At 38.0% G+C, this 72,089-nt stretch overlaps 1 protein-coding gene across 1 annotated transcript; it reads right to left on the bottom strand.

Moving 5' to 3' along the window:
• Positions 1-44,648: 44,648 nt before the first annotated feature.
• LOC121870348 (sucrase-isomaltase, intestinal-like) lies at positions 44,649-59,052 on the bottom strand. The gene is made up of 19 exons (XM_042372140.1): positions 58,938-59,052; positions 56,727-56,869; positions 56,246-56,350; positions 55,271-55,422; positions 54,156-54,327; positions 53,839-53,935; positions 53,270-53,394; positions 52,831-52,956; positions 52,056-52,187; positions 51,598-51,828; positions 51,266-51,426; positions 50,575-50,682; positions 49,974-50,110; positions 49,402-49,525; positions 48,674-48,803; positions 47,050-47,211; positions 46,745-46,887; positions 45,609-45,732; positions 44,649-45,434 (listed from the first exon to the last, which is right to left on the bottom strand). The coding sequence occupies exons 1-19, from the start codon at positions 59,035-59,037 to the stop codon at positions 45,210-45,212; spliced, it is 2,697 nt and encodes an 898-aa protein (XP_042228074.1). The 5' UTR covers positions 59,038-59,052; the 3' UTR covers positions 44,649-45,209.
• Between the last annotated feature and the right edge of the window lie 13,037 nt (positions 59,053-72,089).

The following is a 72,089-nucleotide window of genomic DNA, read 5'->3' as shown; positions in this document are numbered from 1 at the left end:
GGGTATATATTGTGTTGGGGGGGGGGCACATGTTGAGAGAAAATAAAGGAGAAAACTATCAATTTTTTACTCCTAAAATATCACACACACACACACACACACACACACACACACCTACTCATACAGACGTAATTATTATGAACTTATTCAAACTTTTCGAAGATAACGTTCTTCATCAGAGAGCTATTATTATTATTATTATTATTATTATTATTATTATTATTATTATTATTATTATTATTATTATTATTATTATTATTATTATTATTATTATTATTATTATTATTATTATATCTGAAAGGGTACAATTGTCGGGTAAATACCAGAATACTGTTTCAACGAGCTGTATCGGGGACGAGCGCGTTGATTAAAACAATTATAAAGTGACCTCATTAGTACTCGGTAGTCGACGAGAGAGGTAACAGTACTCTGAAGTGAGAGACAAGTGTACCAGCTGTCTTATGTGGAAAACGGAGGAATAATAACCTAATTTATTACTTTCAAGCAGGTAGGGGAAAATTATCACTATGGGGAAATTTATGAGGGAAATAAAAGGGACGAATGTTGGTAGAGCAAAGAGAGAGACTGAGATTAGAATTTAATGGAGTAAAGGAAAAGTAAAAAAGAATATGAAGATGTTACTTAGTTGATTGCAAACTAAAATGAGGGATGGGAAATACAGAGCGAAGGGTAGAGGAGAATAGAAGGAGAAATATGAGGATGGATAGGTGGAGAGAATGATGTAGGAGGAGGGGGAGAATAGTGAGGGAGGATGGAGAGGTGGAGAGAATAGTGTGGGAAGAGGGAGAGAATAAAGAGGTAGGATGGAGAGGTGGAGAGAATAGTGTGGGAGGAGGGAGAGAATAGTGTAGGAGGAGAGAGACAATAGTGTGGGAGGAGGGAGAGTTACCAAACAGAAGGTAATAGATGGGCAGGATGATGAAAAGGTAATAAATTCTTCGAAAGTGATGAAGAACAGAGAAAAGAGCAGAGTAATAAATGTGGTAATAAAAACAAACGAGGAGTTAAAAATGATGGAAGAGAAGAAGGGAGGGGGACATAATAAAGATGGAAGTGATCAAAATGGATAAGATGGAGAACGAATGAAGGGAGAGACAGAGGAATGAGTAAGAGATACATGAGAGGAATTAAAGAGTGATAAATGAGAGGAAGTAAGCAAATAGATAAGAGGTAAAGATAGGTGGCAAGAGGAAAGGCATGGCTGAGAGTACTGAGGAATTGAGAGAGAGAGAGAGAGAGAGAGTAGGTAGGTGAGAGGAGAAGTGAAGAGGTGTAAAGAGATAGAAAAATGGATAATGGGTGATTTGATGAGAGTGGGAGATGCATTAGGTAATGACACTAAAAGAGCTGAAGAACAAGGATGATAAATAAGGATAAGGATAAATTAGGGATGAGAAGAAGGTGTCTAGATAATGAGGGGAGGATGGGAGTGGAATAGGAGAAGGCGAAAGTAGATGAATGCTGAAGGAGGAGAAGAAATTATAAATAAGGGAGAAAAGAAATGGCGAAGAATGATAAGGAAGACGAGAGTTAGGGGGTGAAAGTCTGGTACAGAAGCTGGTTGAGGACCTTGGAAATTGGATTCACAGTGGAAAAGCTGCTAAATTGGCAGCGTCGACGGCAGGGACCTGGTCTTGTGTTGCAATTTTACCGTCGACCAACAGCAACCTGGTCGATAGGTGGGTTGTGTTGGGGGGGAGGGGATCAAGATGGGGTGGTGAGAAGAGGATGAAGAAGTGGGAGGAGGGGGTTAAGTGAGGAAAGAGGAAAGGTAGGTGACGGGAAGGTGAGGGGGAGGGGGGGAAGATGGGTCGTGGGGGAGAGATGCAGGTCGCGAGAGGGAAGGAGAAGTGAGTGGATAGATGAAGGGGTGGATTGTGGAGCAGATGGGAGGGAGGAAGGAAAAGGGAGACGGTGAAGCAGATAGGTTTGATCGTCGAGGAGAGGGAAGATACGGATAAAGATGGAGGAATTGAGGGAGTTGAAGAGGATTTCGGTGTATTGTATGATGATGGAAGAGGCAGATGATGGGTGAGAGGAGAATACAGTATGGGTCATGTGGACAATAAAAGGTGTGAGTGAAACGTGGGGAAGAAAAGAGGAAGACGTGGAGGAGGAGGAGCACGAGGAGGAGGAGCAGCAGGAGGAGGAGCAGCAGGGGGAAGAGCAGCAGGAGGAGGAGCAGGAGGAGGAGGAGATAATAATAGGTTAAAAGTTCAGAAGGAAATAAAAGACGAAAAGATATACAATACTGGGGTTCGATACTCAGATTCGAGGGTTCATTTCCAGTGTGTTCGATCAATCAATCCATCCATCCATTCATCCATCTCTCTCTCTCTCTCTGAAGGATCTGAATTGATGAAATATACTATCAATCTATATACGATCCTATATACCGAAATATATACTTAGATATAGGTTCCAGTTGATAGAAAATAGAATCAGACTCTATATAGCTCTATTTAGATCACATGAGATGATATTAAAAACCAAGCCAATAGAGAGATCCGCTACTTAACAAAATACACACTTATTGGTTTTTAATTTTTTACCCGGTGACATTATCGCAATTTGCATAAAAGCTTGTAAGCCACTTAAGAGGATCTAGTGTTTATCCTCTTCACTGTTTATTATTATTATTATTATTATTATTATTATTATTATTATTATTATTATTATTATTATTATTATTATTATTATTATTATTATTATTATTATTATTATTATTATTATTATTATTATTATTATTATTATTATATCTAGATCGACTGTAAACTGATTGGATCGGTAGAGGGTAAAGTTATGGTTGTAAGGGAGAGGAACAAAAATGTGAGACAGATTGACAGACAGACAGATAATATAGTTTCAAGGACACAGAGGATATAAAGAGAGAGAGAGAGAGAGAGAGAGAGAGAGAGAGAGAGAGAGCCTTGTTACCCCAGCCTCTGTCCCACACCAGACATCAACTCCCCCTTCACCCCGCCTGGTTAACATGGACCAAGCGAAAAGGTTGATGGAGCCAGTTATTGGGGAAGTGAGGGAAGGAGGGGGATGGTGAGGGAAGGAGAGGTAGTGGAGAAAATAAAAGAAGAGAAACGATGGTAAGAGGAGGAGAGAATGAAGGCGGAATATAAAAGAGAAAGCGATGGTAGGGAATAATAGACGGAGTAAAAGACTGAGATAAATGATAAAGGAAGGAGGAAAGGAAAATGGAGAGCATAAAGATGGAATATAGAGCTAAATGATGGTGAGAGATGATGAGTATAAAGATGACCTGAATAATAAATGAAATGTAATACAAACGAATAAACAAGATGTGTAAAGAAAGAAAAATTAGTGGAGGATTGAAAATATTAAATAAATAGAAGAAAAGGGTAAACACAAAAATATAATGAGTAAACAGGAAAGAATGGGAAAGAGGGAGTTAAAAATGAATTGCAAAATAAGAAATAATATTTAGAGAATAATCAAGAAATGGGAGGAAGGATAGAGTAAAGAAGAATGAAAGAGAGAGACTTTAAAGAAGAAGAAAATTGGAAGGAGGGAAAGTAGAATAACAGTACAAGGGAAAAATTATAAACGGCTATAAGAAGGAAAAAGACGATTAGGAATGAGAAAGAAGTAAATATGAAAAGATAAAGAAAATATGATAGAATGAGAAGAAGGGCAACACAATAAACGAATATATAGACACTGGAAGAGAGAAGGAAAGAGAAGTGGAAACATAAAGAAGAGGGAAACCCAGAAACGATGATAAAAAGGAGAGAGGAAATGAAAAGGATGAAAGAAGAAAAACATTGAAGTGATGGAGAGAGGAAGTAGAGGAATGAAAGATGAGACACAATGATGAAAGAAGGGGAGGAAATAGAAGGCATAAAAGAGAAAAACTATGATGATAAGAGAAGAGGAAATAGAGAGAATATATGATAATACTCAGGAAAAATTATACATAAATTTGTGAGGCAAATGGTGGGAGAAGGAATGTGGTAATAAATTGAGAATGAGGAACGAGGAGGAGAAGGAGGTTATTGTGAGAGGTGAGAGAAAGGAAGTAGGAGCAGGGGGGGGGAAGTAGTGTCACAATTGATGGCAATTCATAAATAAAACCAAAACAAAAGCATTAATCTTTAAAACAATTTGCATGGCTATTTTTTTTTCTTCTAATATATCTCATTGAAATCCCTCATATAAGGTAGAGACGAAGACTTGGTTAACGAAGATTAAAAAGCTGAGCCACTGAAGGATTAAGGTAGATTTTATTTATCAAGTTCGTTCTAAAATAATTAATCTAACAACAGCCGTGGAACATAAACGCCTACCAGGACCAGCAAACTGTGGTTGATTGGGAAAAAAAAATAATTCACTGAAATTACGAAAGGAAAAGGTCACATGGGTTCAAAATTCCCCCAAAAAAAAAATGTCAGAGAGTTTCGAAATTACCATGGTATTACATTACGCTACAGTATATTGTAAGACATTTTCCATATATTCAGCAGCAGGAACCCTCAACAATGGCGTCACCGTCACACAATACTGCTAGATTGTACATTAAACGCCTTCTTAATTTATAAATGCATATAGTTATTCTATTCAAAATATGTCTATTCAACATTTAAATTCTTACAATATGGACAACAACTACTCTTTTTAGGATTACTTTTTTCTTCTCTCGTTTTCATATCAATAGAAATTAATCCTTATTTTTTTGGTGATAAAGAGTCACTGACATCTTATCACTTACACCCACGGACTGACAGAAGGATCAGTGTGAGGAGACAAGGCACTCACGAGCCCAAGAAACAAAGTCATAAGAATAAAATATTCACGGGAACGAGAGTCAACCTTAGTAACCAATGCAAAAAGAGTTACTCCAAAGTACTAACCGTACCTGAGTGAGCCAAAGGGCCACTTGCTACTTGGTTTTCTTATCTGATTCCTTTTTTCCCTGTGGCTTTATTACCTATAACTTCACTTACGGTGGCTTTATTACTATATTAACCTTATTATATTAACCCTATAGATTCCATAGGGTTAATATTGATTTGATTAACAGCTTGAAAATATTGGTAATTGTTTCATAACTACACCCACAACAAAGACACTTACTCTTATATACTGTATACGAATATGTACTGTATATATATGTTCGGTATGTATATACTGTATGTATATAATTCACGTATCTTTGAGTATGTTTACGTGTGTAGTCATTAACAAACAAATGAGGCGCTACGCAAATCCAAATAGTAATTCATTAGTTTTATTACCAATTAACCGTACCAGTGCGTGGTCATTAACAGTACCTCACTCAGCATTACAACACCAGCCAACAATATTAACACATTATTTTGGTAAAGCATAAAACACGTTCCTCCCCTGATGCCTCCAAAACCAGAAACATAAAAAAATATTCGTGTAGTATGATATAATTTTTTTTTGTAATAATCTTCTTCGTGTTGACCCTAAACCACTAAAATATTTGAAGTCTCCCAAAACACCAACAACAGTAACAGCGAATTTCTATGTAAAACAGTTATCTTATTTTTACTGTAACTTCCTCCAACTGTTTACACGACGTCAGTCTTTTTCCATACCTCCTTTACGTATAGATACATAATGACTTAAGACTGACAACACGTCTGATTGTTCTAAGATCTCATTATTTTTTATACATTCTATCTGGAATATAAACTAAGACTAATTGAACTATAACCAAAAGTACCCCAACTGTTAAATGAGACCAGTCTTAGTTCTTTAACGCCGATTGTCGCACTTAAAATTTTGTTCTGGCCAATATCAGACGAGAGAGAGAGAGAGAGACGGGGGATGGGGTGACATCTCAGCTGGAATTAAATAAGTTAACTTGACCTCTGACTCGGTAACCCCTCAAAAGATCAATAAGGATCACGGTATGTACACAAACAACGGTATATATTGGTGCAAACAATCATCAATAGGGAGCTGTGTCTCTCTCTACTGCTAAGATACAAGGAAAAGTGACTCCTGGGAAATCAAGGTATAATCTGGTAACCAATAACACAATACCAAAAGCAGCAGCAGCAGCAGCAGGAGCAAAATTATACAACAAAACAACACAGGTGACCATCCTATCTCCCCATCCCCCACCCCTCATCCCCTCCCCGCCCTCCCTGGAATAAGCTCCCCAGGCGGTAGAGAGTTAACGAAAAAAAAAAATAAACAACCTGGAATTTAGACTATGAAAATGTTTTCCTTGACATTACATAACAATAATCCATCAGCATTTTACTTTACATTTGAGTGTTTCCATTATTCTTTCCAGTCCTTGATAATCCTGAGGGGGTGGATGAAGGAGGAGGAGGTTAGGTAACTAGACCTATTAACGTGTCTATATGGAGGTGATTAGCCGGGATTTACGCTCGTTAGTACTGTAACTCCCCTGCGGCCTCTACTGTACAAGTTCTATTGATTACGATGACAGTAACGAGGCCTTCAGGGAGTTATTAGGGAGAGTACACGTGAGAGAGCAAGGGTGAGAGGAGGTGGGAGGGAGGGTGAGAGAGGAGGATGGGAGGAGGTGGGAGGGATGGGGGGTGAGAGGAGGTGGGAGGATGGGGTGAGAGGGATGGGAGGGATGGGGGTGAGAGGAGGTGGGAATGGGGGGTGAGGAGGAGGGATTGGGGGGTGAGAGGAGGTGGGAGGAATGGGGGTGAGAGGAGGTGGGAGGGATGGGAAGGGGTGAGAGGAGGTGGGAGGGATGGGGAGGGGTGAGAGGAGGTAAAAAGATAGGGAGGGTGAGAGAATGTGGGAGGGATAGTGAGGGTAAGTGAGAAGAGCAAGTCAGAGGAAGAATATTAAAAAAGGGAAGCATCTTTAAAACGTGGACACGATAAAGAACAAAATAGAGACAGCTGGGAGGGAGGATAGACAAAGAAAGGCAAACAAGAGATAACCGCAAAGGTAAAAACCCCAAAACAAGAGAAAAATAACACATTGAAGGTAGTCGGAGATTTATACACATATGAAACGTGATCTGTCAGTGAAAGTTAAATCCTCTTTAAAAATACATAAAAACTTGTATCAAAACAATACAGTTTCAGGTTACTCACGACTGAAGAGGAAGTCAGGAGAGAATAGACAATGTAGTATTTTTAGTATATATCTTGTCTTTTAATTTAGGTTTGATTTTCAAAATTAAAATTGACGTGAATATGAATCTTTACGAGTGTTATAGAAACGCAATATCATACGATCCGAAAATAACAAATGGGAGATATTGTTAAAAAAAAAGTTGGTAAGTTATATTTGTTTTTGTATGAGTTCGTATATAAAACATTCAGCACTAATGATGCTGGCGGTGAGAGGAGTACTGAGGGACTAAATTCTTGACTCTCAGTGCTTTACCAGGTTATCATACCATTATTTGAAGGACCATAGTTTGTGTTGGGAATAGCATCAGTGTTTGGCTTTCAATTTTAAATAATATTCGTACAAGCATTTAACGCACGCAGTAAAAACAAAAACAAAATACATATTTATTCCACGCCTTAAAATATATTCAACACTGGGGTTCAAGACCTGTAAAACATATATATGAAGGGAAGCAACACAAAAACAAAACTCTTGTCGGACAGCCATCACCCACGTCGCTCAACACCAAGAACTCCATTTCGAAATATCACAGATTCTGCCGACTTACTAATGGGTCTTTCCTCTCCAGTGAGCCTCCGGAGATGCTGGGGTAGACTTGCTCTTACGGTGCGGGATAAGAACTTCTCGGCTAAGACGTACCCACGAGATGCTGTGGCGCCTGCAAACTGGTGGATGAGTCCAGGTGCGTGGGAGGTGAATCACGGACCAGAGAGGTTTTCATGCGAGTTGTGACACATTTCCTCATTTGAATATGTTGGTGATTTTTTTTTTGTGTGTGTGTGTGCCACTTAACTCGAATGAGGTCATCTTATCCCCGTTAGTGTTAAGTGCTATTTAGTAATCAATAAAACGTTTTAGGCTCACTGCGATTCACATGGTTGTCAACTTAAGGGAACGTCAGTAGGGAATGAGAAGCGTAGACTATCGTGTATCAAGATTATCAGAAGAGAGAGAGAAATGAAAAAAGATGGGAACGAGTGTATGTAGGAGAGAGAGAAAAAATAAATGATAAAGGAAGTAACGTCTCCTTGCCAGGCGTCTACATCCATAACCAAGCATTAATTACTACTGTATATAATTCCAAGATTTCCATAAATTTTTTTTATTAACTTATCTTACACACAACACAAAACTAAATCGTTGGTGGAACATTTGTATTCAGAACTTTCATCAGAACGTTATCTGCATAATTTATACTACTGTTATATTGTTTTAATGTACTTTTGTATTTGTATTCTCTATATGAATGTACTTTTTGTAATTTAACTTTAATCATCATTACTGCAAGCTAGGGGCAGTGTGGGTACAGAGTATTGTATATTATAAAACTGTTGGTACGCATGAAAGCAGCCAATTACAGCTGGATGGACTGGTAGTGCCCAGGATCGAACCACCCACTCGATCACCAGATTTACTGTACTATGCTTAATAACAACAATGTTTAAAAGGGGGTGACGCAACTCCATACTAACCAGTGCTGACATTTGTAATTCAATTCCCGCTAATATTAACAAACGAATACAACACTCATAAACGTTTTGGAAATGATTCACAAACCTAAGTGTATTATTATATTGTTTTATGTAATATGTGTAATATCTCAACACACATAAAAGGAGAAACACAGAAGGCGGGGAGGTCCCTCCGACGAGTCAATTTGTATACCATTGGGGGTCCGCGCCAGCCCCAGCAGACAACCAGAGATAAATTATTCTGGCAAAAGCATAATACTGTGACATACACACACACACACACACACATATATATATATATATATATATATATATATATTAGAGAAAAGAAAGATGTTGCGAGAGGAAGTGAGAGATATATACTGTAGATAGAGAGACAGGGACAAGAATGTGCAAAGAGCAGAGATAAATTACTCTGGCAGACCCATTATAGTGTAGCGTGAGTCAATGTAGACATATATGTTGTGTTGACCGCCTGTGAGGAAGTAGAGGAAGTCAGACATTGCAAGAGAAAGTGAGAGAGGTATACAGACAGAGGCGAAGACAAATATAGAAAATAGATATAAATTGAAGTGTCAGATCCATAATAAATGGACAGATATTCATAGAAGTATTACTTAACGCCCCCCAAAAAAAGAGCTCTTGTTTTTTGTCTAATTCAATGCGTGAACCATAACGTATCAACCACTACAGAAGTAACTAACCTTGCTAGACAGAAATACCGCCACCGAGATAATATTATTTGGCTTAGGTACATACAGCGATAGTTAGGTACTAAGTTCTACTAGGAAATAAACTTGATGGCTTACCCTGAACTATAGTTTTCTCATTCAGGGAAAGCTTTTGGGTGTAGATGAGTAAATGCGCTTTCTAGTTTGATACGTGGATGACATCTTGCCTGTCGCTAACCTAAACTAACCTAACCAAACCAAACCTCAACGTTCTTCCCATGTCTGTTGATATATCTACACCACCACTCCTTTCTCATTCCGTCTCCTGGTGCCGCGCGAAGGGGGTTACACAGTGGTTGTTCCTTTTGTTTGTTTTCTTGTTTGTTGTTTGTTTTTGCTCTACCTTGCGTTCGTATACTTACTTGTCCTGTCAATATCTCAGAGACACTTTTTGAGCCAGGAAGCTGAAACTTGACCGCGACAGTGACCAGGTGAGTTGGTAAAAAATGTGTTTGTTTGTCTTCCCTTTGACTCTTATTTTGTTCATGGTCTGGCGTGTGTGGGAGGGTGTTTGTTGTCCTTGCCACTGTTTTTCTTTTCTTAGGTCTTTAAATCTTGATGGTCGAACAGGTATCTCATATAAGGAGTTTTCACGGTATATGTATTAAAATGTATTATATATCCTCGAGTTATATGATCTTCAAAAAGCTTAGATACTTTGTTCTTGTGGGAAAAATAGAATGATATATAGATTTTCTCCCTGGTATTTTCCTATATCCCAGCTTATTATTTCACCTGATGATTAAACACCCTAACGCTAACGTAACTTAACGTAACCTAACGTAACCTAACCTAAACCTAATCCAAATCCCCCACATACAATTACGGTGTTTAATTATCAGGTGAAAATATCTGGTAGGGGGGGGGGGGCTAATTTTCAGGTGATCCCGTCGGTGACTGAGACACCGTGTTCCTCAGGTCAAAGGTTTAGATAGCCTGAAGAGTCGTCCGTGTCAAACAGTCGGGTGGCCTTTGATGATAACTGCGACCTCTCTGTATAATTCATGGGTCGTTATTGAGCAGGTGAGGAAGAGAGAGAGAGAGAGAGAGAGAGAGAGAGAGAGAGAGAGAGAGAGAGAGAGAGATCGTCAAGTACAGCACTCATAGGTGACAAGAACATATTTATCTCTGTGTTGTGGACGGCGGCGTAACTAACATATAGGTCAAGAAGCTATGGTTTGAAATACTCTTTGGTTTGGTAATAAATGAGAGGAGAAAGTGAAATGTGGATACTCAAATGATCGTAGATGAAAAAAAGACCTTAAGTGCAAGAAGAAAAAGTCAATAAATAAAATATCGTAAAGTCTATGCCCTATTATAATGACATGTGGAGGTCCTCTACTCGTTGTCTTTGAAGCTTTTGGTCCCGCAGCTTCAGAGGTCCTTTGGTCCTGGAGAAGCACGCCTCCTTTATCGTCTCACCTATCACATGGTTAGGTAACTTAAGGAACGTCTTGGATTTTCTTCCTTCCCTTGTCTATTTACCGTAGTTCTCTTTACAAATATCTTTAATTATCATCTGTTTCACTGCTCATTCTCGCCGCACTCTTTCGTTTAACAGCTGATTAGTTGGCATAACATACAGACATCCAACCAGGTAGACATACAGTATGTATCGACGCGTAGCCGGAAATGCAAACACCCTCAATCTAATAACCCAATAGCTCTTACTTATCACGATTGTACGGCAGACTTATATAACGCACTATCCAACAGTTAATATACCTGTATTATGGGACTTAATCCAGAACTTTGCATCAATATTAACATTAAGTTATTGACGCGGTAATAAACTGAGACGCGACCATGACAGAGGCAGAATGAAGCCTCCGGGAACTACAGACAGGACGTCACTAAACCAATGGACTAAAAAGGTGGAAGTAGTAAATGGAAGAGAGGACGGTTGAATGAAATGGAAAAGGCTTCTAGAGTATGCAGAAAGCTAAGGTAATGGAATGGAAAGGGTTTTTGTAGCCTGAAAAACAGTGAATTAATGGGGTGGAAAAGGTGGCGGTAGCGTGGAGGACGTAGAGGTAATGGTCTGGAAAAGAGACCGGTGGAAAGCTGAAGTCTAAGCTGTAAAATCTCAAGTTGAAGGAGTGGTGGGTGGGGTGCCTAGACGGGAAAAAGTGGCGGTGAAAATCTCGAGCCCCAAAAAAATGATGTAGTCGTTGAGAAATAGGATGTATTGGAGGAGGAAAACAATGATTCGGGGGAAATTGAAAAAAAAAGAAAAAAGAGGAAAGTTGTCGTTATCTGGTGAGGTGAACTGAACTAAGGTGCAGAAAAGTGGAAATGCTGTTGGGAAGTTAAATGAAGCCTTAAGAAAAGAAAAAAAAATATTCTCATAGGAACTAAAATACACAGAGCAGAGTCTAACTACTACCAACTTCATCCGTATGTCATCAAGCAACACCCGCACACAACCACCCAAAACATAAAGCTCATAAATATCGGCATTAGCAGGCAATTTCACCCAAAGCCACATCTCCCGATAAGTCCCCTCATTAGTGTCATTTCTGCCAGCACACGCGTTCTTTTGTTTGACGTTGGTGTGTTATATCGTTATGTTATCTGATTGAGAATTGCTTAGGTAACCACACGATAGCCATTAACCTGAGAACAAAGTATATGGGTTTGAGACCTTATGTAGAGAGAGAGAGAGAGAGAGAGAGAGAGAGAGAGAGAGAGTAATGTTTACGTAACTGTTCGTAGCTCAATACCCAGTAGCCGCACTTCGTTCTTTTGTCTTTCAAATCTCCTTTATCAGGGCCATTAGCCACCCGTTCGTGTGTGTGTGTGTGTGTGTGTGAGCAAATGTCCCAATTTTGGTTTAAGTGGGACAAAGTCAATTTCCTGTCTTCATATATATTATAATACATATAAAAAAACAAAAAGGTTTTAGTTTCATTTTATTTTAACTTCTGATTTACGTACCGATTTCCACTAATATCATTTCACTTTTATTCTATATTAAGTCATATGTTCACGCAAGAACGCCATTTAGCGAGATTAAAATGTAGGAGCGACTGGGTTTTTTTTTTGGGGGAGGAAATCTGTCGGATTGGTTAAAGTTTTAGCCCCCAAAAGATATCTGGTGAACGAAACACCAAATTTCAGACATTGATATTCTTCCTCGTACTGTTATTCGATTGAATTTTTGCTGCCGAAGCAACACTTTACCACAAGCCATTTCTCGGCACTCGTATATCTGGCGGTGTACTGCCTGATGGCCGACCACTACCGAGCAGGACTTCACCGCTGGCTAGGTACTGCTGTGTCGTACTCAATCGATACATATTCTAAAAGAAATATGGTTTCTATATAGAAGAAATATAGAGGGACCATAAGAGTTTGTAGCAAGCTAAAAAGTCTTGCGAAAATGAAGAGTATTATTGGATTCGTTAAGGCAACAATACTGCAATCCCTATGTCTATTTCATTGTGCGCTGCCCTCTCCTCAAACTCGCATTTTATAACAATTAATAGAATCAATGTTGTAATTCAAGGGAAACTCTTCATAGGAGAAAAATATTATTTCCTTTTCAAGACAAGTATTAACTCACAGGTATTGGACTAACATGTTTCAGATGACGGACTTTCGGTAAACAGATGTAAGACGACGTTGAAAGTAAATTAAAGTAAATTACGTTAAAGATCTTTTTGGACATTAATTCACACATGTCCAGTTATGAGAGTCGACCACAGCTGATTACCATGGCTCTTCTACCAGCTGTAAAATCTGTGTGTGTGTCTGTGATAGTCTATCTCATCAAAACCTACCTACCCGGAATCTCTCTCTCTCTCTCTCTCTCTCTCTCTCTCTCTCTCTCTCTCTCTCTCTCTCTCTCTCTCTCTCTCTCCTCAACTCATGTTTCCGTCGTAAAAATATACCAGACTCTGTCATTAACAGTCCTTATCTATGTGAATATTTTGGTCATTTGCAGTGCAGTGAGGCAGCTTTCTATACACTGAGCTCAGTAAACAAACACTAATGTTACACACACACACACAGAATGATAAAATAATATCATTATAACTCAACCATAGATAAATCTTCCATCCAGACGTAAGAGGAGACAATACGCATCCATTTATGCTGCCGGACTACCTTCACCCGAGCATAAAGCTATTACTCTCACTCCACTGCTGCTCCCTCACCAAGAAAATACCTATGATTGCGTCCACGTATAGTGATGAGTTTATATTTTCTAGTCTATATGCTTACGAGACGCCTTACCTCTTGCTGTATTTTGAGTGGAGTTTGGTGGGACCGAATTATGACAAGGAAGAAATTCTCTGACACTGGGTGATACTCGGCTGCTTCACGATCCTGTAAAAAAAATATATTTCCTCATCTAAAAAAGGTATAAGATATTTTATAACTTTTTTTTTAGTCTTCTACAGTGAATGTATTTTTTATTATGATCTTCTACGCCTTGTTAAAATGATATAGATCAGTTTAAGAGAAAGATTTCGAGTTGACTATAAACTATCTGAAATAAAATTAAATGGGCTTTGTTATAAGTTGTTAAATCACTAGAATAGCATTACAACTCTCCTATAACATATAACATTATCCCCAAATTATCAAAACAGTACTGAGGATAACCAAAGCCATGAAGGGAATTTATTCAAGATTGTGTTAAGGAGACAGAGTTGATATCTATTAAACCATCGGCACCAATAAATCCGGTCCCCTCGCCCCTCCACCCGACACTTCCAACAATGTGGATTGCTACAGCCTGAATACGAAAAATTGTGACAAATTTCTCATTTCCACAACAGACAGGCGATCGATCACAAGTGCAAAACGCCTATACATCAAAGTGAGATAGTGAATGAAAAAAGGGGAAAGAGAGGGAAAAAAATAAAGTTAGGCTGTATACCATCCCTCTCTATTTCCCTCCCTCTCCATCCCTCCCCTCCATTCTTCTCTCCTCCCTCTTTCTTCACCCCCCTCCCTCCCTCCCTCTCCCCTCTCTTGCTACGGTATTTTGGAATTAATTTGTGAAAATGTCCAGGTTCAGCCCCTGAGGTAGTCCTATGTCCCCGATACATTGTCTTATATTGCACCATCAGGACGAAACCATCTTCGAATTCAAATTACGCCATATTTCAGAACAAATGGGCCGTCTATTGATTTCTAATATTTATTGTAGGAAGCGCCAGTCTTCCAAGGTAGGAGGAGGAGGAGGAGGACGAGGAGGAGGAGGAGGAAATAGAAAAGGGGATAGACGATTTGGAAGAGGGGGAGAGGAGGAGGAGGAGGAGGAGGAGGGAAAAGTGACAGGTAAATTAACTACTGAAGTGATTAAAGGTATATGAACGAAGCAGGTGTAAATATAGAAGGAAGGAAGAAGGAAAGTTGAGTAAGATGAAGAGATGAATTAGATAAGGAAAGTCAACTGGGGAGATGGAAAGGAAGAGAAAGACAAAGGAATGGAGGTGGAGAAAGGTGAGGGAATAAATGAATATAGGGAGAAAGAAAGTATGAGAGAGTGGGTGTGATTCGAAAGATATAGATAGAAGGCATGGATAAGGAGGAGGGAAGAAGGAAGTGAGTGAGTGAGTGAGTGAGTGAGTGAGTGAGTGAGTGAGGAGAGTGTGTGAGGAGAGTGTGTGAGGATATGGGTTATGATGAGGAATTTAGAGAGAAAAAGGATGAAGAATGATGAGGCAGAAAGGGAGAGAGATAAGGTGTAAATACGAATGAGAAGGAAGTAGAAAAGGGAAAGAATGAAGTATATGAAGGAGAAAGGGAAAGGGGTAAAAAAGATGATTATAAGACAACACACACACACACACACACACAGACACACACACACACACACACACACACACACACACACACACACACACACACACATAAAGAGGTTGTCTCTACACACTCACACACACACACACACACACACACACACACACAGACATAAAGAAGGTTGTCTCTACACACACTCACACACACACACACCCCTGGCCCCAAAACGAATGATCCCCTGACACAAACCCTTAATTTTCCAGTGAATTAAATTATGAGCACCGACCCGATATGCTGTAGGTAGGAGGAGAATGAAGACTCTTAGATGGAAGAAGAGGTGGAAGAGGAAATGTATCAAGAGGGAAACAAGGAAACGGGAGTAGGAAGGAGAGAGACGAAGAGTAGGAAAGATGTAAAAAGAATAATAATAATAAGAAGAAGAATAAGAATAAGAAGTAGATGAGGGAAATTTTTAGAAGGGGAGATAAAAATGGAAAGTGATGGTGAGAGACAAGAAGAGGAAGAGGAGGAAATGAGATAAGAATGAATGAGAATGTGAGGGGATGAGAAAATTAGAACATGGAAATAAGAATGAGGAAGGAGGAAGAGAGACTAAGAGTGAGATAAACCATCATAAATTAGAAATGGGAAAAATAAAGGAGTAAAAAGAGTGAGAGAAAAAAAGGGAAATGAGAAAGAAAAGGAAACTAAGGCAAAAAAAATGAAAGTAACAAAAATAGAGAGCTGGGAAATAGATAAGAGAAGAAAAGTGAAAATGAGAGTGAGACAGAGAGAAAATGAAAGAGAGAGAGAGAGAGCAGATGAGTTTGTTTTCAACGAGAGGGGGAAGTGAGGGTCGTTGGCGATATCGCGTTGAATTTTTTATTGTGGCCATCAGCAGCGATATTATCATGGGGACTGTTGGGAGGAAGAGGAGGAGAGGCGATAGGAAGGGAGATAGAGCAGAAAAAGAGAAGGAGGGAGTGAAGGAAGAGAGTTGTTGGGAGGGAGGAGGAAGTAGGGGAAGGAGGAAAAGGAGGGAGTTGGAGAAAGAGGCGGTAGAGAATGGGTAGGAGGAGAAGGAGGATACAGTTGGTCTTGGGATCTTACAGTACCGCCCATGTAATTATTTTTTCGTAACTATTAATGATAAACCTCGGACAGCTTACAGCAGAGTCTCTAGGACACATAGACGCCATCTTAGACCTGTTCTCTTATGTTCTACTGAGAGGAAAATGTAATGTTAGGAAGGTGTGAGTATTAGAGGGCCACTATCATTAACGATCATACTCATGGTCTCATTACAGCACTTTACAGTATATTGCCGCGGGCCGCTGCTGGCCACGCTCTATAATGAATTTTACAATAAATTTGTTGGGCACAGAACTGTGTAATAGAAAGTTTTTTTTTTCATGACACACTGCTAAATTAAACCCTAATGAGAGGCGTTGACATTTTTCAAAGCGAATGTTTTATTTTTGTTTATTTGGCTACATCAGTATAATTTATTTCACACGATTTTTAACCAAGTGACAAACATGTGCGTGTGTGTGTGTGTTGATATATATATATATATATATATATATATATATATATATATATATATATATATATATATATATATATATATATATATATATATATATATATATATATTGTAATGAACAAGGCAGGAGGGACAGCAGTTCGTTATAGTACAGTATTTCTCTATTGTCGTCCACATTCGTTCTTGTTAGGATAAATGGTGATGCAGTAGATTGTTAAATTACAGAAAAGAACATTAATATTTTGTGTGTGTGTGTGTGTGTGTGTGTGTGTGTGTGTGTGTGTGTGTGTGTGCGTTAGGTTTTGTGTCTTTATCTGAGTCTGTATGTACGTAATAAGGGAATCTGCTTGTTTCGTATCCATGATAATTTATGTTTGTGACAGGTATTATATTTTTCTCTTCCGTCCATCACTCTTCCTGACTTCTCTTTGTTCTATTCTCTTCACTCTATAACCACACACACTTATCCCCCACTTCTGTCTCTCTCTCTTTACATTTATCTCTCCCATACCAATGTTTCTCTCTCACTTCCATTCTCTTTCTCTCCCGCTGACAGCCCCTGTTTCTCGCCCACCCCCATCAGCCATCCCCCTTCGCCTCTCTCGTTAGTACTCCGTGCTGGGAAAGCCAATAGCCTGCCTAGATTGGGTGTTTGTCTCCCAAAACCATCAGGACAGACAACCAGCAATCAAATTTTGAGAATAACGAGACTCTGGCGTAAAGCAGTAGATCAGGAGGAGTGAAATTTGTGTATATCTTCCTCTCTTACACACCTGACAGGATGGGAAGATATTCAGGTGTGTCTTCCTCTCTTACACACCTGACAGGAGGGGAAGAGATTCAGGTGTGTCTTTCTCTCTAACACATCTGCCAGGAAAGAAAGATATTCAGGTGTGTCTTCCTGGCTAACACATTTGTAAGGAGAATAATAATTGAAGTGAGTCCTCTCTTAACCCTAGTACACACTGGGGTTCGAACTAAGACTTTGCTTCAAAAATCCGTGTGGAATATTGCAAACTTGCATACGAGCATCAAGTTGCTAGTTACCGAAGAGCAGCCTCTAGACGTCCTCCTGCCGAAATGCTCTCTCTGAATCCAGTATCTTGTCTCTCTATTAGCGGTTTTACTTTTTCAAGAAGAGAACAAAAGGCCGTTACTGGTATTCTGACATATTTGAGAATTTGCTTCCCTCTCTATTGCAAATTCTTTAAATATGTGCTTAAAACTTCCCTTGGAGCGGCTCTTTATTAACCACTGTTTACACCACAGTGTTCTTCTCTTCACTCTTCTTTATCGCACAAACAATCACCATACTCAACGAAGCAGCTTTCGTTGTGCTCGAAACTGAAGCCATTACTCGCAACACAGGTGGCCAGACAACGAATGATAGTTGTTCTAAGTATACAACTCATCCGACAAACCTAACTGACACTATCGGACAGAGTTCTCGTGTCGGACGGCAGGTCGACAAGTGTGTACGAGGCTTTACACATGAGGGGAGGAAAAGATTTTATCACCTTCAAGGAGGAAAGAAATTTATGAATATCTTTTTCTCTAACACAGCTGTAATGAGAAGTATTTAGGTGTGTGCTAGGAGCAGAGGTTTTCCAAATACACAGCTGTACACCGTCACCACAGTTAAGTGTTATGGCATATCAAATTACACATGAACTCGACGGTATACAGCCCCAAATTACACCTTCACTAGCCCAAATACACAAGGCAAACTAGGCGTAACTCTCTCTAATAATAACCCAAATTGCACATATAAAACACTATAACTATAACTCGAAATTATTCATAAAATTGTACACTCAAAAGTCGAATATAAAAACCTCACGAAATGATACAATTAGTAACGTGATAATCGTCTACTCTGGCTCCATATTTTCACTAATTATTGATCGGTATTGTGCAGGTGTATTCATTATTCATTGTCATTTGCAACATAACCTAATCTTTTAGACACCTAAAGCACACGTGGCAAAGTATAAACAATAAATTTACCATCGTTTCTGTATCAGTGTAGGTCCAACTTATACACATAAATAATTAATTGAGAAAATAATAAATACAATTATGTAGATATTATTTAACAAGGTAATGCAACTTAAATCTCGTGCTGAAATACTGCATAAAGATCGATACTACATCCCACTCTCTCTCCCCACCCACCCACCCACCCACCCACCCACCCACCCACTTCAGTATTAATCGAACGCTCTTTGAGGTAGTTTTAACTATGACCGAGATACAATCGCAGAGACCCCGGGCATAGACCATTGTAGGTAAACAGTCATTCATAAACCACGGCACTGGTTTAAGTACTGGCGCTTGAGTCAATAAACCTGCACTCGCTTTTAGCCACGTATAAAATAACCACACGTTGAAATGAGCGAATATTTGACTATGCAGCAAGTCGTGCATACACACACACACACACACACACACACACACACACACACTCACACACACACACACACACACACACACACACACACACACACACCCACACTATTTTAATATTCCTTTAGAAATAATCCCACACAAAGAATAGTACTGGAGTCGTGTATAAACTCGGCCTTGGAATGTGCCAGTGTGCTAAGTTACATATACTAAAATAAGTGACTGAGGAGGCATTAATCCTAACTCAGTGATCAGTTGTAGTCACATATGGGAATAAAGCCACATATACAAAAACACGAGATATGAAATTGAGTCATCGTTAAGTTACAACCACTTATAACCCACAAACACGGAGGGATAAAGCCACATATATTGAAATAAAGGATATACAAGACGTAAACTCAGACTCAGTGTTAAGTTACAGTCACATATAAACCACAAACGCACTAGACTAAAGCCACATGTACTAAAACAAGTGACACACGGCCCGTAAACCTTGACTCACTGTTAAGCTGCAGCCACATATAAACCCGAGGCAGGCGCTCCAGAAACTCCGAGTCAGCGTTGAACTACAGTCACATATAAACCACAAACAACACTGGAATAACACTACTTCGGGGAGATACACCCACACTCAGGAGGTAGGTAAGCTCAAGCGGATAGTTATTTATGCTTACCCACGTCTCATTAAGGTGGCAATTACCCACTTTAATGATCATCATTAACCAGGGTCGGACCTCTCCTCCACACCTTCCTGCACTTATGAATTCGGAGCCGCCTCGATTAACTAAAATCCCCCAACCAGAGGCTCATGATGAAAGAGGGGAACAGGAGAAAGACCGAGAGAAGACTTGATGAAGAGCGCATAAGAGAGAGTGGATAGGGAAGAAGAGGGAAGGGGGGAGATTGGTAAAGAAAACACGAATGAGAGTGGGTAGAGAGAGAAAGAGGATTGAGTATGGATAGTAGGAATGATGATCAGAATTTGGAAATAGAATACCCTGATTAATGCAAGGGAAGAGAGCTAGAGTGAAGATGGCTAAAGGATGGAAAACAACGATACAAAGAAGATTGATATAAATGAAGACTAACAAAAACAGGAAACTACGTGTAGAATAACTGAACGAAAATAGAATAAAGAATATAATAAGTGCAAAGAGGTAATTGAAAAAAAGAGCAACAGAAGCAGAAGAGAAAGTGGGAAGACTAAAGACCACAGGAATAAAAGTACAGAGAATCATAGTACAAGAGGGGAAAAAAATCGTAACACACGAATAAAAAGGAAGATGTGTGAAGAAGCAAAATAATGAAAATTGAGAAAAAAAAAGTTAGAAGGACAAGATGAAAAGTAGTATGAAAAAACAAATAATAAATGAAAACAGTACAAAGAGAATAATTATAATGTGTAGAAGTAAGGGTACGGAGAGTGTGTAAAAATGAGATGGAGGGAGGGAGCCAGGAAGGGAGAGGGACTGAAGGAGGGAGGGAGCCAGGAAGGGAGAGGGACTGAAGGAGGGAGGGGAGGGGCAGTCAGTCGGTACCTCTCAGTAATATATTAAGAGTTAATGGAATGGAACAGCATGGACAATCTGAGCGGATAATACTGAACTAAAATTCATCAGGTTTTACGGTGATTAAATCTAGACACTCAGACATATAAAAGATTCACCATTTCGTCGACTTTGGATCGATCAACCCAATGTTTTTTTTTTATGTGTTGTTGGTTTAATTTCTGGACGATTTTTTGGCGATTTTTTTTAACTTTATTGATTTTATTACTGTACTTATTTTTTTTACTTATATCTACTTGTGTTTTTTTTTTGGGTGGTATTTTTTTTTCCTCCATTGTGTAGTGCTTTATGTAAGTGGACTATTTACTACTTAATATTATCAAACATCTGTCTCCACTGTCACATTATATTGATTAGGTTTATCACTTTTTATATGCGTGTTTTCTTCGTGTTCTCTTTCTTCTAATTTTATTTTTCGTATTGCTTCATTCACTATTTTTATCACTCACTGTCTCTTGCTCCCTCACCTTTAGTTTCCAAAAATAAAAAAATCCTCCAGCATCCAGCACTTCCGCGACACTGTTCACCCCCCTTGGGATTTTTTTCAACAATCACTTACGATACTTGATGGCCCATTAGAAAGTGATTACAATACATTTTACCCGAACGAGGAAAATAGGAAAATAATCTTTTATTGCCATTTTGTTCGTAGAGTATCTGGAAGGGGGTGAGGGAGCAATATTTATTATAACACCTTTATATAAACGTACCTAATAGCCTTCTCACGCTCGACTAAAGCACTATTATCCCTACTCAGGCTATACAGACAGGCGGTAAAATTACCCCTGCCATAGATAATGAAGGCAAGGACCTCCAGGTTACATGTACAGTACGTGCAGGTACACACACGCGTGCTTAGGTATATCCAGGTAACTGATGCATGTACAGGCTAGGAAATGTTCGTAATATATATTTTAACTTAGAATAACAGATACTTAGGCCTATATATACAGAAAGAACATCAACATCATATCACCCACAGAAAAAAGAATATAGACATACAGAGGCATAAGGTTGCCCTATACGAAAACAACTTAAATATTAAAAAACACACAAAAACTCGCACACACAAACTCGACCCCTCACATATAATAAACACATCTACGTATAATTTCATTTTAAATTTTCTCATGAAGAGCCACAGCCACGACATGCAAGTACATTCATAAACTCGAAGATAAAAAGAGACGCGTGACAACAAACATGCTCAGCCAGGCGACTACCTATACCACCCAGAGTAACACACCTGAACCTCCCAAGATAACACACCTGCCAGACGTGGGGGAGTAAGAGGGAGGAAGAGGGCATAAAAGGGAGAAGAGTGGAGGTTAAAACAAGAGAAGAGAGGAGGAGGAGGAGAAAAAGGGTGAAAGACTAGGAATGGGGAGAGATGGTAATTAAAGAAAGAAACGTGTAAAGAGGAGTGGGGAAAGGAAAAGAAGGTGAAAGAGGAGGAGAGGAGAACGAAGTGGGGGAAATTGAAGGGAAGAGGAAGGGTATGCATGAGAAGAGATGAAGAAAAGGGAAGAGAGGAGAAAAAAAAAAGAGAGGAATAAAAAGAAAATGAAGAGGAGAAGAGATGAGATAAGACGAAGAAAAGAAGATTGGACACATTATAACATGGAGGAGGAAAAAAATAAAGAATACAAAACACAAAAATGAAATAGATACGAAGAACAGAACCAGAGGAAAGGGAAAAATAGACGATGGAATAGCAGGACGACAAGAGAAAAGGTTGAAGGAAAGAACATAAGAGAAGTATAAAAGGGAAAATATTAAAAATTAGTGAGTGGGAAAGGTAACAGAAGAGAGGAGGAGAAACGGAAGAGGGATGGAGAGATAAATGGAAGGAGAATGCTAAGTCACTCCTATCATAGACGATGATGCACTTAGGATGTGGTGGCAACATATTCCCTTGCTAAGTCACGGATTGACTTAGCAACTGATATGGTGACTGAGTGACTGACTGACAGATTGATTGGATGACTGAGTAACTGATGAACTGAGCAATAACACCCTGCGTAACTGACTGGATGTGTGATTAATTCATTGCGATACTGATTATGTAAATAGACTGTCTGAGTGACTGTCTTGCTGAGAGAACTTGTCCATATGAGTTCGAATTTGATTAGAAGCACATACATACATACATATATACATACATACATACATACATACATACAAACATACATACATACATACATACAAAATTACATTGTCCTTATGAGGTTGCATGCACACTTACATATGTATGTACTCCCACATTGATACACAAATTACCTTTACATGTAAATAAATCTGCATGTGTATCTAATAACTCTATGTGTGTGTGTGTGTGTGTGTGTGTCTACCCTCTCACATATCTAGCACTTATCTAACTATAAACAAACAAACAGACAGACAAGCAAACAAAGCACCACCCATATAAACATAAACAGACCCAAGCGACCTCACATCAAGACGAAATATTACTACGTGACAGGATTCCGTTTTACATTGTTCACTCTATATACAGTTTAACTTTTAATGTAATCAAATTAAACTCGTGTGAGTATTTTTATTTATTTTTTATTTTTACGTACTGGTTGATCGCTAAACATTTAATTTTCAGACTAAACCTATCGTTTTAATAGTTACCATGTAAAACGTGAGGGTTCGATTTGTCACCTTTTTTTGATGCAATATTCACGTTGGTTTAAAATATTTATCCGTGTTCACTGTTCACTGAAAGATTTAATATCGTCCCGTGTGTGCTTCGTTATTATTCGTCAATTGTTATCATTTTTTTTCAGTTTTGTTTCATGTATTTTTTTTTTTGGTTACCCTCCAAAAATACCTTTTGTTGACATTGCTGATCGGGCTGTGTTTGTTTGTTTTATTTGTCAAGAGTCATTATTTTATTACGTTAGTTTTCCCTAAATATTGAATTTAATTTAATATACAGTATAGGATAAAGGGAAAACCAATGAAGGCTTCATCTTTATTTTTAATTGCGAAAATTTACTTTAAAAGACAATTAAAAAAACAAGGAAATTACAGTATAACTAATGGGGAAAAATATTCATGCGCTAATTTTATTTAACAATTGGCATTATTATTGTAACAACGTATTGCCTCATAAATACAGAAAGTTTTCATTTATATCAGGGAAACCATTGTCCGGTACTCCCCTTCACCCGACCGTGGTAAAACCCTACACAACACACATCACATAAGGGTTCATATCAGGGCTTCCGTCTTGGGGAGGTGTTTATAGAACCTCTCTGTTTGTGTGTAAAGAGAACGTTTATATTATAACCATCGGCCTGAAAGTTTATGTGATACTACTGTCACTTAAAACACACTTATCTATTTAAATGTTGGAGGATATATTTATCTCCACAACACATCTATTGTTGATATGGCAGTGGGTGTTTAGGCTCCAGAGACATGACGAGCGTCTTCTATATGTGTGTGTGTGTGTGTGTGTGTGTGTGTGTGTGTGTGTGTGTGTGTGTGTGTGTGTGTGTGTGTGTGTGTGTGAGCAGCAAAGTATACCGGTACTTAAAGTCATCAGGTTTTTTCAGAATTTTCAGAAATTATCAGCTTATGAACTTGACACCAAGAGAGCTGTTTAATACCTCTGGCCTTTGAAGCATCTCAAATAGATATAACATCAATACCAATACTCACTATATCTTTTGTTTCGTATACTCTCAATATTGCAAAACTCTTTTTTTTCTTATTGGGACCCGAAACGCATTTAAGAAATATATAAAAAAACAAAAAACATTCTTCAGTTTTGCACACTTATGCATTTTCTGCCGACAATGTCAACTTAGCTAAGTATACCTGTTCATGTTATCTTAGTATTCTCGATACACTTACCAGCAGGGTAAACATAGAGAGTCACAATTTTCGTATTTTGTCCTGGTAATATCGATATGAAAGATAAACCCATTAATTTTGGGGGACCAGGAATACACTGACAAATATTATGCATTATTAGTTTGGAATATTTTCGTTTTTCCTTTTTTTTTCTTTACACATTATGCAATTTTTGTATAATAACCTCAATATGGCGGAATAATCATATAATTTTATTGTTCGAAATAATTAAAACAGGTAATATACACAACGTAAGCATCTCATTTTAACGTTTTTGCAGCAGCGATCTTTATTTAGTTGTTGTTGAGGCAGAACATTAAGTACTTGAGGTGTGGGATGAATGGTAGCCGTCCAATTCGGTTAGATAATGTGGCCCCAACACAGTAACTATTATCGCAGCTGCTGGGACAAAGTGACGCTGTTTGTACCAGAGGGAATGGCGCCTCTTAACACTCTTATATTATGTACAGAACCATGAAATAATTTATGTTATATCTACCATTTATTTCATTTCCTTTATATCACTCAATAATTTCTTGTCACTATTATCAACTGCTCTTGTAGGGGTGATTGTGAGAGTTGTTTCCCTGGGGATTAATTCATTAACATCTGCCGTAAGCATGGATGAAGTATTCTTTTGTAAGGAAGTCGTGAGTGAGGGTCCAGCGGTGGGCGGGAGGTGGGAGCTGTGCTCGAGACCAGGAAAGACATAATAAAAAGTCTACCGATTGAGAGAAATAAACACGAGATAGCAAATTAGACAAGGAAAGGCCGGAACGTATAGTATTACCCTTCTGTAAACACCCCTTGACTGTTTTCCGTGGAATTTCGTCATATTGTCAATATTTAATTTAAACAACTACGCATTACACCTGCACGTATTGACACACATCCATGCGAGTATTTATACATACGCTGAAACGAACATGCACAAAAATATTTAAACTCTTTGAGACACAATAGAGTGCACACTAACAAAACATATACACACACACACGCGCATCAACACTTACTTCATGAAAACTTAAAAATTATATATAATTTGCGTGATTACATGAGAAGATTACAAGCAACAAAAGACGAAGAGAAATTAACTTTGCTTAAGAGGGAAATATGAGTGAGTCTATTAAGTAAACAGACTACAGCGCTGGTAGTCACGAGAGTAAAGACACGAGGCTGATGGGTGTCATTAGTTCTTTATGAATAACAATATATTACCTTTCCTAAAAGTAATCTTCCTATACTTTCATTTCTGTGATAATCATTGTGTTACAACCTTATTCTTTGAGAAATATAAAGTGAAGCATGACCGTAAAACATTTGCCTTTCCACAAAAATAGATAAACGCTGTATAGAATATATTGGATAAAACAAAAACCGCGACGATACTGGTGTAGTAAACACACACTGGAACTCAAACATACAATGCGATAAGTCATTGAACCGAATCAGTCAAACTACTTGATAATTCATGTGCAGGGATATATACTCGTACAATACATCCTTATAGCAAGACTGTCAATATATGACTTAGATGAAACCCTTGGACTAATGAACCATAAGAGGCTAAGGCTGTAACCACCTCGTTGGTTAAAAAAAAAATCTCTGTGAACTCAGATATACCGTAGTACCTCATTGAAAAAAAAAACCTTAAGCACTCTATTTTCTGTAATTGCTCTGCCTCAAGAGCTTCATCTGCCAATGTTACAGTACTAAGCGTCGTTTCATATGTTTTAGTTTCTTGTTACATACAGCTTTTAGAATATTCAAGGTGGTTTAAAGAGTCACCGCAGGATACAAGACCTACAATGTATTATAATATATTTCTTGTGTAAGTTTACTGCCGGGCAAACTTTCATGTACAAATATAAAAACCCCCTCGGCCGATATCCAGGAATTCTCTCCCTCATCTTCCACGAATGCAGTGATGTATTTTTCATAAAAAAACATTTCTTGGGAGAAGTAAAATGAGATTTGACTCGTGTGAAATTCGCGTGACACCTTACATTTACACTAATTTCTAGGCATACATCAGAGCTCGTGTTAACATGCATTGAACACAGTAATAACAATGGAAATTATAGTTTAATACGTAATATGGAATATATTCCTTTATTCTTTGCTATATAATTTCGTAAACCACATGTAAGTTTAAAATAAAGCTACTTCGTATATGCGTTTGCTTCAAATAGAAAACTCTATACATCCCCGAACGGCCTCACCAGTTAAAAGTGAGGGAGAAAAGGGGTCCTACAGGATTGACGACCCGCCGTTCAGGAAACTGCTGGTACATCACGTTGAACACTAACCTCGGTCTTCAGTGTGGTCGGCACTGCACTCGACTACCTTCACTTCCATAAATAATGCCAGCTATCCATTCACAGTTGGGTCGACTGAGAGTGCCCAGCTCGTTAAGTGAAGACCTTTAGGACAAGAGACAGGGAAATTATCCCTTTAGCTGCTGCTCCCCGATCAGATGAGAGGAATACACAACGCTGTATGGATAGTGACAATATGACTGCAGTTTTGTTTCATATAAAATAGCTGTTAATGATGGAACTATTACCAAGCGCTTGCGGATGGCGTCGTTAATCAATCGTAATCATGTTAATATCAAACCTAAAGGCAGGATGTTCGTTTCAGAATAGTCGTCTGAGAGGAATTATATGATTTCAAGATATTTCAGTCACACATAACTCCCCATAGAAATTTACTGAGGCAGTCGGCTGTACTGTTAATAGTCTACAACTAACATTATTGAAAATATAAAGGAACGTGTACTTATGCCAGAGACTTTAACAACTTCGATGGATATTAAAATATTTCTAAGAAAGGTGTTGGGACACACACACAGGCTTAAAATAGTCACAGATTTAACAAAAGGGAGAATTTGTAGAAAAATACCCGATATGCATACATAGCTCAGAGAGACACCGTTGTTTGTAGACAAATTCTTCTATTTGTTGGTTCATTTTTACTCAAGACAAAGGCTGTCAAAAATACTGTAGAAAAATATGTATCTCTCAGAGTGCCGAGGAAAAAAGTTACAAAGCAAATTCACAAATACGTGGAGCAGTGTAGCGGCGCGCGTCCCCTGACCTTAACACCCTTACTCGCTGTCCCCGTCACGTTATAATAATTTTGTTATAGTTCTTAAGAATTATCAAAAGCATATAATTATTAAACATTTTAATTATACAAAATAAATTTTGAAATCTTTTACCATTTTAATTTTTGACATGCAGCAAAAACTTAGAAAGATTTTCTGATCAAATTACTCCTGTGACAAGCCATCATTTGACATGTCTATGAGTTGTTCTTGTCCTAAAGCTGTCAACAGAAGACAGTGTTAGCAGCAATTGAATTGCTTTTAAAAATAAAATCAAAACTGCCTCTATAAAGTGTTCATTTGTTCAATATATAGTTCACTTTGGCGCCCATTTCCTTGCCATGATGAAATCTTTCGGATGCAGGAAGATGTCAATGGCATTTTTTCCAGAATTGTAGTTTAATCATAAAAACATTATTTTTTGTTGTTCTGGATAAGAATTTATCACCGGCTTGAGGACCTTGCATTCACCTATTAAAATAAGGAAGTTTTTCATTATATAAAAATAATTTTTGGACTCGCCGCCCAAAATTCTCAGCCACCAGCATACGCCTCCCTCCCCCTCCAGTTTGAACACACTGTAAGGTCCATGTCCACGCCATCTATCAGAAACTGATAAAACTAAAATGAATGAAACAATAATTTAATCAGAAAAGTTTATTCTCACGTAATGTATTGCGACTTCATTCAACTGCAATGAAATGCAACACCGATTTTAATCAGAAAAGTGTATATCTGAGCCCTCTTTTGGAAACTGACCCAATTACAATCCATTAGTAAGAGAGAAAATCATCGATACAACGAGGAAAATAAAAATACAAAACTATATATATATATATATATATATATATATATATATATATATATATATATATATATATATATATATATATATATATATATATATATATATATATATATATATATATATATATATATATAATATATATATATGATAATATTGCCCATTCCCGTGTGATTTTATCATTTATCTTATCCACGTTTTTATATATATATATATATATATATATATATATATATATATATATATATATATATATATATATATATATATATATATATATATATATATATATATATATATATATATATATATATTGAATAAGACGAACTGCAATTAGAAAATTGTATACATTACCTGAATAGACAAATATTAACAATAGAAGAAGCGTCTCAAGGTAACACAAACATACAAGAAGGAACTGATTTTATAAAACGGTCAGTCTATGAAAATTTGTTGCACACTTTGGTGTAAGTAAAATGAAAAAGAAAATATGAGGTGTTTTCGTGCGTGGATGTGACGTACTGCGAAGGTGATATTTTCATACGTGGTGACGTGTGTGTCTTACCCTGAGTAGGAGTGAGTGGAAGTTGCTGAGGTCACGGAGGAGAGAGGGACCGAGGGAGGGGATAGAGAGGATATGGACAAAAGAAAGAAACTGGGAGGTGAGGATGAGAGATGGTGGGAGACAGATGGCAGCAGGGAGATGTTAAGGCAGAAAAAGAATACACAAAGACAGGAAAATAAGATAAAGTAAGAGAGAAATAGAGAAGGATACCGTGATAAATGAGTACAGTATGTAGCACTATGTTCCCTAAAATAGTACTTTGCCCCCCAGACACAGTTCCGTCCCCATCTGTTATTTACAATGTCACCATAACAAATTGGACCACTTTATAACCTCCACCAAGAACTGTGTGCCCTTTCAACACAGCGTAGGAGCGAGGCCTCAGACCTTTATAAACAAACTGTAAAGGATTTTTATATTTACATCTCTACGACGTTTTTAATAATTATAAATTACCCTTTAACCTATATTATTACCATATTGAACACTGTGAAGATCAATTGAGAATACATGAAGTCAACTGTAGAACGTGACTGATGCAGCTCCTACCTCTCTCTTCCCTTGCTGGTGACTTAAGACACCTTATCTTAACGTAGGCTTATACTTATACAAACTCAATAAGGAAGAGGACGAGGGGGAATAATGGTATAATAGCATTGGCATCACTACAGTGTAAACAGAGAGGATACTGAAGACAGCCCACACACACACACACACACACACACACACACACACACACACTGTATTTGCATTCAACTTGATTTGCATGTCACGGCAGCAATGAATTCATTTACAGTAGTTCAAGGCAATAATCACATCTCAGTCAGGCGTACTGCTGTGAACATGATAGAGTACCACTAGAAGCAATGGGTGCGCGACAGCAACACGGAGTACAGGCAACACAACTAATGACAAATATTGATTCAAGTTGCAGGGAACACATTTTGGCAAAGTCCAGCACAGATGACTGCTAACGAAATCTTCTTGGAGTTATATACAATGCTTGGTGAGAGAGGATTACCCATACCATGGCATTTTTTTTTAAACATAATATTCTCCATTGAATTAAAAGTTACTGACACGGAGACAAGAATGAAAATGTAAGCGGCTGTGTTGTGTTATGATCACATCACACACACAGCATCACTCACCTCTCACAAGTGGGGAAGACAGTTAATCAGTTAATGAAGAAGTATATGACCAAATTTAGAAATGGTTGCATTATTAAATACTCGGTATAGGAAAGTAACGAAAGGGACTAAATCTACCAATGCAGTTTACATATTATTTAACCATCTGGGAGTACGAGGAAGAGTGATTTTGATTATATGTTATTGTGAACTAGTGGTGACTTAATATCATGTAGAGGAGAGAGAGAAAAAAAAACAATAGTTACTTTATTTTGATATATAAAACTTAAAGGGTAATTTGTTTACCGAGTTAATAGCAGTATAAACGAAAAATGAAATTATTGCTGTAGAATTGAACCACATGGAAACAGAATTTTCCCAAATGCTATTAACACGAGAAATGGGTATTACTGGACCAGGTATTAACTACGCAACAAACATACATAATATAAACAACAAACACACAACCCGATTGAAACATTTGTTACTTGAATTTGGGACTCACCTGAATTTCCAGTTATTTGTATTAGTAAATAATTTAGTACGTGTAGAGTATGAAAAATATCTTTGGCTCTCAGTTCAATACAGACGATCACTCAATGTTTGGTTTCACTCTACTACCACTAGAAACAACTTACCCGAGTCTAGGTAAGGTTATGTTAGGTTAGGTTAGGTTGAGTTTATTAATTCTATCTTATCTCGGCATGGATGACTCGAATGACATGACAGGTGGTAAGAAGTTTTGTGTATTTGACTTTGAGAAAAAAATATTACTAGTGTATTTTACGTAAAAGACTAACAAACGTAAGAAAATCTGCTATTACGTAAGTCAAGTAAGAGACACACACACACACACACACACACACACACACACACACACACACACAGGGAGGTAATGGGGTACAACAGAAGTGCGGAGTCATTGTTTTATATCTTCAGGCTTTACACCAGGAGCCAATAGATTTATATAATAGACTTCACATCCGCTCACAGCCCCTGAGTATTATATTTTCATCTTCAAATAAAAGTCACTTGAATGGGAATATTTGGCTTATAAGGCCGGAAATTAGCGCGTGGAAAACCAGAAGAAAAATAGTTTAGGTAACTTATTTGAAACACTAGCTGGGAGTTCCATCAATATATTTTGTTTAGCTATCGTTGTAGTTTTTACTGTGGGGGCGAGGTGTAAATGATGAAAATTACTGGATTATTAGTACTATGAACGACTCACTGTGGGTTGGACGTGTAGGATAAAGACACAAAGATTCTCTAGGGTTTTGGTGCCACCTTTTCTCTCGTATTTTTCTCAGCGTCAAGGAGTTTTCACAGTGGTGTGGTTGAGGGACAGGCCGGCTGGTTGGCCAGAGATATTGGATGGACCAAGTGGATGAATTCTGGTGCGGGCGTCCTGGTGGATATCCCGGCAATACAATTAGATGGGGAAAATTGAGTGAGTCAAAGGTTCGGCATCTTTTCCCGAGTTCAGATGGTTTCTTGTGTACCTTTGACCAAATGGAGAACTCTGGAACACCTTGGCTAGCGAGATTGTGTGTACATAATATACGGTGTGTGTACTTCCAGGGTAAATTCATATTTCAGTACATGTTGATGTATATAATCTTTGTATGTATACTTGTATATAGACACATTGTTTCTTTGCGTTGTGTATATTTTGGTTTTCATCATCCCCAAAAAATGAGAAAAAAACTTCGTATATATGAGGAAAATTACTGTACGTGTTATGAATCAGGCAAGATCATCAGGGAACAGCAATATAAGGCAGGTCTGACAAGAGATAAATGTTGCAAGACAAAACAAACCGGATGGTAAAGGTTATAAAATACGACTCAAAAGAGGTCAAAGTAACACCGCAACAAATATCTCTTGGCAAAATGTGATAATATAGGCAAGGCACAACGAACCGTGCCAGAACTCTCCCTCTCTCCACCAGCCGTACGGCGATGAGCTCCGGGTATCATAAATAAAATGATATGGGAGTTCTCTAACTTTCTGGAGTCCATAAAGTAAATAATTTACCTCACTTTCCTGTTTCACGACCGCCAGGGGACAGTGGAGGAGAAATGTGGTAGTTAAGAGGCGTGTTGAGGTGTATATCAAGCCTTGTTAACAGGCCATAGGGTAAAATTGCAAAGGATGGGTTGAGGGTTAAAAACTAGGAGTGTATGTCTTCTTGAGTGTGTGTGTGTGTGTGTGTGTGCGTGTGTGTGTGTGTGTGTGTGTGTGTGTGTGTGTGTGTGTGTGTGTGTGTGAGTGAGTGTGTGTGTGTGTGTGTGTTATTGTGTGGGAAAGGTTGTGGAATATATATATATATATATCTTGATAAAATTTACTGTAGGTCTTATTTTCTTTCTTAACAATCAATTCATGGTCTTGCTTTTCCTTGTGTCTCAGAGGCTCAGTCTTAGTGTGGTCTCCCCGTCACTGCTCGTAACGGACTGCCAGTCCCATTTTCAACACTTTCTCAATGTCTTACTCTTTCCTTATTGGCCTGTAGGGGTCGTGACTGCAGAAATAGGACACACCTTCCTGCCTTATCATATTATTATTATTTTCTGCAAAATTTTTCATACTATTTGTGTTTTACCCTCTAAGACCCGACACCACCAAAGCTGAAGAAACTTAAAATTTTTCGTTAGTTTTCAGTTTATTTCTTAATAGGTCGAAGTAAGATATAAAATTTACCAATTCATCAATTTTAAATGAGCTAAACCTTAACAACTCTGAACTATAATAGGTTTGTTTGTAAAAAAAAAAACAAGCGCCGTCCAGTGTGACCCTCCCGACCACCACAGTAATTCTCAGACCACTCCAATTTCCTCCTATATTAACAGGACGGGGATGGCTCTCGCTGGGCCTCTAGTTAGTCATAACTATGATAGGATCCGTTTGGGAGGCTTTACAGGGGTAGTTTTGAAAATCACTAGACATTCAGATTATTCTACCACTAGAGATGGTCCAATTAACATTCTCACACACCTCACTACTGCTGGAGCTCGTACCTCCGAAATGTTAGGCTACACACCACATAGAGAGGTAGAAAATTGAATATGAAAACTGTTCGGCACGATGGTTCATTCAGAGGAAAATGACAGCTGTAATAGGATGCTGGATCTGTATCCAGAGAAGATGCCTTTCATCTCAAGCACGTCCTAAACATCACAAGAATATAATTCTTTCTCCGCGAGAGAAGAGGATCACTTAGGGAGGAACATCAAATTTCTCCGCGAGAGAAGAGGATCACTTAGGGAGGAACATCAAATGACCATTCTGTTTCAGGGAGACGAGTGGGAACGCTTGTTATGAATACTTAAGTGGGTATACAGGTCTGGCCTCTCACTCACTCTTCTCTTCCCTGTCAACAAGAGGGGCAGCAATAGGATGCGAAAAAATGTTAGTAAAGTAAACAAAACATAATAGAAAAATAGGCGTAAAAGCTGCTTGAAGTTATTTTGAAATGTTTACATCGTAAATAATTAATCTGCATTCAAGATATTAAACGAAGGCCGTAAAAAGTGACAAAATATTTACACCACATAACATTGTAATCTTCTTGGGGAGTATAAACATCCGAATAATAACAATAATAAATACATGTAGTGAGTTGTATAAATTAAAAGGTGTGGTTGTGAGTCCTGTAGATTCCAATATTAATATTGATAAGAGACAAAAATATTGCTGTGCATTTTTTCGTTAAATAATTTATCTGACTCGGCGGCCACCTGGAATCTGTAAACAAAAGCTAAATATCGATATAAACCGATTTTTGTACAGGAGTGTTTTTATACAAATAAGCCTTCATAGATAAATGTTATGTAGCAATACAGATTTAATAGTTCATTCTTGTATTTCATTTTTATCAAAAGAAATAATTAAACTCAGATAGAAGGAAAACATTCTGTAGATTTTATTTATTTTTTTATATTGTTTGATGTGTGTTGTGGGTAAATTTAGCTCGGCGAGCGAAGGTCATGAAAGTTCAAGCCGTTGAAATACTTAAAGGAAAACGTTTATACCAAAATATTAGAATCGCTGACGGCGTAAAAACAAGTTGTAATTATTAACTTTCTGCTTGGCATTTATCTTCTTTCAAATTCAAGATTATGAAGAAAAAAAAGTGCAAATTTACTAACATTTGAGGAGACTCTTACTTGGTAATTTGGAGGTAAATGTGTTAGCTTATCTCTCCCTCAGTCACCAACACCAACATTCTTCCTCTGGAAAATTCCGCATAAAACTAAACACAGAATTTAACAAGATTCATGCCACCGATTTACGAAGTATAAAACTTCCCGGACTGTAATATTATGCCTTGCCCGAGATTACTCCCAGAATTGAAGAAGTTTGTCGATTAGTGCGTTGAAGCAATAGACAAACAACGTTCATATATTAACCAATATGACCGCGGTTGGACAAACATACCTGTTTGTCCTCCTTGGCAAAGTTTCCTGCACGAGTTGAGGTGAAGGCTCTTAGCAAAGTGGGTAATTCCCTCTTTACACGGAGTTATTGTGTATCATTTTCATAATAATATCGCACTTTGTCTTTCATGATTATCATCAACTCCAGCCTTTTTTTTTAATGAATATTTTTTTTAATACGGGTAAACTTTATACTGAATACATTACTCACATTTTCCTTTACAACACAATATCCGTTTGGCAATTTAAGAATGTTGCAATACTAAAAAAAAATAAGTCTTCATCATAACAGATAAAGCTGCCCTGGGAATAACAGAAAATGCCTGAAAAAATATATCTTTCGTGTGGGGAAAAAGATTTTACGGTATTACTGTAGTAAGATAAAATACAGATAATGCATCAAAAATACAAAAGCGCACGATACCAAACATTACACTTGCAACACTTGACTGTGGATCAGGAATATTTTGAAAAGTCTCATATTATTGTACCATGACTAAACATGTTAGAGAATATTACCTACTGAATACACCTAGCAAAGGTCACCGAACTGCGTACCCTGGAGCATGTCACACGTGGGCTGTGGATCATCAAGACATCATTATTTCTTTTGAGGTGAAATTTTATCTTGAATAGTTGTTGCAAATATAAGGAAGAGGCGTTCGACCTGAGAGAGAGAGCTGTCCAATAGAGTTTGATTTCGAAAATATATAGAAGATACACGTTTATTTTAGCCAACCCCCAAAAAGTGAAATGTTCTGAGGTTGATCGTGAATTTTTGTAATTATGTGAATATTGTTTTATGATTTTACCTCAAGCAGTGTATCACCGACCCGGGTATCAGAGTCTGTAAGAAAATATACAACTTAGTGTTTTGCCTCTACCTTACCAACTGGTTTCTCAGCTTGGCGCGGAGGCGGGATATTAGAGACCCGACTGTTACTTGGACAGAACTTGTAACAGTCTAGCAGTGACTAGTTAATACAACTTGTGTATTATCCAACCCACGATTGAAGTTTGTCGAGTGGAAACAACATAAGTTCTGAGGAAGTTGTTAGATTTACCAGCACTGTACTGCGCTGGCAATATATTCTCTAAATTTAGCTCTGTCTCTCTCTCTATTCCTACTGTAAATATCAGTACACACAATGCTAGTCGTTATATAAATAAATATTACTCACACTGGCGGGGTTGGGTGAGCTTATAGGTCAAGTTGACCTTAACTTTTATATTCAGAGCTTAACTCAAGAACGGAGAGCTGCGGTGTTTATACTTACAATATATATATATATATATATATATATATATATATATATATATATATATATATATATATATATATATATATATATATATATATATATATATATATATATATATATGTGTGTGTGTGTGTGTGTGTGTGTGTGTGTTTGTGTTTATTATAACTAAATTAAGAAAAAATCGTATACATCCAAATTATACCTAAAGTAGGTTAGATTAGGTTAGGTTAAATTCGATTAGGTTTCGTGTGAAGCTATTGATTTATATATATATATGTATTATAAAGATGTTCATGATCCTTTATGGCCACTTAGAAGTTTCCATAAAAGAGAAACACTTCGAAGTTATCGCTAAATGACTGTTATCCATATTTAGTGTAACATATATTTGGTTATATATTCATGGAAGTCTGGCGACTGCTTGTCAAGCCTTACCCTCTTATATACGGATATGTAATACCTTATTTACGTCTATAATTGACTGAGCTTCATTTAGCAGTTAAATCCGAACCTCGAAACATATAACATTAAATATTCTAGAGGAACTGTGACTAACAGTAGGTAAGTATCCAGAAGTGTAGTGTAAGTGAGCATATTACTGCAGGTCGTGAAGATAACAGCACTTACCTCTTGTCCCATGGGGCCTTGGTGACCCGTTTTCGCCATTGATAATATCTCCTGATAATGTGTCCCAGGATTTTTCTTTAACAACTCGAGTGGCGTTACAGTGGTCATAAAGGTTAATTGTTGCAAATGTTGCCCTTTTGTTTACATGTTAAAATGTTAATTCCCCGGAGCAGCAGCTGCAGTATGTGTCCGGTGTGAATAGAAGCGGCTAAATAAAATCTCAACTCTTTATATGATTAAGAACAATTTAGAATGTGAACAATAAAACTGCATAACTTTTGAAACAAAGCCTTATATGTTACCCAAAGACGCTTCTAATATATATATATATGTGTGTGTGTGTGTGTGTGTGTGTGTGGTTATACGAAACTTCGTACACAGAAGAAGCAAAAAACAAATAAATTTACAATATCTGAAACACGAAGTTCACTGTAAAATGCCATCGCAGCAGGCATTTAAAATTCTTTCCTTCTTCCCGTCCAATTGTTATCCCTCACAATGACCAGGAAGATGCACCCAACTTGGAACTCTTTCTAAGAACCGGGGCAGCCGTGTAGAGCGCCGTGGAAGGCACGAGTACCCAAGCACAATACAGTGAGTAGAAGGGGCAGTGAAGTACAGGAGAGGAGGCGACAGAGTAATGATGCAGTGAATAAGAGATGTAGAGATAAAGAGCAAGAGTGATATGAAAAGGTACGTGTAAGAAGGTGGAAAGAGGAAAGTCAGTGAAAATTAAAGCATGGCAAAACGCAGTAAGCAAGAGATGGGGGGAGTGAAGGGCGATCAACCAACTAGAGCAACAATGAGGTGTAGTGGAAAAGGTCGACTAATATAAACCTTCAGATCTTAATCTCTGAATCTAAGAAGAATAACCTACAGTGTTCGGGAGGGTTAGTGGTTGTCCTTCTCACTCAGACTTTCATCGTTCTCTAAAACTCACACTTTAAAGGACCTTCACCTTTCCCGGTTTTCATTAAGTTTAAAGTTTGTAGAGATGGTCCTTCAGTAAGTTAATCTGAAAGTTAAGAGTACAAAGACAGACAGACAATAACTCTCTAGCTAAATGGCCTCCACTGTCAACGTATCTGTCATCTCTTTCCTTCGTGTTTGTTATTGCGCTTGAGACTATCATTCGCTTATTGGTATATCCTGACGTGAAGAGATTAACGGGAGGAAGTAACACAGGGAGGAGCGACTCTAAGCGACCACTTTCATATAATGCTATAATGGTTAACAAATGAGAGAGAGAGAGAGAGAGAGAGAGAGAGAGAGAGAGAGAGAGGATAAACCCCTGCCTTAGTCGACCATGATGGCTGGCGCCTCTCAGTCGACCACTTCTTGCCACCCACCTGTTGCTGCCTGGCTGTGAATCATCACTATCAGGGAGGAGTCGGTACGATTAATCTCAAGACTCATAAACCAAACACAGTCGATGTTTAGGTCAGATTTATTGTTTATATCTGGAACCCTTTAGGGCCCAGAGGTGATAGATGGTGAAGGGCGGTAGTGAGAGTCGAGGGGTATTATTCCCTTTGTTTATTTTCTAATGTTAAGGTTTGATCAAAATACTCGTTTATCACCATGATATATAACGGTTAATTTGGTTTTATAAATTGCTGAAAGGTTGAAAGTGGTTGTTTAATGATATAATAAATGGATAAACCGAAACTGGTATCAGAAATGGACAGTCTGGGTCATCAGTGGGCAGAAGAGTAAAAAGGAAATGAAGAAGAAGGAAGACTGAACGAGGAAGCGATGAGAAGAATGATTACTGCTATTACTACTACTACTACTACTACTACTACTACTACTACTACTACTACTACTACTACTACTACTGCTACTAGAAAAAAAGAACAAGAATAAAGAATTAGTGTGATGAAATCATAGCATAGTTTCCACAGTGACTGACATTAATCTTGACCCTGAAAGGGATGAAGGTATTAGAATCATTCCAATTGTGAGTCGCTCAGTCATCAAACAAATTAAAAGGAAATATTACCTCTGTCACCAGGCGACAGATCTCATCAAAACTTTGATAGGACTGGATCAGGATCCTAAGGGAAATAACCTAAGTCGAATGAGAGTGAGTGAGTCAGTGAGTGAATGAGTGAGGGGGAGAAGCTAGGTACGTACTGTAATCAGTCTGAGTGTGAGCCATAGAATCCCGTAGAGTCGAAGGTTCACTACAGTCATTAGGTAATACATTCTCTCTATGGAAGGATTACATTTACAGTCACTAAATGTTACTTCGTCTATAACAAGGTTCACTCTGATAAATCTTAAATGTTACCTCTTTAATATGAAGGGTGAGGTGGGAGGCGCCTCACTTGGCCGAGTGATGCCGGCTGCCCACCACTAAACATCACTCAGCTTAAAAACGATAACCTTTCTTGGCTCACGTTCTGAAATTTTTAAATCCCAGGACAAATCTCTGACGAAAGACGCCCTGTTTATCTGCTTTTTGTCTGCTTTTGTCTACTTCTGTTTTTTTTATATCTGTTCGTTTACCTGCTTGTCTGCTTGTCTCTACCCCTGAACGTCACTCATACCATTACGAGTTCTCTCTCTTAAGCAATAAAGAGCTTGTTGATTTTGTTAATTGGTCACATAGAAAATAAAATAAATATTAATCTCATTTATAACGGCACTGTTATCCTCAAGTGTCTTTTCTTTTCCACAACGTTAGTTATAATTTTCGTTTTATTCACTCTTTTCCTTACTTCCTCCTTTACCCAAAAGGGTGTCTTCATCAGAATGTACCCTCACATTGCTAGTTATTTAGAGTGTTCCTTTATTCCCTCCTTTCATCGAGGTCTGTGTATGAGTCTAATTAAATTTGTCATTCATTCTTGAGGCTCTTTCATCAAAACGTCTCAGCATTTCTTCACGAGTGTCTTCCAGTTCTCAAATGCTTTTAGATAACTCAAAAGATATTTGAAACCTCAAATGATTTCATATACTTCAAAAGCTTGTAGATAGTGTATTCCAAAGGGTTTTATATAGCTCAAAAGAACACTGGTTGATTGGGCTTTTAATATGACGAAGAAACAGGGTGTCGGTTCCAGTCAGTCTTATGATGTTGTTGTATCCTTTTCCTGTTGTTCTTCTGTAGTAACCATGGCTGTGAGTCTTGTGTCGGAACTATTGTTGTTGTTCTTTTGTTGGAACAATTAGGTATTCTTATTCTTCGGAAGGAAAAATGTTGTTTATTCTTTTGTAGGAAGAATGGTTGTTACCTAGAAAAAAAAATATTACTAGGACAATCCTATTCCTCCGCCCAGGAACACACAATATTTTCTGCTCAGGAACACACACTGCTCCTCTACTAGGAACACACAATGCTCCTCTGGTTAGAAAGCTTAAAAACTCATCCACTGATTCCTCTGCTCTGGAACATAAGATTTGCAGGTAGATAGGCTGTCCTGCTCACACCTGTCTACCGGAAAGCAAGTGAACACACACCCTGCAGCCTCATTAGTCTAATTACCAAAACAATCCTGTCCGCACTGCACTGCTCAACTCCCGTGAATCCGACCTCACCTCTGACGCAATTTCGACCCCAACAACACATCAGTGACGACAACTACTAGTTTAATTATGGCTGGTATAATCATTTGTATGTAGAAAATGGAAATTACACTGATTTTGTATGATCAGATTTTATATTTAAATCTATAATAATGCTCTTATTTTCCTCCCACAGTCTAACAATGTGTGGTAGCGATTAAAATATTGCCCAGGGTAACTTAGCTATTCTCTCATCTAATGTATTTTATAAAGTTAAGTGGGGAAATTGTTGAGGGAAAAAATATAGTACTCTTTGTTTGGTATTGTTTCCTATTTCCTTCATGACACGAGTACTATTGGGGATTGCTTTATTGAACTTCCCCCATGCATCCTCCCAGCCTTCGTCTACCATCTTACAACCTTAACACCTGATATATGTAGGTCTACGTCATACTTATTTCCCATTTCTTATACTTGAATAATTTACTCTTTTTTCCTACGTGACCTTGGCTCTCTTATGTTTTCCTACATTCGCTGAACATTCTCTGTATTCCTCCGTCCACCTTCTGTCTCCCATCTTCCATCTCCCACTCGCTCTTCACAGCTCCACCATAACCCTCTCTCCCTTCCCTCCTCCTCCTTCCTCGGTCTAGTCCTCTGTGTCTGAGACTCCCGACCTGCATTCTGCACCACATGCACTCAACAGCAGGGATAGAGAACCAGCTAATGCACTCCGGTACTCCAGCTCCCTAAACTGCACTCCACCATGCCCCTTGCCCAGGTCACTTAGAGCCTGTAGTGTCCTAAAAGGTCTTATCCTCTTTAACGTGAAGCCCTGATATTCTCTTTATGGTCGGAGTTCTTTCAGGGCCTCGTTGTAAGGGGAAAGGCTCGTAAACTCATTAATGTATGCCTGTAGGGGATGCCTCTATCTTACCCCAGAAATATATTGTTAGGAATCGTGATTTTTGTTTTTTCTTTTTTTCTTCACAGTCGTCCACTAGTATCAGGGAAATTTTACACAGACATCATCAAATATTTTCCGTGATAAATTGTCAACTCATTCTGGTTCTTCCCTTTGTTGTTCCCTCTTTGAGATATTCTTAAAGTTATGTGGTTTTCGATCTATATCAATATTGCCTCTTCCTGTTTCATCTACGTTCTTAATTCGTATTTAACCGTTTTAAGAATATAAATATAAATCTATATTAAAGTACAGCAATTAAAAAATATACCTGTTTAACGGAAAAATAATACAAATTATTCATGGAAAAATAAGTTAATTTTCCCCTGAAGGTTTATAGATATTGTATATTAGCTTTAGCTTTCCCTTGTCATACCCCAGTGTAGTCGTGTACAAAGGTCCATTACGTTCCTGGTCGAAGCTGTACTGAGCCATAAGCCACTACTACTACAGCTTGGACCAACACACACACGCCAGCCAGGCTCCAGCATTTTGGAGTCTTGGACATATGAAGGGAAGTTTGTTCGTGGCTAAACGTAAACTATTAATGCAATAAACGCAATCTAAACAATGACAACTTGAACTTTAATATATACAATGTTTATCATTTTGTTAAATAATTTTATTATATTTTTCTTATTATCCGTCTCGTGAAATTTTCTTATGTATTATTTTTTTGGTAAAAGGTTTCACCTCATAATTTATCTGCTGTGTCATTGCCATTAACGTATGTTTTATTTTTATAATTAATTTGACTTCTTTTCGCTTTTGTCATATATAAATATATCGTGTATCATTTTTTTTCGTAAGGTTTATGTCTGGTCCCAGTTTTTTAAATTAATGTAATCACACTTTTTTGTATAATATTTAGCATTTTTTCGAATAGTCTGACTGAAAATACTGCCTCACATAAACCTCGATTTTTTTTTGTTCTACCTTAACAAAGTTATTGGCACATCCATTTGACAAGATTGAAGAGAAACAAACGATTATTGTTAAACAAAAATTCCCACTATTACGCTCACCCCTGTTTATGTTAAAACTATATCAAAGGATCATTAAATGAACAAAAACTTTTACGAGAGACATTTGCCCAAAGACGACCAGACATCGTTAGCCGTAAGATTTTTACAACTGTCTATTTTATGATAAGTTAAAAGACAAGACTCATGTATAAAGTCGTCAGAGGGACTAGAATAAAGGAGGGTAGTGGAAGAAACAGATCATACGAGAGCATAAAGTAATTTACACAAATCCTCTAAGAAAACCAGGTGTTTCTATGGGTAACTAATTGGCTGCCTTTGATGTGACATTCAGTTCTCAGAAGGATCACAGGAGGGGCGGCGGTCGAGCACAATAACACAGTCCCCCGCTTCTGAGGTTCTCTTCCCCGGTCGTATTGTTGGTCGTACGTTAAAAAGCACCACAGCCCTTTTTTCCATTAATTGGAATTTCCTTTTGTGCAGTGAGCGAGGGGAATATAATCAGGGAGATCCGTTCGGTTATTAGATGCTCGAACAAAAGTGTTATGGTTAAAAGCGGGGTACGCACACACGCACACACACACACACACACCTAAACCTTAATGAGGAACCTGAGTGTTTCTTCCCTATGTTACTCCACCTTATGATCTACTGTCCTTTGTGTTGATACTGTCCTTTGTGTTGATACTGTCTCTTGTGTTGATATATTTTCCTCTTGAATGGTTGATCCTCATTCCTCCTCCTCCTCCTCCTCCTCCTCCTCCTCCTCCTTCTCTTACTTATATTCCTCCTGCTCTTCCTCCTTTTACTCTTGTTCCTACCCCTTCTCTTCTTCATTCTCCTCCTCCTCTTCTTACTCCTCCTTCTTTTCTTACTCCTCCTCCTCCTCCTCCTCTTACTTCTCCTTCTCCTCCTCTTATTCCAGGTTCCTATCACTTTTCTGTGTATCTGCTCCTTCCTTCCTCGGCTATTTACATCGTCACTCATATTATTACATTTTTCTACCTCTTATTTTTGTTACTAACTCCCTACGCACACCATCTTTGTCTATACGTTGGATGATGATGATGATGAGGAGGAGGAGGAGTGAGAAGAGGAGTAAGAGGAGTAAGAGGAGGAGGAGGAGGAGTGAGAAGGGGAGTAAGAGGAGGAGGAGGAGTGAGAAGAGGAGTAAGAGGAGGAGGAGAAGTAAAAAGAGGAGGAGGAAGAGTAGGTGGAATAGTTTAATTATTTTTTTTCATGTTTATCCGTTTCTTCGTCTACATTATTGCTACATCTTTTTTTTTACATTAGATTCATTTTACCTACATTTCACTGCTTATTCTACTTTTATTGTAATTTCTTTCTAATCTTTAATTCCTTAGATATCTTCATGTACTGTTTACTGAATTATATTACGTCGTCTCTCTCTCTCTCTCTCTCTCTCTCTCTCTCTCTCTCTCTCTCTCTCTCTCTACCTCCGCTTACGCTAATCTTTGCCTTCTTACATTCCCTTTACTCTTCACCAAACCTTCGTGTCCCTCTCATGGATTCTTACCCTTCAAGCAGACCTCTCCTTCTACTCCTCCATCCACTCCTCCTCTTTCTCCTCCTCCTCCTCCTCCTCTTATTAAAGATTATTTTCTTCTTCGGTCGGGTGAAAGTACATTCTCACCTGGCTTTAAAGGGACCATCTTCTTCTTTTTAAGGTGTAGCAATACCCATCTACCCGTTTTCTTTGGTGTTGTTTTCTTGCACATCATTAAAGTTTCATCCTTACCTGTCGCTATGTGGGGTTTTTTCTTGTGGCTAAAGAAAATTGGATCTCTATAAGTCTCTACGGAGCTGTTATCTTGAGGAAATTGTATCCCTGTTTATATTCAGTATCTCTGTATTACATGAACGTGTCTGAAAAAAAAAATCCGTGTGTTTTTTCGTAGTATATTTTTGTTCTCCGGTTATTTCACCTCTCATCAGTTATTTAGTGTTTAGAGTTTTATCGTATTTACATTCTTTTAAACCTGATTTATTGAAACTTGTTAAAGGTGGTATACGGCTCATGCTCGGGGAAAGGTTATCATAACAGAATCTCTCTCTCTCTCTCTCTCAGTTCTATGATCGTATCCATATTACTCCATTTATAAAACAATCATTAAAATCATAGAGTGTGACGTTAGAATCTATTTATAATTTACCGTGTAGGTTTGCTGCCAGTAGCTTACCTGTATAATGTACTCTAATGATTTCACTATGTTTTACATTAAGTTTAAATATCAGTTGCTATTCACAGTCAAACTTTTTGCTGGTGGTGGAATCTGCAACCAGGGAAATTAATTCAACTCTTTCATCTTCCATACCAGTGTAGCGGATCTCTGACTGGCAAATGGCTATTAGTTGAAGCCTTTGTAATGGGAATGATTATTTCAGCTGGAGAGAAATAAGAGTGAAAATATATATATATTGATAACTAAATATACATATGTGTGTACGTGCACTTGCTGAACAATGTTGGAGAAGGTACACAGTACCGTCAACACAGTGTTCTCTCTAGGGTAGAACACTAAAAATTGCATGTATTTTCTTGCTGACAAGATGCATTTTTCCTCACTGGAACAATAAAATCAACTTTTTGCTGTTACTGACCAGAACAATAGTTTTATGGTGTGTAGAAAATAAACCTTTTTATATCGTACCAAAAACAACGAATCTTTCTTTATTGAAACTCTACAGTAATCCTGTATTTTTTCTTGAAGGTTTTGAAAACATCGTTGTATCAGGTTTAACGGCAAACTTTATCGTTCTCTTTTCAACTGTGACTTAATGGTAAAAACTGTCATATACACTACGTTGGTTTTGTTCACACTAGAGTTACCAAAGAAATTACTCTTAATACAGGTAATAGTAATAGAATCATTATTAATATTATTATTATTGTTGTTGTTGTTGTTGTATAAATGGCAAAAGTGAACAATTTAACAGAACATAACTTCTACGATTCCAAATCCATTATCGATGATTATTGAATATAATAAAAGAATGTTGCATAAATTTTTGATGAAAACTGGAGACAAATTGTGGAGCTCTTCTTTTGGTTTATATCACAGAAGTACTGTTTCATCGTCCCTGTTGCTATAATATGGTCGAATAATTATAATACAGAAGAGAAAGGAAATGTTTCTTATTACTATTGATGAAGTTTGTGAGTCTTTAATCAAATTTATTGTAACCTGGATGAGTGATGATAGCTAGACTAACTTAAGGTTGCTACAGGCACACCCAGAGAGCCACCATGGTACTACAGTCACCTCTAGGGAGTCACGGAGGCTATAATGATTCAGTGGAACTTAAGTGTAACCTGTGACTCCTCCTTGAGAGTGAGGTTAAAATTGACTGAAAGGACGTGTTGGTTAAGATCGTACGACCAATCATCGTCTGGGATGAGGGCGCCGTTGGCAAGGATGGACGCTGGCTTCTGGTTGATGCCAAAGATCACAGCGAAGCTCAGGACGCCATCGTACCTCTCGATCTGCTGCTCCATCTTTTTCATCGATAGCGTGTTCTTGTGGGGGGAGGAAATATGGTTGAGTTTGATAGAGGGGGGACATAAGTGTGTGTGTGTTTGACTGTGGTAAAATGTCATAATTCCACCATTAACTGTGTATGTAACAAAAAGTAACGAACATATAACAGTAAATTATTCACTAATTAACAGATAATCGAGGTTAAAACTGACCTTGTAGAAATTGAAGTACTTCATGGCTCCGTCGTCAGGGCCGTCTCCTTCGTCGATGTAAAGGCTGCCTGCGGCTCTCCCGTTTTGATCAGGACACACCAACACGCCGTAATCGTTCTTGAGGCTGAAGAGTGAGAGATGATATGGAGCGAGGTGAATTTTTACGTGTGCTCACAGACAAATACAAATTATGCAAAACTCTGTACAAACTCACACAGACGCACACAAAAACACACACACACTAACACAAACCCATCCTCACACATCCCCACACATCCTCACACACTAAAAACATACACACATAACCTAGAGGGGAGATGTAGTGCTTAGATGAAAAGCAGAGGTTCAAAGGGCGCCGGGGTCCTCAGACCAAAGACAAGGGTCTTAAAGGGAGGTGGAATCTTTTAGACCAAACACACGTGTTCAGAGGATGGCCGAATCCTTTGACCCAAGACACAGGGTCAAGGGAGAGGATGGATAATCACACTATTCGTTCACATTCACTGATATATACAAATATTTTATTGAAGATGGGAAATATCCGCTTTATCAGCCTCCTTCACTCACACACACACACACACACACACACACACACACACACACACACACACACACACAAACTATTATACTAAATCCATTTGTGTCCTCAGTTCAACAAGAGAAGATTCCATTATCATAAGTCAATGTTTGTTTACCTTTTCATAAATCTTAAGACGACAGCAAGGCTCTTACTACAGTTGTATTTTCTAGACACATCAGCTCTTCCTGTCTGTGATTGAATATACTTATATGACCCTGTATCTCACTTCTCTCCCCACACCACCCTACACTCTCCCCACACCACCCTACGCTCTCCCCACACCACCCTGCTCTCCCCACACCACCCTGCACTCTCCCCACACCACCCTGCTCTCCCCACACCACCCTGCACTCCCCACACCACCCCTGCACCTCCCCACACCACCCCTGCACCCTCCCCACACCACCCTGCACTCCCCACACCACCCTGCACTCTCTCCCCACACCACCCTCCCCACACCACCCTGCACTTCTCCCCACACCACCCTCCCCACACCACCTTGGATCTCCTCTCATATACCAGCCTCTCCACTCACCTCCCTCAAGTATACACCCACCTGCTCACGGTGTTCTCTGCAGGCAGTTGAAGAGGAATGATCCGATTGGCGCGGAAGAATAAGGGAATATCTTGGTAGGGCGCCATCACCCTCTGGTCTCCCGGGCCATTATACACGGTGCCATTGAAGCTGTACCACATTCCCTGAACCATTAATAATGCCATGATATATTAGTCGTGTTAGAAGCTTTAGCCGTGCATGCCATTACCATCAGCATCATCACCATCCGTCAAGGCACTACTGGAGCATTGGTATATAAAGAGAGAGAGTATAACCAATACAATATTCAAAATAGCTTCACTTACCTTAGTAAAGTAAACGTTTCTCTCCTGGGTTCTGGGCCGCAGGATGGGGGCGACCATGAGTGAGGGACCTAACATGAACTGGTCGTCCACGTCGCGGGCCCGTAAGTCAGAGCTGTTGGTGAAGAAGAGCGGCTGGACCACCGGGCTGCCCATCATATGTGCCTGTGGAGGGCGGTGGTAACGTGAATATACCATCTTGGTTTTCATTAATGTTTTTAGTATATGGGAATGAACACCCTACGTATTGTTATTTTGAAAACATGATATATTTGACGTTTGGTAAATACAGTACTTTTAATACAAGGGCTGGTCAAAGAGTTTTACAATTCTGTGGTATATATGAAGGCAGGTTAATAATTTTCAGGGTATTCTGATGATAAATTTGTTTCCATAAGGATACTGACATGCTATAAGCTGGTCAACTTATAACACTACATGTGGATAAGAAAGTAAAAAGTCTGGATAGATTTACGAAGGCAATTATTTGAAACATCCGAGTCGGTAAGAAACAATGCTCTTGGTCATGTACAAGATATAACAGAAAATAAATACGGAAGTTGTCCACAAATAGATATAAAATTATGTCATCCTTACTTGGCTATGTTTTCCCTAACACATAAAAATCACTAGAAATAGGACAATGTATCAGGACAAAAATCAACTCTACAAATTTCAATAAGTAAAAGTAAAAAAAAGAAAAATAATAATCTAAATTAAACAAGAAATAGTCATCGTAAACACCCAGCTCAGCATGGACCAGTATACTTGATGCAATGACTGTACAGGAAGGTAGACAAAAAAATATATACCCTCATCAATAACCCTAATGAAATAAAATCGGCTCAAATTAGTCTCTGACCCTTGTTCCACTGGTTAAAATTAAGTACCAATTCTTACAGCCAAATTCGAATAGCCTTTTATTAATCAGCAGTGATGTAGCGTGACACAGGCCGGCCAGACTAACAGACACTGAATAATTCCGTCCCCTTGTATGAACCAATCAAGATGATTAAATATCTGCTCGTTTTGTTAAGGCGCTCGCTGTGAATAGACCATTAATCACGGCAGCTGTAGGGTGTGTGCACTGAAAAAAAAAACTAACAGAAAACTGACGCAAGTGTTGGGGGCCGCAGGGGAGTGATGCCACTTTCATCATGTGAGCGGCTGCAAGAGTACTGTAGATTATTGAAAGTGTACAAGGAGGAAAGCAGAGCCCCCACTCACAGAGCTCATAACGGAATCGAGGGGAGAAAACAGTACCCGGACCGACAAGCGAGTCATTTAATATCTCTCCTCTCTCATTTCTATTACCTCACCCCATGTGGTCCTATTACTAGTGTTTCTTTCCCTTTCTCTAACCTTTACGTTAAAAACACCCATTATGATCAGATTTTCGTTAAACTTCAGTGTCTTTTGTTTTCTTTAAATCTTCATAATTTTCTTTCTAAAAAAAAACTCTATCTAACACTGCCCAATATCCCTTTACATAACATAACAATAAGCACTAACTAAAACACCACATAGAAACGAAAACTGTCATTCAAACGAGAGATGAGGAAGGGGTCAGTGATAACGTGGAGTAGTGCAGGAAGCAGGTAGAGGTGCGGCAGGTAGAGACACTCACCTCCCGGAAGAGAGAGTAAATGTAGGGCAGGATCAGCATACGGAAGTTGAGCCACTTGTGTGCGACCTCTGCCACCTCAGGCCATGCCGTTGGGTCCTGATCGGGAGAGTTGATGTTGTTGTGGCTCCGACTGTGGACACGATAAGTTGTTAACCCCCAAAAATTTATATTCACAGAGGAAACACCAGAAAGCATAATGTTTAAAATATACCATTAAACTTAGCTAGACATGTATAAAACAGGAACATCATGTATAGAGACCTGCATATTCGGATACATATGTATAAAAGCATATGATATTATTCTTTCCCATATTAATATATTATCCCCGACAGATAGATGCTTGAACGTACACGGTATCGTAAACTTGCAGAAATAAATACCACGACTCATTGGACTGTTCTTTACCACATTCGGTATGCACCAATACAGCGCAAGACCCCGAGACCTTCCTGAATGCTCACGAACCTCATGTAGAAATATTATCCTAGATTCAAAGGAGAGCGATGAAGTACCCCTATATAGGCAAGGTACCTGGAGATTCAACAGATATGACAACTTGCAGTACCTGTTAAAATAAAATATATTTTCTGCATGGTGTGTCCGAACATATATAATCCTAGACTTACCTTGGATTTAATTAATGGTCTGGTGAGGTGTATTAAAATATAGAGTCACTTAATGGGATACGTAATAGTTTTTTCAAATGAATAAAGTTGAAGATTCACCTGAGAGGGTAGAAGGCCCCGAGCTGCATCCAGCGGGAGCAGAGGTCGACGTTGGCTGTCCCGTAAAACCCACAGATATCTGCCCCGACCAACGGGATCCCGAACATGTTAAACTCCAGGATGCCTGCAGGCGAGGAATACAGTACACTATATTCGGGTCGGCCCCTCAAATTGTCTGTCTACCTATATACCAATATACAAATAAATTTACATATTTGTTACTTCAACTTTGAAAATATTAGTTTGTATAGTGATTCACACACTGTTGGTCCCAGAGTATCGCTAATATTATCCATTATTTATAATATATTACTGTCTAGTGAATTTTCAGCAAAGTTTTTGGCGTTACTTTTTCAAGTGTTTTTCTCTCTCTCCCTCAACTCCCCTTCTCTCTCTCTTTTCTTCTTGTTTATTATCTCATAAATAACGGTTACATTAGCGAAACTCCAGGGCCACCAGCGAGTTACTCACCCTGTAAGTCACATTACCCGTCAGAGGGCCTATTGCCATGTGTACCTCATATAACATTACAGAGTTAAAAATAATTCACACACACACACACACACACACACCTATGATGGAGCGCTTCATGTGCCACCAGTCTGCTGAGTTATCACCGAGCCAGTGGGCAGCCTGCTTGCCCGCCCCAGGGAAGGTGGAGCGAGTCAACACGAACGGTCGCTTTAACAGCCTCAGCACACTCACCGCCCTGGCCACCCGTAGGTGAGGGTAAATTGACTCAGATTAGTTATAACATTGATGAAGTCAGAAAATATAATAAAACTATTACTTATTTGAAGAAACAAACGTAAAAAAGCTCATTATCTCATCTGAAATATGAAAGCGAAATAATTGTTCCAAGTGAGATGTCAACTGCACCAGGATTGTGGCCTTTCTGACCCTGTGAGCTAAACCCTTCATCTTTTAATCCTCAGAACACGGCAGCACTTAAGGGCCTCACACAGGACAAGCACGAACCTTGTAACTTATTCTCTTTTTCAAGTTACAAGACTATCAAAACTTTGACCTTGACCTTTGACCTGTTAATATGTAAACAATAATTCACAAGCATTACTGAGTTGCAAGAGTCATGTCACAGATAATAATCAATCAATCTGGAGCACCCGATGTGACACAAATATGAGGTTAATGAGACGATTGATCATCACTTACCGGTGGGTGGCGGAGGTCTCGGCGTTGGCGTAGAGAGAGTGAACATCGTAGTGGGTGAAGTTTTTCTTGCCGTCTGTCTGGTTGGTTGACATGCAGATACTTCCTGTGCTGTAAAGACCCTGAGTCGTGGTCATCTTTCGTAATAAACTAGTCAAAGTTCTTTAGGTTAGGTTATGAGGTGTGAGACGTGGCGAAATATTAGAGTATTGTTTTGTTATTATTGCCATGTTTATGAACAATAGGTGAACAGTATGCTTAGAATATTGTCCTTATTTTATAGAGGATCTTGAGTAGTGAACCCGAGTGATTTAGACAATTCCTTAAAAATAAAGACAGTTAGGGAAGTGAAGAAGAGAGAGAAAGGAAAAACCAATATTAATTCAGTATAATTCACGTTTATGGGCAACTGTGACGTGCATCCAGCACCAACACCATCATCTTATCCAATAGATCATGTGGTACTCAGACTAATGGTCCTTGACTGTCCTCGATACGAAATATATGCTAATGACGGTGTTGGCTGGAAGGGGCGGCGACGGTGTGTAAGGTTGCATCATTCGGTTAACCCTTTACATAAACCCATTAGGTGTTCATTAAGAATATCTGTTAGTAGTAGATAATTTGTATAAGATTCGATTTTTTACCCACCTTAAATTATATAGTGACATGACAAAAATGTACTTGTATTAACCTGATAGATTTACTGGTGCTGTTGCCTACTCGGGTACTTAAGGTGGGGTAGGGAGGGTAGTCGAGGCTACTGCTGGTTGGGCACTTAAGGCTCCGTTGGGTAGACACATTGTAGTTGGTCGGTTCATTCATGTCTAACCACACAGCGTCGAAGGGAACAGACTGAAAGAAATGGTACAATAAACAGTAGCTCATGATACATTTGTCTCCTTCTTTGTTTGAATTTTATTTGTTTGTAGTCGTATTGTTTTATTTACATACCTTAATTAAGTTCAGTAGTCATAAATTATTTATTATAATTAATTATTACTAATAATCAGTTAATTTTCTTACTTGATGGAAAGTCTTGAATTCGTTGACCCACCAACTTTGTGTGGCTGGCCTCAGGAAGTCTGGGTAGAGGGCTGGCTGGTTGCCCCACATCGACCCTACAAGATACTCCCCGGCGTCCCGAGGCTGGTCTTTGGGGACGTACTCAGGTCTCTGCCACTTAATGAACGCGTCAGCCTCCTTGCCACGACTCGCCGGACCATAGTTTTCCATGTCGACCGCGATTTGTGGATCCTAGAAAATAAACATTTCCTTTGACGATGTTGAAACGTAAAGCCGGAAGAGGAAGCAGACGAGAACGGTTTACCTCTGACTGAAAAGTAATTATCTTAAAAGTTGGGTACAGTATCTATTACAGCTGAAAAGACAGGAGTACACGGGATCGAACCAGTAAACCCTTAGGGCAGAAGGCGAGCCCTGTATGCACTCGACCACATACCCCTAAATACAGTATAACCAACCACAATGATGGTGGCCTTGATGTTGTCCTGATGCAGTTCATCTATCAGCTCCGGCAGGTCCTTCCACTTCTTCTTATCGTACGTAAAGCTCCGAAAGTTGTCCATGTAATCGATGTCAAAGTACTGGACATCCTGGAGGGAGAAGAGAGAGGAACGGTAGATATAGGAGGAGAGATAGAGTAAGAGAAAGGGAAAAGAGACAAAGGGATGAAATGGTGTACATAAAAAATAGAGACAGGTTAGGAGACAGAATGACAGAATAATTGGAAGAACTATGAGAGAATAACGCATAGAAATACGAAGATGAATCGATAGGGAGAAAGAGAGCGGGGGAGAGACAGAAAAACTATCGTCTATCTTCCAGAAGAACGTGACTTATTTTCCCTTTAGTGTGAAAACCGTAATTTTTATGTCCTACTTGAATGCCTCACACACATGCCAGGTACGACTTACATACCTGGCTTTCAAAAGTGTCAAATACTGCAGCGACTCCACTTAATGAAATTGTTTTAACATGAATTCCTACGTAGTATTAGAAAAACTGTCCTTTTTTGTTTTATATTAATTGAACATACAATTAATAGTAGCTCTACGTATATTATTCATTCCCTATAAAGTGTGGCATTTCACAAGTGACGTAGAGTATATTCTGGATAAAGGGCAATTAAAATAATTAGAAATATGTTTAATAACGTAAAAGTCTAATTACATTTGAGGTGTCCAAGGGCTGTGCTCAATCTCATGGTGTGACTAAAAAAAAAACTCACACTCGTACCTGTGGAATCTTCTTGTCCTTCATCCGTTTACGTAAGTCTCTGATGTCCTGGGTAGAGTTGTATCCATAACGGGATAGTTGGAAGCCCAGACTCCAGTAGGCAGGCATGTGAGGGTAGCCAACAGTCTGTCAACACCAAATTATTTAGTTAATTGTTTAAGAAAAAAACCCATTTAATACTAGAGGAATCAATGTCCCCTTCTATTATGGAATTAATTTATTTGGCAATGTATTTTGTTTTGAATTCGATACAGCGAAAAATATCTAACTTGTGTGGTAATAAAACACTATGAAGTCCAACGAAAGAATGATATAACACAGAAAAAACAGTGACTCAATCCAATTAGGTGAGAGTACTTGGCCACCCTTCAAGATGTCTGAGTTCTCTCTTAATTTAGTTGACTGTTGTACAACCCTAGACCTTATGGACCGTGCTTACATGAACGTAATTCTGGTAGACTTTGAGCGGGGAGTCACCCAGGAAGAAGTGCAAGTCGATGATTCCTCCTGTAGTGCGCAGTGTGAGGGCCGGTGTGCCATCGTCAAGCAGGAAGGTCGAGTACTCTGAAGAAAGTTAACTTAATGAGAGTCGAGTATTGTTGGGTGAAGATGGCCAACATACTGTGTGTCGAGTATTGTTGGGTGAAGATGGCCAACATACTGTGTGTCGAGTACTGTAGGGTGAAGATGGCCAACATACTGTGTGTCGAGTACTGTAGGGTGAAGATGGCCAACATACTGTGTGTCGAGTACTGTAGGGTGAAGATGGCCAACATACTGTGTGTCGAGTACTGTAGGGTGAAGATGCCCAACATACTGTGTGTCGAGTATTGTTGGGTGAAGATGGCCAACATACTATGTGTCGAGTATTATGGACGTCAGGAGATACCAGATATTAATGCTGTTATGGTATTAAAGTTGTCGTTGTCTATACAAATATTTTGTTAACCTTGAGTATCGGAAGCTTAATTTAAGTGAGTAACGCTAGTGGGAGGACGACACACTCACCCATGGCGTTCGAGTTATAGAGAAGGACAGAGTGTGCGTGGCCGTGGTCCTCCAGCACCATGTAGTAAGGGTGATGGCCATACAGGTTACTGTACCCCTGAAAGGTTTTGTAATGTATATAGACTGAATAGTTAGTTTTCATCATAAATTTATCGCGATAATTAGCTTTACTTTCGTGAATTTCAAATACTATTTTTTGCTTTTAAACTGTAAAACTGCATTATTCTTTTTAATCGACATGTAATAGATATTAACACACACACACACACACACACACACACACACACACACACACACACACACACACACACACACACCTGCACGACTGGGAGGCCTCTGGAGAAGATGGGGAAGGTCTGCCGTGGACGGAAAATGTGTCTGAAGGATTGGTGTACATTCTCTCCCATCCCGTACATGTAGGGGGAGGCCAATGCTGTAGTGATCTGCAGGAACTGATCCTCGTATATTAACGGCCCTATAGACCGGAAGCTGCAGAGGGGAAATATAATTAATCTCACATAGTCAAAAGTATACAAAAACAATTCATAGAAAATAGTGTAATTTACATCTACTTAATGTTGAACGAACTTTATAGTGTCTTCGCCTTTAAAAATAAGTTATCTTGTTTTGAAAAATATTTACAATACCGGACAACACCCTGACATACCACGGTGAATAACATGATACCCTGTCATAGTATTTATTCCACACATCTTATTCCTTATGTTCGAAGTTTCATTCAACTCATATTTAACGATGAAGCTGAAATTTTCCTTTTTTTTCATATGAGTAAATTTGCGACTGATGGACACAATTGAAATTATTATAAACTTTTGGACTTTGAGGTATATTGGTGAACACTAGAGTTTTCTGGAATATGTTTTGATTTTGTTTTACTTAATTATATATATACATATCAATAATGTATGTTGTGGATACTATACAGTTAATACGAAATCATATTGAGTCGCCCGTCGTTCGTCGTCGGTAACCTTATTAATAGATAGTTAACCACATTCTGTAGGGGAAAATAGAAGTGATTTCCTATTACAGGGTATTCATAGTCCAGTGCTTAAACAAATCCCAATTTCATGCCGGAATCGAGTCAGATTTTTCAGATTAATTTCTACATTGGAATACCATGGGAAATTATCGTTATGTAATAGGATTTTTGTAGTCGTGTTCCTTTTATCCAGAAAATCACCTTTTACGGCCTTTAGTTACCATATTTCATTGTTCTTTATAATGATTTAGACCTGTGATCTAAGTGTATAGCTAATAACAAATAATTAACATCTTCAATTAAAAATCTTAATGAACTCGAAAAATTATCATGTCTTAACAGTTTCACAAAGAAATGTATTCCCGAACTAAGAGTAAAGGAAAATAATTATTATAGTGATATTCATATAATTTAGAAATGTCTGCATACATGTTAGTTGTCGTCTTTTTCCTCGACACGTTGAAGTGGAAAGGTGTGTTGACATCGCTAACATTGACCTGGTAGGTTTGGTAAGGGCCAGTTTGACTCGGTAGGTATAGAGGTAGAGGCACCTGGTAGCGTTTCTCATATTTGTTGTAGATCTGTGTGGAGTAGAAAACAATATTGTGCATTATCTTATACTCAGTCCACTCAGCCTTAAGTCAATGAAAACAATATTTTCTAAATCCCTGATAAGAGCCCCGTAAGACGAGTGGATGAACGACATAAACACCCTGACCTAACCTAATCTAACCTAACCTAAATCATAAAGATGCAAGATTCGTAAATTTATATCTGTTATAAAACTCGAGTATCTACACACACACACACACACACACACACTTACAGATAGCTTCATAAAATATAAAATCAATAAATTAAAACCTTTATATTTGACTTTTCATCACTTGGAAAACCCGTCATCTCTTAAAAAAAAAAATATTTAGAAATTTTTTTAATCTATTTCCATTAAGGTCATCCAGTTTATCCCTGACAATAACACCACAGTGGAAGGATTGTCTTATACACTTCCAGCAGCGATTCATCAGGGATTATTCAAATAAACAACCTCACCTTATCCAGTCTAATCCAGACATATCATCTAATATACCTCGTGTTTAAATCATTCCAGAGCTCATAGTCTACTGGTTGAGATAAGAACACCTAAATTTAACTTCAGATTAACATTAACGTGAAAACATTTATCAGAAAACCTATTTAATCTTATTCTTGTGATAGAGAATAATTAGCGAGGTGTTATATTGATTAATTGTTGTTATGGGTTCGTTAATTTGTTCATCATATCCTGGAACTATTTTAGAGGTCTGCGTTACAATCTTTAATATGTGTGTGTGTGTGTGTGTGTGTGTGTGTGTGTGTGTGTGTGTGTGTGTGTGTGTGTGTGTTCCTCTCGCCGTCTCTGACCTTGACTTGGACATGAGAGGTCTCGTGATATATGACGTCAAACACCAGGTACTCGGCGTCACTCTCGAACATTGTTACATTGGCGTTGATCTTCTCAATCTCCACCTGTTGAATATAAGTAAAAAATCAATCATGTCACGCGTTTAAGGTCTTTTTTTTTTTACTACGAATTGATACAGTACTAGGTAGAATTACTACAATCTCATATGTATATCAGAAGTTACACCCAAGACATATATCTAAGTTATGTATATACGCGAGGAAAATTAAATAGCCAGGTAGGCATTCAAATTAAGTGGGGGTCTGATATTAATTGGTGGATCGCTAACTAGGTCTAATACCGTAGAGCATCCTGAGAAATCCTAAGGAACTTGTAGATATATCATGTCATGTATGGATAGCTTCTTACAACTGAAACGCATTGTATATAACTCAGCCTGCTTGAAATATTATTGGGTTATATATTCTCAATAACTCGCACCTTGAAGCCCCTCTCGGTTTGTTGTGGTGGGGTGCTGACACGATAACCCGCCTCCAGGTTGTCCCTCATGTGACACACGCCCTCTGTCCACTGGCACGCTGTGTACTTGGCACACTCAGCCTGGGACGACTCCTTCTGACCTCCTATGGGCCAAAGTAACGCATAGAATAACAGGATGAAACTCTGAAGCAAAGTAACTTGAATAGTGTAGTTGCTGTAGTACAGATAATGTAGAGGATGTAGTGTAATCAATGTAGTGTAGATGATAGTGTAGGCATGGACATAGTTACTACCACTCAAAAACAATTAAGCAACTTTTATAAGACATTAGATATCTATGAAAACAAATATTATCATCATGTAGAGTACCATGTGTCACCATGTCGGGAAATAAACAGAATTAATATAATCATTATGTGATTTCTTCTGAGCTGCCGGGAAAAATCCAACTTGGTTTCAAGAACTTTAGGAGAGAATTTCACATCATCGAGAGAAAAAAGTTCAGAACACGCACACATTACCAGTTTTTCAGAGCAAAATTATTCCATTAAAACGACTAGTCACATTCTTTGCGTTCTCACATTGTGTAATGGACTAGTATCATGGGTGATGAAGCATTTAATGAGTTAAATTTCAACGCAATGAATATTCACTAATGTCAGCAATTAACCTTTAATCCTATCACAGTTTTAACAATTATTTAATAATAACTGGAGTGACAATAATTATAGAGGAATACAAAACAAAATATATATAATCGCTTCCTCTCCAACCGCCCACACACTGTACCAAAGGTGTCCATCATGTACAGTATGTATTGTGGAGTTTAGTTCATGTTTGGTAGAATATATACTGTACCCTTTCACTTTAGATGTAGTGTATCTTTACAAAGGTGTGTCTGTGTAAAATTAAGTATTGTTAGGTAGGGTTAGATTAGGTAGATTACAAATAGCTTTATATATTTATAGTGTGTCAAATTGCTATCAACATGGTCGGAATTATATACAATCCGGCTTTGTGCTAAAAAAAAATAGAAGTTATTGCTATTTAGAAATTATTCCTTTATAGCGTGATGTATACATTCTTGGACCAGCATAAAACATTCAGTGCCAATAAGAAAGAGTGAACTTATAATACTGGAATATATTGGACTCGAGAGGAAGTTGGAGAGACTTAAAGGATGAGAGAAGAAAGAAATGTATAATATTCATAAAATGTCTCCAGCATCAGAAGACAAAACCTCAAAGGAAATGAGTGGGAGAAGAGACGAGGTGACAATATGAACACCTAGATGAGTTGTTTTAGCGATGGGGAATAACAGTGCCCAGGGAAGTAAAAATTAGATTATACCTGAGAAATACACAGGTGTGGTGGTTCATTTTTGCATGTTGTTTACCCACTGATAACTAGATTATACCAGGCAATAACTGTACGTAGGAAGCTAAGAATGTAAAGGTTTATTAGACGAAGAGGAACTATATATTTCAGTGTAGAATAAAATGTTTCCTGTATTGACTGGAAAACTCCATATCTAAGGAATTCATTTCAGTAAAAAAATACAGTAAGTGTGATGCCAGAACCTACTGAGGGTATTACTGAGTCAGATAATTATTGATGTAGATTCGTGAATTAATTTTAGATTAATTTTCTAATTTAAGGTTTTTATTCTATCCTCATCAGTACGACACTTTGCTTGATAGAGGCAAGTGTACCACAAAGTGACCCCATCCTCTTCCTCACTCTTCTCTTCTTTCCTCATCTCTCCTCTTCTTGATTTGTCTTTACTTCACCCAACATAATCCACACTGTGATGACTTCAGCTGATCACAGTTGGTTTAATTTAATGACTGCAGCATTTTGTTTCCGTGAGTTATATAATTATTTTATTTTACCGTATGTATATTATTAAATTTGTAAGCATTATAGGGTGGGCAGTAAATAAAATGTAAGTGAAACAATGTTAGTGATCAGATCTTGATTAATTGTCTTTTTATAAACAAAATTATTCTGTTGGTAAGAAATATACCACAATTTAACTGATAAAATATTGCAATAAAAAGGTAATCTTATCAGCGTGGATGAAAAAATACATGATGAACACTGAGCGATGATTACAGTTCACACATCAACGTCATACAGAACTCTGATATAAGGAAAAGGTTTGAGAAAATACCCCAAACTTGACCCACTGCCTTTAGGACAAACAAATACCTGGAAAGGGACATTCCAGAGACTTGAGCCTCCTTCCTGCGGCTGACATTGACGACACCGCCAGCAGCAGCAACACAAGTGGCAGCGACGGAGGCCTCATCGTGAACGTTGCGATGCAATACTACCTAAGTCGGCCACTACCACCCCACTTTTATATCATTCCCACAGTGGACTCGGATACGTGAAACTGACGACGACTTTCCGTAACACACTAATAAATACATTACATTTGTATTAGTTTCCGTGGTTATAATGGGACCTTAAACTTAACACAAAAGTTAAACTAGTTGAAGTGCCTTATGTAAAATACAATAAATTATGGGAGTGAGGATAATGTACGAAAGACGACTTAGTAATCAGAAGTCTAATTTGTAACAGATGTTTGTGTCTTACTGAATGGATCTCTGCTTAATTCTACAGCCTCGTTCACTTTAGATGAGAAAAAGAGTAAATATTTCAGCTTACACAATGTAGACACAATATTTTAAAGATAATATCGCTAAAATTTGTCGCCAGTGCCATTGACTAGAGTAGAGGTTCTTAACCTTTTTTGAGTCACAGACCCCTTTGAGAGTTTGGTGAAAGCTATGGACCCCCTCCCTAGAAAAATGCACATAAGCACTTAAACACAACTTTGCATGCAATAATTATACTTTATTTTATTGAAAATTCATTGTCTCATACAGTGTATGATATACACAAAGTATAGTGACTATAAATGTTAAATTTTTATCTGACCTTCACGGACCCCCTGAAGCCCATCCATGGACCCCAGGTTAAGAACCCCTGTACTAGACTATTATTTTTGATCAATAAGAAGGTAAACATTGGCTGGTACACAGCGTAGACGAACCTGCTTTGGGTGTCTGACTATTTTGTCTCATCGATTAAGTAATAAACCTTTCCTATACTGATAATGTCTCCAAGAGTCATAGGTGGTATGTACTTTCGAGGGTACGAAAACTGTCAATAATCTTCACCAGTACATTAGACACATCCAAATGTAAGATAATGACAGCTGTAGTAGGAGATATTATGAACTGTTTATTACCTAACAAAGAAACGGACACAGTATGATACCTACATTTAGATACTAATCACGGTGGGAGGAGTACAGGTGGAGGCCAGACAGATAGTTCCTCCCCATAGTACTGAAAAATCGAATACGTGGGTAAAACAGCTTCAGTTATTTATACAGAAGCAAACTTTCCTTGTTATCTAATGTGGTGACCTCGTTGTGACCTTCAAGGGGCTGGTGCATCCTTAAAACCGTATTATGATCAGGTCACTGTAGAAAACCCAGAGCTATTCTGTCTGGCAACATTCCGCCATGATTTACAGCATTAAACCTGATTGTATGAACTGAAGTAATCCAGATGAATTAGACTTTTATGAAATTTATTAAGTAAATTATCAATATTGAAAAATATGTCGTCGAAAAGAGAGTATAACTGCTTCCATATAGTCAATGTTGCAAGTAATATTTACAGAAGATATTTTTGTTTATGGATACTGCGCTGCTCTGGAAACAAAATCAATAAAAACCTCTAGAGACATCTGCTGCATTATGCCCGTATTTTTTATTTCCTCAATCATACGCTTCCTTGAGTGCCTCACTTGCCAACACAATACTTCCAACACCAGGTAAAGAATAGCGAATGGTGTTTCCCTTTTACCTGCTAATTTCCCTCGAGTAAAACCTTAGTGGGCCCAGAAGTGTGATTTGACTGTCAGGATAGTTGATGTTTTTTGTGAGTATCCAGGACTGTCAGTTTCTGCCTGGGTATTGATAGGTTCTCTCTCTCTCTTTGTTGACTCTCACTTGGAAGTATATTTTTATTACAGTATTTGCTTGAGAATATTCTTAACTGTGGTTGGAAAAGTTTGTCCAATTGTTAATTATTAGTTCAGTAAAATTAGCATTTGTAACAAAGTAAAGGTTGTGAAAATTAGAACAGAACTTTTGTTTGGTGGAAATGATAGGCTGAAGGCCCAGTAATAATACAATGATAGTAAAAAAAATCTCAGGTGCGCATCATTGTAAAAACTCACCTGATCATAACGTAATATGCCTTATATGGGTCCTCTGCCGGTTGTTTTGAGAAATATTTGTGGTTGTTACAACTATCAGAAAACTTTCATTTTACACTCTTAGGTCAACAAGACAGTCGACGAACAAGAGTGACGTCAAGCGCTTCTTTGAATTGCTGAAAACAGTCACCATTTGATTTTAGACAACCAAGTGTAATTTCTCATTGTCTGCAGGGATTGTCGCTGATAAACCACTAAGCTGCGGTGATGAAATGAACGTGAACAATGATAATTAAGACAATTAAAGACGTGTAGTTGCATCGGAAAAAATAAATTTAAATCCATTGCAGCAATTATATACTTCATTAATGTACATGGCGGAGAGATTGGGTGAAACAGACAGTAAATGCTCAACTGTATTCTGTCAGTCCTGCATAATGCGTCTGACTTACTAACTTACCTGAAGAATGAACTTGCACCCCAGCCCCGAGTTCTCTTTGATGAAATTTTCATGAGACGGCCCACAAAGGCTGCATTAGCATCCTTGCTGTTCTCTCTTGTTGCTGATGAAGTGGCCTTACCGCAGGATTTCACTTACATCATCAACGGAGATAATCTTTCCAAACTGTTGTGTGGCCTCGTCCAGTAACCCGTGCTCAACTAGGTGATTGCTATATGTGGAGACCCACTTCGGACCAAACACCACCGTCATGTGTGATGGTTATTCTGGACCACCATCGACCAAATCAGAAGAACAGAAAAGGACGGCAGCGAAAAGAAAATCTGATGCCATTAAAATTAGCGGACCTCTCATGACAACAGTCCCTCAGGTAAATTTCTTTGCAGGTGAAGTAATTCTGCTGTAGTGGTCAGGTCTGACACAGCGATGCAATTACAATATTTTCATTTTGTTGGTATGTGATGTCTCATTCATCAGCAGTGATTTACACTTGATGTTTGAAATGATATCGAAGTAATATTAACGGCATGACTCCCAATTCTACCAACACATTTCATAACACAGTCGAGGAGGAAAGGATAAATGATTTGCCTTTATTATAGTTATGCTTAAAGACTCTTGCTGGTGAAGCTCGGGCTCGCCTCTCTGTCGTAATAAAATTCTTATTCATACATATATTGCATATTTTCCTCTGCTGTCAAACTTCCTGGTTCTTCAAATAGTATTTCATCATTATAAACGTGATGTGTTTTAACTGAATATATATACAGTATATATATATATATATATATATATATATATATATATATATATATATATATATATATATATATATATATATATATATATATATATATATATATATATATATATATATATATATATATATATATATATATATATATATATATATATATATATATATATATATATATATATATATATATATATATATATATATATATATATATATATATATATATATATATATATATATATATATATATATATATATATATATATATATGTGTGTGTGTGTGTGTGTGTGTATGTGTGTGTGTGCATATAGTGTATGTTTATATAAAAGTGGAACACCGGGTACTGACGGTCACCAGGGCCAGCACGCCACCAATGGCTGCACTCTCCTCCTTTGGGGTTGTCATGGCCAAACTTTTGGGTGCGGTCGGTAGGGTCCTGATGGTCCCCAGGTCGAGTTTTACATTATGGGCTCGTTGGCTCAGTTTAAGTGCTCTGGACTTCCACCCCAGGAGACACGGGTTCAATCCTGGTCCAGGAAGGTTGGTCTCTAGAGTGATATTCTGATGCAGTAAGTTGGCTACCAGGCCCGTCTGTGTTTGGGTTAACCTAACCCTGCACTGCGCACCTTCACGTTCTACACACACGTGCAGGAAACAGCGTTCAATAATTTTGACAGACAGATGTAATGAATTGCTCTACATTCAAGTGTAGTCGCTGTAATGTAACGGATATCGATCAAAGCAAACGACAATTGATGGTCAGAATTACCGAACACCGAGGTCGCTCGTTCAGAGAAAGTTAACGCTTGTCTAAACCTTCCAATACACCAATTAGAGACCATAGTCAGGTATACGATCACTATAAATAAGTTAGACTTAACACTCCTTACCACTTGCCCTGACGACATCACGCAGGTCACAGTGGAGACGCTCTTCATCTACTACCTTGCTGTTCCTGATTGGTGGGTAATGTTGCTGGTATGTAACATATTTACTTATATTTGTATATTCGTCTCAGGTAATTGGTTGTAATCATTTGCTCTTCCTAGTGATTTTGTTCATTTTAAATGTATTATATTTTACCAATTAGTAATTTAGTGTCTTAGTGTTCATTGTTAGGCACTTTTAGTAATATATTGTAGTTAATTTAATTTGTCATTATGAATCTCAAAATTTGTGCTATTGTATTTCACTTCATGTTCCAGGTCGGATGATGACGCAAGACATGTTGCAACGTTATGAAATATGTTGCTGTTTATAACTGCGTTGGTGCTGTTATTTATCCTACATGTCCGCTTCTACCGAGGTAAGTCAATATATACTGTCTAAATATACCGTATATGGTGCCGTGGTAACACTCCCTGTTCCCACGCTGAAATCCCTGGTTCTCTTCCTGACTAGTGAGGCATTGTTTGTATAGTGAGGTACACGTATATAAACCACATGAACTCAAATGATCTGCAAGTATTTTCATATTCCACCTTTCACTGCAACGTGTCAAACTGTGCTCACGAATATACCTGGTGTTGTTTTACGTGCATTTTCATCGGAAATTGGTGACTGAAACCGATGATTAGAAGATAGAACAGTAAGAATTTATTTTAAATATCTACATAACATAGGCAGCTGTAAATGAAAATCTAAATGCGCAATTCACTAACACAAAATTTTTGGTTATCAGAAGTGAAGAAGGTTGTAAGGAGTGACTGGTGGGAAACACGAGTAAGTTGCTTTCACGTCGACTATACGATATCTTTACCCCGTCTGATAAAACAGTACTCATTATATATTACAACAACTTGTTCCCTCTAACTCATTTCAAAATTTGACGTCATCATTCTTCTTTAAACCAATGAGTGAAACGAGTGACGGTGTTCATTCATCACTGCACCTCTCATGAAATTTCAGGACACAATTTAAATGTTTCATAAAAAAAAATGTGAACACACTGATGAAGCTGTTGACGTACCCGAATATATTTCTCGTGTTCACTGACTAGCATAACTGATTCCGACTAATTTCTATGTTCCTAAATCTGAAATTAATATTCTGAATTTGATGCAATGCTGATTAATAGACATGATATATTTCTAAACATACACGAGTTAAATGGTCATTGATAAAACAACAACAAGAAATAGGAGTAAATGCATACAAAAATACATAAAAATAAACAGAAAATTGAAAAATAACAAAGAAATATATATATATAAGCGAGGGATCTCTGATAATTCATTATTTTTGTAATGCCGTGTCAGTTAGAAATAATTTCACGCACTGTTAATACCATATCAAATAATGGTTTATATCACGGTTGATGTATCAGATCTGATAGCTATGAATCGTGTCACCAGTTATGTAGAAAAATACCAAACGTTCCTCGTGTCTGGTAAGGTAAGCAGTGCCTGATATACTAGTATGTTAAACCTATTGGACCAAGTTTCATATTATAATTTCATAAGGAAAGGTTAACCCCTGATTATGAAAAGATTATTACTATATGAATTTAAAACACCAGTAGATTATTGTCCAGTTTGGTTAAAGGGTCATATGAGGTGAACACATTTGGTACGGTACTGTTTTGAATAAATTGTGTGTGTCTGTGTGTAAAGAAATTGTTGATAGTGTGTGTTTACGGTCCTAAATAGTAGTGTTATGCCAGTTTTGAACTCCTGAACTGAACCTTAAACTTATTCAATAAATCAGGCATATTAGGCAGGTGTATAGAGCTTTCCAATAAACCTGATTTACAACTTCAAGATCATAGATTCAAATGTGATATGACAGTAACTCTTAGGCCCGTATATACTTACACTATAAACGTTTATATTACAACCCCCTCACCCTACTCCTCTCCCTGACTATTCTATCGACCCTCCCTCACATACCCTCATCTCCCTCACCACTCCATCGACTCCCCCCCCTCTACCCTTCTCCTCTCCCTCATATACACTCATTTCCCTCCCCACTCTCTCGACTCTCCCTCACCCCCCTCCCCCACTATAGTATTAATGAACCTGATACCATACGTGTTAAAAGCACCGGGGCGGACACTCACACCAATTACCAATCTAATCAAATAGTTTCAGAGCGACACATCAATTATTTCCGATGCTTTTTATTGACTTGTATTGAATTTTGTTTTTCACGCCATACGGACCGAATAAACGCCATGTTCAGAGGGAATAAATTGGTTCGGCCAATTTTATTTACTCCGTTCTATTTGGATACATATTTCGTGTTAGAAGATGTGGATGATTTTTATTCCCTTGTAATGACTGATGTATTTTTTTTTATGCATTGCAGACCAAATGAGGATGATATTTAGAGGATATATTTTAGTTGGGGTTTATTCTGAAATATTCTTTACCTCAGTTTTGGGGGCTATGATTTTTTTTTTCTGAATGTATATTACGTGTTAGAAGATATCCAATGGTTCGTACTGATTTGCAATTGCCTACCAAATACGTATGGTTAACCTAATATTTAAAGGGTGTAATTTTGTTTGTGTTTGGTTAGGTATTTTCTAGACCTTTGGTTAGTATAGAGTTTAATGGTTGTAGCCAATGCTTCTTTATTTAATATTGACGGAGTTTTTTCTTTTTTTTCTTTACAAATCTATTGAATTATCTGTCAAATGGCAGACAGAATAAACCTGGTACTGTACATGGAGAGTATAATTTGGTTTAAATATAATCTAAAATGTGTTAAGCGGTAACCTTTCATCACCTGTAGTTCTGTTTGATTGAGCATTATGTAAAAAAATACTTTTAATAATAATTATTATGTATTATATTTTCGCCCACTGCAGATCAAATACAGTAATTAAAAAAGTAAAGATAAAGTCAATTACTCTGTGTTTACTCTAAAATATTGTGTGTTCTAATTTTGTTTATAAAGTTGTATTTTGTGTCCCAAGATATATCGTGTTTTAGAAACTTTTAAGGACGTATTTTAATTTGGGTTTATATTTCTACAACACGTACAGTGCATTGTAGCAAACACCAACTGCTAGTATAATCGGCGCCTGACTCTCCCTTACAAACAACCTTTATTGACAGCCTCATGAAGGGCACACCAGTCGAACACCTTAACTCATCTTGATGCTTTTTGAAGGAACGACCTTATCGGGACTTGATACATCGCTTCATAAACCAATAATTTCGGTGTCCAGTGTGTCGCATGTTAGGGTGCGGACCTGGTGGTGATTACCTTGGAGCTGTAGCTGACTTTTCCCGTGTGTGTAATTCAGGCTGTCACGTGTAAGTTATTTTCTCTGCGTGAGGGATAGATATCTTCATTTATGTATATATGTAGAGACTCAGGTATACATGCATAAACATACCCATACATAGGTTTATCCTTGTACAAATACATTTTCTCGTATACATAAGTATTGGCACATTCATAGATACAGAAACACATATACTGTACATATAAAATTACACACACACACACACACACACACACACACACACACACACACACACACACACACACACACACACCGTATTAGCGAGTTGGGTGAAAATAGTTTCTTCAGTAGGAGATGGTTACCATATATTAGATAATCCTCGGAGGAAATAAATTTATTAAAACTTCGACAGAAATCAAAATAACGAATAAATTTGATCCATTTGAACTAGAATACACCCAAAAAAAATAATCTTGTCTCTATACTGTAGAGAGAAAAAGCAGAGAGCACATACTACTTAGTTTACTATTTATTATGATGAAATAACATAAAAAATAATGCTCTAATCTGGTGAAGCTGATTAAATGAAAATTATATCAATCGCATAGCTGGAATTGCAGAGGTGGTTGGTATATTGCGAACCAATCACACAAAATGAAATCTAAATCAAATCGCATCGTACTGTAAATCTGCACTAATCAGTAATATAATCACACTATACTAAATTTACATAATACTAAAATCGCTTTGTGATTTATATTTGTACTGAAAAAAATTATAACAACCATATTTTATATATTCACTTTGATCAATGCTAAAATTACATTATATTTTAGACTCATGTTAGATAAACCTAACCTAACCTAACCTGGAGACTCGATAATACACCGTCATCATGAAGTCTAGTCAACTATTTTGGCAGTGAGGCCAGAATCATTGTGTCCAGACGTTAAGACCCGACACACTCAATTACCTTTGGGAGACATCAAAGAGGAGTTAGTGGCTATTGATGTGGCTATACTGATAACAGCTTTGTGAGATGTGTGTGTGTGTGTGTGTGTGTGTGTGTGTGTGTGTGTGTGTGTGTGTGTGTGTGTGTGTGTGAGTGTGTGTGTGTGTGTAAATACTTGTTAGTTTATCTGTGTAAATATACGTGTGTCCTATAGAAAATTTAATATATAGGAGTGATATCAAACATTACATACGATATTTGTAGAAAATATCAACGATAACAAGAACGGCACAGGTGATAACAGCACTTCCTCTTGCCAAAACAGATCAACTGTGACAAGAGGTGAAATATACTACGTACAAGAGTATTGGGATGTAGAAGAGTCCTTAGGATTATAGGAAGTGATTATTTTCTGTAACTCTTCTTTCCTCCCCAGTACAGTTCTTCCTTCACTGAGACTACGAAGTGAAAGAATATTTAGTAGAACTGAAAGCAGAAAGACATCGATAATAGTTTTGGTAACCATTAATTATTATATATGATAAAATTAATAGTATTGCGTTAAGAGAGTCGGTTTTTGGCTCAAGTTCCGATCATTTTTGATAAATGACTCAGATAAAGAAAGTAATGGTGTGACGTAAGGAAGCTCAGTGGAGCCAGAAGTGTCTGTAATCAAAAAGCAGCAAGAGACGCCCAAGACTTTAGGTCACTGCTGAGGATTTATGAGTGTGTTAGTAACAGCTGGTGAGTTTCACACAAGTTTGCGTATTAAATTTAATGTTTTTCTCTGATTTAATTTGCAAGTTAAATTCTCTTTTTTGAAACTTCCACACTGGCCGATGACCGAGGCGGGAAAAAAAATGTGTACTGTATTGTATTATTCCATGAAAAATTATCATCAGTCCTAGTTCATTTATTGTATCGATAAAATCTTATCTTTCGTCGTGTCAAATATCCCGAACAAAAAATCATTCTAAAATTGATATAATGGAAAGAAGAGAAAAGGTAAAACCGTGGAAAAAGACTTCATAACTCTATCAAAGTTTGGAAGATTACACTGGCGTTCCCGGGTAAGTAATGAGGTTTGTAAGTTGAACCGAGTAATCCGGGTGTCAATATTTACACTTGGAAGCAGCTGTCCCGCCGTGGCTCAGGTGGGAGATCCAATAAGCAGACGACGGGGGAGGAAGGAGGTGAGAAGAGTCTTAAAGGGCACGGCGGGTGGTGATATTCTTGTTTTATGGCCTCGAGACGACGGGGGAGGCGTGGCTCTGATGGTGCTGGGGAGGGAGGCAGGGAGAGGGGTGGATAGATGAGTGAGGAGAAGCGATGAGGAGAAGGAAGATCGGGTTAGGGGGTTGAGGAAGGGCTTAGAGAGGAGGACGCTGTGTGAGGTAGACGAGTGATCATGTAGGAGATGGGAAGGATGATGATAGGATAGTATGACCGAGGACAGGGACGCACAGATGATATTGGAAAATGGTAAAATATGACGAGGGTCAGGTGAAAGAATGGAAGAGTGAGTGGAAGGTGTTAAGGATGACGGGTGTTGGGAGAGCGGTGAAGGGGGTAGGTGTAGATTGGGGGGAAGATAATGACGATAGTGAGAGTTAGCAATTAGTGGAGAGGTGACGGGATGAAAGGAATGAAGATGGTGATGAGAATGATACTGATACGGGTAGTGGTAAGAGGAATAATTTTCCCATACATGGAATATTTACCGAAAAATACCAACAGTAATATTCATTATCCAAAGCGAATATTAAAAACAATGATTCAAAACTCCTACTATTAATACTAGTGTACTACCTCTACTGCTATTAATACTAGTGTACTTTTGCTACTAACTCTTGCCAGCCTAATTTAATATCTACCGTATAATTTTCTTTCTGATATTTATATTTCTAAAAATTAATATTGACTTTTACCGGAATATTGAATCACATCACAAAACAATGATGAGGGATTTGAAAGGATGCTACAAGTCGAGTAACACACACGCACACACACACACACATACACACACACATACACACACACACACGGGAAAAAAGGAAATATATTTTCTTGGTTATTAATGTCCCTCTCTGGAGTGTTGTGGATGGGGTTGGTCGAGCGCCCTTGTTGCATTGTTTACCTATTCTTGGGTCACAGTTTCTGGGGTGTGTTCTTTACCTTTAGATATATCATCAACTTTCCCTCTTTAGTGCTGGGTTTCTTAATGTACTGCGACTGCCATCATTAGTCGATTTTATAATATTTTCAACAAACTATTTACATGCGTGTATTTATAATTTATAGGTAGAAGTCCACCCAGGCTATACTGTTTTTATCTGTTTTTTTTAATCTATGGAAATATAGTAAGATAGATAGTATGGTAATTCACACGCTGGTTTACACTTCAGGGACCAATTACAGGTTGGAGAGAGAGGAAAGGAGGGAGGGAGGGGGAGGGGGGTAGCTAGAAGGAAAGAGAAAAACAAGAATATATATATATATATATATATATATATATATATATATATATATATATATATATATATATATATATATATATATATATATATATATATATATGAGTAAGGACTAGTCGTGATAAACACGAGTTGGAGTTTACGATATGTTGACATGCACGAGGAAATTGGAGGCTTTCATAGTTGATGGAAAAATCGTATCGAGTACATGTGGAGCTGAATGTCCTGTGCCGTGAAAGCTAAGGAATCGGGACCTTTTTGGGGCCGCAAACTGGTGAGTTAGTTGAAAATTCAAATAAAAATTGATTAACCTCAGATCTCAAACCCTTACATCAGTACATGTAAACAATACGAATCAGGATGATATAGTTCTTGTCGGATATAAGGATGATTATAATTATAATCCTGTAATCGTAATTGATTACGATTATGATGTATTCCGTAATTGTAATCAAATGAATTTATATTTATGTAATCGTGTTCGAATCATAATCTAATTTTTTTAAAACCTGTAAGCATATTATAATTATAATCTAACTTCTATAGTTTGTAATCGTATTCCACCCCAAAAATCATCTTAAACTCTAATATATTGCGGTTACAAGTGAATTACATCTAATATTCAATTTACTTATAGGATTTTAGTACCAGTCACTTTGAATAGTCTGTCAAGTTAATTTGCCGCCACGTGACTGTAATGCAATTAGTGGGTTACTATGATGTCACAGCTCCATCTCCACCACCATAGTTCCTTCTCGTTCTTCTACCCCAAAACAGCCAGACACGGTATATTTTATCTCTAAGTTTTCTCTTCGGGTCAGTCACTGTATATTAAGATAGCAAACTGATTAGAATTGTCCCTTTATTAACTTTTCGTATCTCAAAACCTACTCTAACATTAGGGTTTTTAGGGATGACAATGTTTTAGAAATTTAACCAATATACTCGGAAATATAGATACCTTGTGACAGTACCAATAACCTGATCGAGGAGTTGATTTTCTTTTTTTTTGGCTCTCTTGTTGAATTTACTGGGTCGAGGTTACGGTTTTGCTGTTTATATCCTGTATCATTCCTTAATATTTTGACCAGACTAGATTTCACATTTCATAACGATTCCGTGTAGCAGTCCTCATGTGCTGTTGCTGACATGTTTGAAATTGCTCTCGCCTGCGATAGTCTGGGACTCTACTGTTCCTCTAACGTAAGCAACATTTTACGCGAACAGACCCAAAAATCTTTTAGTTTCTTCCTCGAGAACTGACCTAACCAACACGGTAATATTACATCTTCAATATGCTGAAGTTATCACATTACAAAAGAATATTATATTTATTGAGGAATAAATATTTTTAGCAAGGCCACACCGATAAGCTCTGTAGCTAATTTGGGTGGCAGGACTAGACTGGCGCGTTGTTCAATATAGCACAGGTGTAATTAATTGTTGCAAAGGTAGGACGTGGAGCCAGTGTAATGCTCAGTGTTGCTGTAAGGTCAGATTAAAAGTTTAATCCTCCCCGCTACTGCTGCAAGTGAGGGAGGCAGCGTATGAGGGTGGGGCTGACTACCTGAAATTTGGGCAGGTGTGGCTCATGTTGCCTAGTGTGTTCGGTAGCTTTTTTTTATTCACGTATATGCTTCTGTAGTTATGCCTGAGCCTACGTATTGTATAGTGGTACATTCACAAACTCAAACATAGAGAGAGAGATAGAAAGACACACGCACACACACACACGTAGGAACACACATATCAACAAAATTACACGCAGAAATAGAATACGCTCACACACGGACACTTACGCACTAAAAACAGACACTCATCCAAATACACACACAAACACAAACACACATGATATAATATTTAAAAAATATATATAACATGAAACGTTTTTCCCAAATAAACGAGCGGCTCACGTTGTTGTAATCTTTGTACACCGTGGGATGGGAGCTGGCGAATTAGTCTTCCAACCCAGTTTAATCAAAGGAACATTCTGCAAAGTATTCCCTGATATATTTCGCACCCTTTTCACCTCCCGGCTTTGTGCCTAGAACACTTGGCCGGGGCTGTAGTGCCGTCTCCCAACTGTAAATATGACTCCGTTTATCCCCGCGCGTTCATCTCCCCAACTTATTCTGGCGCGTAAATCTCGCCAAATAATATTGCGCCGGGAATCACCAAGAGAAACCTGGCATGTTTAGGATTCATACAAAGGCTCTCTGTCTCCCTGCACGTCGTTCTGCTCTCTTATCCTTGCTTTATCGCCGGTGCTGATTATTCCTTCC

Source organism: Homarus americanus, unplaced genomic scaffold (genome assembly GCF_018991925.1).
Source record: "Homarus americanus isolate GMGI-L3 unplaced genomic scaffold, GMGI_Hamer_2.0 scaffold40856, whole genome shotgun sequence".
Classification (NCBI taxonomy): Eukaryota; Metazoa; Arthropoda; class Malacostraca; order Decapoda; family Nephropidae; genus Homarus; species Homarus americanus.
Note: the sequence above shows the minus strand (reverse complement) of the source record. Positions and strands in the feature narration are given on the sequence as shown.

What these genes read in the sequence shown, in the direction of transcription:
- LOC121870348 (XM_042372140.1), bottom strand. Translation starts at nt 59,037, where the DNA reads ATGAGGCCTCCGTCGCTGCCACTTGTGTTGCTGCTGCTGGCGGTGTCG. An exon ending in CTATAACTCGAACGCCATGG is followed by an intron (nt 53,395 to 53,838) that starts GTGAGTGTGTCG and finishes AACTTTCTTCAG; the next exon opens with AGTACTCGACCTTCCTGCTT. An exon ending in AGTACTTCAATTTCTACAAG is followed by an intron (nt 45,435 to 45,608) that starts GTCAGTTTTAAC and finishes TCCCCCCACAAG; the next exon opens with AACACGCTATCGATGAAAAA.